The 60,948-nt window shown below is 38.7% G+C and overlaps 1 protein-coding gene across 2 annotated transcripts; it reads left to right on the forward strand.

Moving 5' to 3' along the window:
• The first annotated feature begins 4,191 nt into the window (after nucleotides 1-4,191).
• glra4a (glycine receptor, alpha 4a) lies at nucleotides 4,192-48,555 on the forward strand. 2 transcript variants are annotated; one of them, XM_079670524.1, is made up of 10 exons: nucleotides 4,192-4,498; nucleotides 30,699-30,829; nucleotides 32,316-32,383; nucleotides 33,675-33,898; nucleotides 35,885-35,967; nucleotides 39,629-39,766; nucleotides 40,546-40,760; nucleotides 42,365-42,514; nucleotides 45,236-45,346; nucleotides 47,614-48,555. In XM_079670524.1, exons 1-10 carry the CDS (start codon nucleotides 4,431-4,433, stop codon nucleotides 47,911-47,913), a joined length of 1,488 nt encoding a protein of 495 aa, XP_079526650.1. In that variant the 5' UTR covers nucleotides 4,192-4,430; the 3' UTR covers nucleotides 47,914-48,555. The 2 variants fall into 2 exon arrangements, with proteins under 2 accessions (XP_079526650.1, XP_079526651.1); XM_079670525.1 differs by lacking the exon at nucleotides 45,236-45,346.
• Nucleotides 48,556-60,948: the final 12,393 nt, after the last annotated feature.

The following is a 60,948-nucleotide window of genomic DNA, read 5'->3' on the forward strand; positions in this document are numbered from 1 at the left end:
ACTTTGCGATAGAACTTTTCTTTATACATCCATGGGTACAACTTCAGATAAAAATGAACACATAATGAAATATGACCCCCGGTTTGATGATTGACAGGTCACAGAACAATGGGAGCTATCTACCCTTATCACAATTTAAAGTAATTCACAAAAAATATCTCCTCTTTACTTTTCTCGCAGCAAGATGTCAAAACAAAGTGAAAAACAAACAATGGCATAAAATATTATTAATATGTCGGGTAGTAATAGATTTATTTATTTTCTTCTCAGAGTGTACCAGAATGCATAGTTTATGTTAGTATTTCTAAAAATCTCCTGGGGTAGAATCCCCCCAGACCCCCTGCTGGGGTTGGGTTTTCAGCATGTGTGCCTTTTTATATAGTTCAGCTTTGATTCCATCATCTCATTAAACCTTTTTTAAAAGCATACTTTAGTTCTGTGAAGGAATATAAGGGATATATGCACTGTACTTCACTTGTATTAATATTGTATGCTGAAAAGCGTATATATTACAGCACGTTTTTTTGTTGAATAGATTTGAGTGCTTCAAAATGTTGGGTCGCGATGTATTGACCAAGTAAAAAGTTGGTCAATTTGGCCTGACCAGTTGAGAACCACTGCCTTAAACTGTATACATCTAGTAAAGTGACTTTAAATAAAATATTTGTAACAGAGTTTTGTGTTGAATAAAGCTTGTGTGAAAAAACAATTTTGGAGCTGATTTGTTAAACAACAGGATTAGGTTGAAATAGGTTGAGTCTCATATTTATGGGTGAGGGGGGTAAATATGGCCCCACTTTTCATTGAATGGTAGGTAGTGAATAACTTTTGTTTTTGATAACACTGCCTTGTTTGACATTTACATCCACACAAAAGTTTTAAACTGAAACTTCTGAGCATTGAAAAAAATGAGACTGCAGACCTCAGAAATTGTATCAAACAAAATGTAATCCTCAATCAATTAATCAAAAGTAAAAAGGAGCGCTAGAAAGAAAAACAGAAAGCAAATAGACATTTACAGACAACTTGGAGAAACATAGAGGAGGACAGTTGTTACCAAAGTCCTATTAAATCCAGACAGCTAAGACACAAGCAGAGAGGATGGCACCTTGACCTTGTCTCCATGTAAGTTCCGCAAAACATTTTGAGGATAATCACATCTTTAGGCTATACACAGCATGGACCACTGCACAAAGCTTTTTGTATTCACCCAGACCAACAGCCATGCAGAATGTTATTTACTCTGCAGCGGAGGATAAGAAAGAGGTTAGGACACAAACAGGCTACTCCAACCACAGGTCAATTCCTACAGGGAGGGGACTCGAGAATGGGATTTTCTGCTAGGCTGAGCAAACATTTCTCAGGGACTAAGGGGGTAAAAACCCTCTGAGGTACAATTTAAGCAGCTAGGAAACACTGCTAGACACGATGACAACATAATGGATAGCCTATAGTTGGGACAATTACACAGAAATGTTGGAAACGTCCTCTCTAAGGGTTTGCTTCTCATCTAAATCAAGGTCCCAGGATATTTCCTTTTATACAAAACCACAACCAAGAAAGAAATAAGCCTATTGGGCAATGTGGAAAATGATTAAGGCCCATCTCAAACACCATCTCTTCAGGTTACAGGTCAACTTGGGTATGTGACGATGAATAAAACCAAAGCATGGTTACTGGTTATATTAAAGTAGGTTGGTTAAAGATTTCTTTCCTTTTCCAAACATAATAATGGAATTACATTGCCTACCTCAGCTTTGATACAAACTGGTGAAAACGAATTATCAGTCAAAAGCCAAAGAGACTTACGTTTTCCAGTCCTTCATATGAAGAGATAAATCCAGTGTATCTTTCACACACATGCTTCAGTGAAGGAGCAACAAGGAGATTGAGTAATTGTATGAAGCAAAGGTTAATCTGATGTGTTTTCCCGACATAAACGAGTGACACCTCTGCCTGCTCAGAAAATACTGGATCTGCTGGCTGTAATCCACCCAGGAGACAAATGATTGCAACAGAAGCAATTTGATGGTCAGACCCTGTGAGTGATGTGTCACATTGTGCAACTGCCCTGTGATCTCTAATACAAGAGACTTAATGGATTCTGAAAGTACAGATACATTGATCTAGCCATTGCACTGCACGTCTGGATGACACCTGGAAGGTATCTGATCGCCAAAGAGATTTATTTTATAAAGGGGGGAGATACAACCAAAGCCTACAAGAGTGGTGACGGGAAAACTGTATTTGAGACATTGAGAAAGCAAATTTAATTCTTCAATATCTTACTGCCAAAATCTGTACATCGTAAGGGACACATAGTGTGTTAATTCATAAAAGACTGATTATAGTTCCTGGTAGAGTACCTAAGATTTTAACATTTATCAATTAGATGCCTCCTGGTGGTAATAACAAAAATTACACTTTGAACCTCAAAAAAATCTTGCTTGGAAACTACAGTACAATAAAACTAAAATAGTCATGTCGCCCATATTAGCAACCATCTTCCTATTTATCCTTATAACGAATACATCAGAGACACGATGCAACATTAACATTTATTGTAAGTCCTTTATTATGTCAATATGATAAATGTAAGTCCAATTACCACTTCTTATTCAGCTCTGAATTGGTTGCTGGCAAACTGTGACAAAAAAAATTCTGGCTTTCCTGGTGTAAATGTTTGGCTATGATCAGCAGCCAGATGTTAACTTTGTCTCTCTGCTGTTTGGGTCTGGAAATTGTGCACCAAAGCTTTTTTCTTAAAACGATAAAAACGCTGCTGAGGGTTAATCCATAGGTTAATCTAATGTGTCTGTCACTTTGAAACCATTATTTATAATCCAGAATTCAATTTTTATGTAAAAATCAGAGAGTAAAAATTAGCTGCTAATGGTAGCCACCAGAGTTATCGCAGCTTCCGGTTTTGGCTACGTGTCAATCTCACTCCTTATTTGGTGACGTGTATGTGTATGTGGGAGTTCCCCTCGATTCCATTGGCTCTCGCGGTTAGAAAGAGATGTCAATCATCAAAATCGACCAAGGGGGGCCAGAGATATGGAAAGTCCACCCAAATGACCCCAGAAGTGTTTTTTGTGCTAAATCTCTCTAAAAAGGTCAAATTTCACTTGTTTTGCATCAATCTTGATACAGGGTACTTATTATATGTTGTAGTTTGGATTCCTAAAGCTTTTAGTCTACCATCCCATCATTTAAGGGCAGTTTTCACTATAAGTCAAAAATATTTTTTGGACGGACATTATAATTAAAAATGTTTTACTGTGTTCAATCTGAATTTACTTTAAAATAAAAACATCTATAATGATTCTGAAACTTCTACATCCAACTCACAGATGTAACCTTGCTTTGAGAAAAAAAGATTATTAATGTAACCCTTTTAGAAGGGAAGATATGATCATTTGTTCTGGGAATGTCATTTTCGAGCCTGAGACCTGAAAAACAGGCTCAGAGCTTAACAGGTTAAAACAGCTGCCTGCTGGGGCTGAAAAGAGTAGAGCTTAGAAATTCAAAACAAGCTAAAAGACGCTAAACTGTGGAGTTGAGGGGGAACTGCAAGGTAAGGGAATTCTCTGTCGATTCTACACTGCAAGAGACGGCTTTCAAATAACACCTTGTCCTTTGATATTTAAGAAAAACAAGTCTATTGCATCATTTCCATCACGCTTTGTACTCTGGCCTTAGAGGCACACAGACCTTATAAAAAAGAAAAGCCCCAAAAGTAAGAAAAGCTTGATTCATTTAGAGATACTGACTCAATCAACAACAACACAAATCCCAGCTACATTTTCAGACCATTACAAAAACATACTCCTACACACACATTAACGCACTTCCTGAAAACCTTCTCCTCCAATGTGTCCTCCTAATTAAAATGTTTATTTGGATGCATTTCACTGCAGATTAGTCATCACCACAATGTATTCAAGACTGCAATTAAGCTCATCGTCACAGCCATCACTCCCTCCGATCCTAATTAAGCCTAATTACACACGAGGCAGCCATCATAACAAAAGCTGCCGTTCCTTTAAATGTTCACCCCCTTTTTTAATTTTTTGGAGCGAGGAGGGAAAATAAACGGGGGGAACAAAACAAGCAGGCGAAACCACACTGTCAAAACACGCATTGACACGCAAACCGACACTCCCCTTCAACACATGCACTAACACACTGACTGAGTGTCCAGTGCTGTCCAGCTGCCTGAAGCAGAGCCTGCTGTGTGGATGTGTGCAGCCCCCTGGACTTGGTGGGAGGGGGAGAAGTTTCCCCAAAGACAAGCTTGGATCAGTGAGAGAGACGATGCCTTCCTCCTTCAGCCCATTCTCACACGCTGCTCAGTGGATTTGCTGATTTTCGAAATTAAATTTCCGCAAGTTATTCAACGGGACTGAGGAGAGATTTTAAAGCAGAGGATGCTCCCACAGGTCATTCGGATTCTGTATGTCTTGTCTTTCTGCTTTTTCCAAGGAGGCTTTATCAGGTGAGGCGCACTGATGTTTTAGTCTCTGTGTTGCGCGACTTGTCAATTCTCTTATTTTCTGCTTGAAATTAACTTTTCGAGTCGACGCTACTTTAGATCATCTGTCATTTCATACACTTTTAGTTTGAAGCTTTTAAGATGATTACCTGTTGTTTATTTGTTTGTTTGTTTTTGTTTTAGACGCGAAGGGGTTTAACCTACTTTGCCTTAACAATCCATTTAGATTGAGAGAGTGCCTTTTCAAACAATGAAATTGAACGTAGAAAACAATCGTGTTATAAAGCGGTAGTCTCCATGCGAACAGACGTGGGCATGACTTCACAAAGAATAATCCAGCATTTTACGCACAGAGCAAACTGGAATCTCTCGCCACCAACTCCAAAAAAAAATCATGTCATGGTCGCAGTTTGTAAACTGGCATCGCATGCACATTTAGTAATAACTAAGCTATGCAAAAATGTACTATAAAAAGAAACACAGCATCGGGTAACAAGCACTGTTGTCTTGGTGCCCAGATCAACAAAGCCCTAGTCTCGCAAGCTACCTGTGGAATTCTTGCTTGTACTGCATGACTAATTTGTGGCTTTTGGTGGTTAAAATAAGACATTATGACTAATATATGATATCATATTCATTGCATGATTAACAGTTTAATGTGATCTGACGATGGTGGCTGACAGAAACCTGATTTATTTCATGCATGCACACAATTATTTGCTTCCTTGATGTTTTTTTCAGAAACTGCAGAAAAAGTGTTTGCAGAGTTGATTTCTTATAATAAGGGAGGGCGGGCAAGCTCCAGTCAGTGTGTGTTGAGTGTGTCTGGGGAGAAAAAAAACCACCCTCCCTCTCTCGCTCTGTCTTTCCGTTATTCTCTCAGTTTTTCCTACCACACCTCTCATGTCTCTGTTTCCTCCCTCATAAACTCACTCTGACCAGCAACCAAGCTCCCTTTTTCTCCCTTCCTACCTCCCCCACTCTATACATCCTGATGGCAAAAAACTTTTATTTGCAGTGACACTTTCCTTATTTCATGGCCTGCCAACTTCAGGTGTGAGCGAAAGGGAATTAGGATCTGCATAATCCCGAAGCGGAACAGAGCCGTGACTCCGTGAACCCAGGAGCAGGAAGAGCAGCTCGTAGCCTGGAGAGCAGTCACCTGACAGCACCTCCTCTCAGAAAGGACATGCTCTCCTACCAACCTCTCTGCTTGCCATTTAGGCAGCAAGAAAGGAAAGGGATCTAGGAGGTCAGGTGTAAAAGACAGGCAGCATTTGATGAGGGTGTGTATGGGGGAGGAGGTAGAGGGGGAAAAGAGAAAACAGGGATGCAGAGAAATGTGAACAAGAAATTGAGAGGATTCATCTAGCAAGAGGCAGCGGGGAGATTAGTAAAGTGGAGAATGGAGACAGGATATGGAGAGAAATGGTTCAGATAGGAAAGAGGAGATGAGATTGAGAAAGGGGGGGCATTGGTTGCAACAGACAGGAGGTAAAGTGAGATATTTGTGAAAAGGTTTGTAATGTAAAGTATAGTGCAAGAATAAAGGGTGTGATGGATAAAGCTCGTATCATTGTCTAAGAAGGTTGGTGGCTGAGGGTTAGGAGACGTGTGTGTCTGTGTGTGTGTGTCTGTGTGTGTGTGTCTGTGTGTCTGTGTGTGTGTGTGTGTCTGTGTGTGTGTGTGTGTGTGTGTGTGTGTGTGTGTGTGTGTGTGTGTGTGTGTGTGTGTGTGTGTGTGTGTGTGTGTGTGTGTGTGTGTGTGTGTGTGTGTGTGTGTGTGTGTGTGTGTGTGTATTGTCTGAAACAAATCTGCCTCACAGAAATGTATTTTTAAAAACATTTTCATTTCAGCATTTGCACAAGGAAAGTGTTTGTTTATAGCCAAATAGAGACATTTCAATCAATGCGGTTTGCACTGGTTTGTTAGTCCAACAAATAGAAATGTTCTTTTTAGTTTAAAGCTCCCCAGTTCACAATTGCCTGCAATTTCTTTAAATCCGTTTGTTTGTTGTTGGGCTGCTACACATTTTTGCAAGAGGTTAACAAAATAGATTGTGCTTTTCTACAAACCATATTTTATTCTAACAAACAGCAGAAAGATTTACATTTTTCATAACTCTGTTGTAGCCAATATGTTTACCTTCAGTTTTAACTACCAACATATAGTTTCAAATCTTTTTTTAATACAGCATGATGTTCAATTTGTAAATAAGGGTCCCATTTAGAGTAAAATAGATGATAAAGAAGGGGGGCTCAAGGGCGTGGCCACATGTTGATTCACAGGAGGCTACCAGACTGTTGTAGAGGCTGGGAGCTCTTAGATGTTCATACTATAACTTTAACCCTTCAACACTGTGATTTTGTTAAGTCATTTTTACATTTTTGTCCAGTCACTGCTGTTTGCACTTAGGGCGTGCTTCAAAAACCAATGTGACTCAAATCCCTTCTTAAATACACTTATAAGCTTTTTTGCACTTAGTTAGAATAAAAGACCTACTAATAATAATAATATAATAATACCATTTATTTATAGAGCGCTTTCAAGAAACTCAGAACCTTATCATAAAAACTCTACTGCAGGACTGTGCTTTAAGTCAGGGATTCCCAAACTTTGACATGCCAAGGACCCCCATATAGCATTATCCTTTGGCGGGGACCACCCTGTTGCAATTTTTTTTAAACGAGTACATTATGATGGCAAATATGACAAATTAGATTATTAAGTTATTCTTCTAAACATTTTTTGTATTTATCTTTTTTTTGTCATTCATTACATTCATTGTGTGTTCTGCTATAAACATTCTTAACACAATATTAAACAGTAATATCAACAGTAAACATATTTTTAAAGTGATTTCTGTCTTTATAATAGCATTTTTGAAAGCTACTTATGCCTTAATAATATTATATATAATATTCAACAGTAATATTAACGATAAACATATGTATATTCATATATATAAACAACAATATTTGCTACATCCGTGCTCTCATCCAGCTGCAGAGCAACATATTCACTAGCTCTCACTTGCTCCAAAAGCTGAGCAGATACTCAGTTTCACTCTCAGTAGCGGCAGCTCGATTCTGATTGGCTTGAAGGGCGGTCGTGTGATTTAAAAACAATAAAATAAAATAAAATATTAATACAAATAAAATATTAAAAGATTGGCATCAAAGGACACATAGATTGATAGACATGCAGTTATTAATAACATCTAAAAAAAAACAATAAAAAAAACAAAACAATTCCCCTTTCCCTCAAACTTTGCGTGACCCCCCTGGCGCCCCCTGGCGGCCCCCCAGGGGGTCGGGGCCCCCACTTTGAAAAACACTGCTTTAAGTCATACTGTACTTTCATGACCTCATGACAGCTGCACTTTTATACACAGGTCAAACTGCCTTGTGACGTTGCTTTGCATCAGAATCAGCCATGCGAGTTTGATCAATTAAGTTCTTAAACTTACAAAATTAACATTTATAAATTGGAAGATACCTGATCAAAGAGTCAGTTAGATGAGTTAAACATTGGACCAAACATTCACTGCTAGCTTTTGCTCAGCACATGGTAGTTTAAGATTTAAAGTTCTGTGATCACTCAGTTGGGTATAAAGACACTTGACGTATCATAGTGTTAACTCTGATTTCCTCCATCTGGTGTGGAGCGTCATTAACAAGCAGAACTCAAGTCGTGCTAGCATTTGTTCACAGTGGGGTCTTAAACAGCAGTTTGGATTTGTGGAAGTTCGATTGTGTTTCGGGAACACTGCTGCCCAAAGAACTATTCAATGAGAGACTTTTGTTCATTGTGTTATGGTACATTTTATTTATCTCAACATGATTACACATGCGGACCTCCACAGTAAAAAGAGATCACAATAGCAGATAGACTGCTTTCAAATGTATCCACTAACCTCTTTTCATCTCCTGTGGGTCTGCCCATTGGCAAATTAAGAGTAACGCATAGTGAACCAAAGAAGTCAAAAACAGAGAATCATACCAAGTATATTTTCATCCGGTCAATGCAAGATCTTGAAAAAATGCAATGCTTTTGACCAATTGAGCTGTGTCCTCTCATTGGGTGTCCACTTGATAGCATGTGTATAAGAAAGAAGGTACATTTGGAAGAGAGGCCTAACAAATACATTTTCAAGAGAAAATTGCCTTACTTTAAGTCATCACATCTTCAGAAAGTGTGTCAGTAGAGGAATTATCAAAATGAACCAATATGACTGACATCTTTGTAGAGGAACCAAAGAAATAAATTGGGCTAAGGATAATAACAAGGAAAGTTATTTAAACTTTAAAGTTTTAATTTAAAGAAAAGAAGAGACCTTATTGCCGATGATTATGTTCCTTTTCTCTTGATTCAGAGTATCCTCATGCATGCCCAATTAGGATGATGTATATGCCACTGAGATACACATAGTGTTTTTTATTTTTATTTTAATAACAGAAAAATGTTCAGCATCCTTAAATGTCAAATTTCAAAATAAAAGAACTGAGCATTTCCAGTTTGCACCAACGTCCCAAAATGTTAAAGCCTGAGAGCTCATTATTTTTAGATTTCAAATAACTTTAAAGTGTGGTCAACAGTGTCCTCTTATAGCAGGAAGCAACAACTTTACACGTATTCTTATCTACGAAAGTCTGTGAATATACTTCACAACCAATTCCAACTTTGTCAGTTATTATAACAGCAGCCAACTGTAACAACTGTCGTTTTGCTCTCAGTTTGAGCCTTTTCCCAGCTACTGCTCAGTTTAAATATTGCAGGTCAGAGAGTTTAAGTGCAGGAAGAGAACTAAGGTACAGAGCCTAGTCAGTGTGAAGAGGAATGGATATTAACATTTTGTAGCAAATGACATCCCTTAGGAAAACCGTCCTTGAACAAAGTTAACTTTTTTCTGAACTTCAACTTCACAGGCGAATGGGAGCAGCTTAAGCTGGATAAGTGGACTTAGTACTAAAATGTGTCGCTGTCGTATCTATATTTGAGTGTCAAAACAGCAGCATTTAGAATAGCAACCATTTCAGTGTAATAAATTAATTCTAGTATCACTTGCAGGACCATGTAACCTCACAGTTATGCTTGTGAACTTTATTTAAAAGGCACAAAGTAAAGGCATTGATACAAAGTAAATTCACTTCATAGTGCTATCCTTTCAAGCTAAACCAAAGTGAAGTATCCAAAAACAGGGGAAGCCATTGTAGTTTTGTTAGCGGTGTTGCCGGGACATTCCCAGTCAATCCCTGGTGATAGAGCAAAACAACAGTTAGCAAAGCTGCCTCCTCTTAAAGTGAATAAGAATTTCAGGAGGTTTGTGAGGCAATAGATTAAAAAGTTGACTTGAGTTGTTCCAAATTGTTTTGTTTTGAGGCTGTTCTAAGACAAACCTGTTAAACCAGCGAAAAAATGTCTGCAGGAAACACTTCAAATAAATAAACACAATTTAGCCAGTCCAAACTTCAAAAGCTCAGTTGTTGGACGAGGACACAAGCTTTCTGTGATAGCTTTAATTAAATTCTGATGGAAGTCCAAGTTGCTATGGGAGCATGAACAACAGCAAAGTTAAATCAGGACTGCAGGCTAGTAAACATTAGAGAAGAGAGAAAAGCAAAGATTTTGAGCTTTCAGTTTACATTTTCACAGCAAACAACCGACAAATAAAGCCTGTAAAGACTTGGAGGAGAAAAAGCCAGTTCCACCTTAGAATGTGAAAGGCAAAGAAAACGTTTGCACCCCAGTTTGAATTTAAAATGGTTGCAATGGTAACAATAAGTGTCAGAGTAGATGCAGATAAATAAAACAGAAAAGGCCATAACCAGCAAAAAAATGCTTACATTTTTTTAAGGGAATTGTTTTGGATAATATACATATATCCTTTTTTGTTACTGATACAGGCTGGGAGAAACAGCATTTGTTATGTTATCTGTGTATGTCCACAAGAAAATTAAAATAAACTGAATCTGGAATTCACATGCAGAGGTTGATTTGTTTTGTTCTTTGCACACAGCGGTGTCATAAAAGTTTAAACCAAAACTCACCCAGATTTCACCTTGACTACGACTGTCACAAACACTTTTAGGGCTCTTTCATCCTTTCCAAAAACACACAGGAAATCCCAGTGCACTCGACTGATACACAGACAAGAGCAGCGAGGAGTGCTGACAAAAAGGAAGCGAGAACGAAGGACAGATGGGATGTTTACGTGAGTTAATGACTAAAAAATGAGATCCAAGCTGGTGACAAGAGTCAAACAGACGGTTCGTTCTCAGCTTCGTTCGTCGTGGTATACTTAGTATTGAAATATGAAGACTAGGGAATAGGATACAAAGAAAATTCATCAAAAGATAAACAAATAAATATGCGCTGGTAAGCTTTAAATTCCATTGAGGATATGTTGAAGATTTAATTGTATCCTGTCAAAGAAAATTCAAACAAGTCTTTTTTTCTGCTCATTGTCAATTTTCACAGGGAAGTCACTGAAAGTGTTTGTCTTAAGCAACTTTTAATAAAAAACAGGGATTTACTGAGAGCCCATTTACCCATGAATTCACATTTAAAAACCTGTCAAGAAAGCGATGTCTAACACAGACCTGCATTGCTTCAGTGGACGTTAGATTTGTGTTTGGATATTTGGCGGAGGTGACAGCCTACTGATGGTCTTAGCAGTCTGCCAGGGCCTTCAGTGTTGGGGGGACATCTCGGGCTGAGACATGTGACTGATGCCCGCTTCCAATTTCAATCGAACAAAAAGACATTTCCATTGTCCTCTTGTATCAAATGGACATGACAACCTCTTCAAACACATTTTAAAAGAGTTGTTATCATCTTTTCTTTTATTTAGAATCACACCAAAGATGTTATTTTTAACATAGAAAGAAATGGTTGTCCCTCCTTGCCTATTCTTTGCCTTAACTCAGGGGTCGGCAGCCCTCGAGCCGCATGCGGCCCTTTAAGCCCTCTGCTCTGGCTCCCTTGAGCTTAGACAAAAATAAGAAGGAAATAAAATAAAAGTATTTGTAGGACTATTTATATTTTTGTTACATGGTTGAAAATGTTTCGTATCTTGTATTTTGAGGTGATACTGTGACACATAAATAAAAAACAAAACGGTTTTAATTAGGTCAACTAAAATATGCGTCACATCCAGCTACGGTCCCGCGCCAGCGCCTTTTCCTGCGGGTGAATAACCTGACCCCCAGCTCGATGAGCGAACTATGGATAAATCAAAGAAAAGTACCGGAATAACACAGGATTTAATTCTGCATGGACAGAGTTATATGCTTTCACAGCAAACGATGCTGGTTTACCGGTATGTTTGATATGTAGAGAGAAGTTGTCAAAGGTGCTGCAGCCTTTACGTATCAAGGAACAACACGGGACAGGAAGACAGCTGACGATCTTCAGTCATAATTCAATGGGGTATGTAATTTATTTCAGAAAACACTTTTTGTTATATTCCATGGAATGCTCTTAACATCCCGATAGCAATGAATATATTAAATGCTTTGACAATAATTACATACACAAATTAATCTCTGAAAGCCGTATCGCTGTAAAAAGCACGACCAATCATCTGATCCGGCCCGGCTAAAATAACTGGATGGCCTACCTGCCTGTCAGCCTTCCATCTGTGCACATTGCACAAACTTATCTCGTGCCCTCATTGGTCATGTGCGCGTTTGTGTGTGTTGGAGGAGGGGCTCTGTAAGGAAGTCTGAAGGAAGAGGCAGATTTTTTTCCGGTTGTGTATTTTCAAATTCTAGCGCACTCAAGCTGGTTTCTCCATTCTTACCTACCCTACCTTTAACTCTTTTTAGGGTGCAGCTATATGTTTTATTTATTTCAAAGTGGGCACATTTAAATTATATATTTGTTTCCTTCAAATGTGCAGTGGACTCCCCAAGTGCTGTGTTTAATTTATGTTAAAGTAGGCCTGTGTATTATTTGTAATTCTCCTTTATAGGAGTTCTTTGTTTCTTATTAGTGGTTAACAGTTTTATATAACGTAATACATAACCTAATAAATGCAAAAAAACCTGTAGTTTTTGTCTGATATAACAATAAATACAACTTTATTAGCTATCAAGCTATGAAATATGTTTTGCGGCTCCAGACAATTTTTTTTTTGGAAAAAGGAGCAAAATGGCTCTTTTGGTCAAAAAGGTTGTCCACCCCTGCCTTAACTGAACCACGAGCCGTTGCCATGCCTTAGCTGCCAGCCTAAATCAATACCACGAGCCACTGAATAATAAATGTATCATGAAGTGTAACCGACTGCCATCAACTCAGGGTAAACTTTTAATCCCCACAGATACGAAGCCAGCTGATGTTCAGCTGGAAGAGCGTTACAATGCAACACTGTCTATTGATCATGCAGGGAACCACCCAAACCTTTCAGGTATTTATTCATAGAGGATCAAATCAAATGTGTTTTTGTGCTTCATGAAAATCACTTGCTTGACACGTGCAAGTGGAAAAAGAAAAGTGATGAGTAAAATGCATCACCTCATAGCCAGAAACTGCTTTTACCTACAAACTGCAAGTATATGTAATCTAGCTTTTTAGCATCTTTTAGCCAATTGTTCTGGTTTCATAGACTGTTACTTTACTTTTTACTCCCATTACTCTCTTTAGCAAAACTTAGTGTTCAGTAAAAAAGGTTTTAATTGTATATTATTGAGAGTGCCCTGAACAGCAGTCAGACATAAAGTGGAATATGTTGCCGCTAAAGAGCCAAATAGAACAATTAGAGCTTAAAAACAGAAAACACAGCAGATCCAATGCGGAGTGCTGCCTGCGATGACATTTTATGAAGTGTATATGGAAGCAATAAAGTTAAACCATTTACATTTTGCAGCAAAGTGAGACCAAAATGTAGGATAGATGATTTATCTTAGCCAGAGAGTAATCGGTAAACATATTTCTGTAAACCTACATGTTGACTTGTGTTACAAAGAATGTATTCCCACTTAAAATACATCAACATGTCTGCAACATGCACACAAATGTACATGTAATTACTGCAGTCAGGGCACGATGCTGCTGCCTGGTGTGTTTTAGGGTAGTATTTGGATCCCACTCACACCATTTAAATGTTCTAATTGAAATGTATGTAGGCTACCTCACATGGCTTTGTTAATTAATCTGTTGCGACCTGGCTCAGAAGGCCACAACAAAAGGGAGACACAACACATTAACGGGTAGAAAAAGGTGTTTATTTGCACAAACACGTCAAAATAGACACTGAATATACTCATCAGAGCCGGGTGCCTGCAGGAGAAAGCAGAGAGCCCACAGATAGGAGCAGAGAGGCTTTAAATAGCTCCAGGACACCAGACCCAGGTGCCCTGAATCACCGCAATCAAGGCAATCACTGGATCCAATGCAGCACAGACGGAAAAGCCACACCCTCTCTACTGATGGACCCACAGGGGCATCACATAATCACAACACAACAAAATCCTTGGATCAGTCTTGTATGAATGGGCTTTGGATTTGACAAGCTCTGGACACATATGTGTGTACCTCTGAAGGAAATCCCATATCAAAGGTTTTATATTAGCACTGCAAGCTTGTCTGTTATCACTTCTGACAATGGACAGACTCTAAAGTCAGACTGACTGTTTGCAAAAAGGCTTTTCAGCACTTCCTTTAGTCACAGCAGGTACTGTATAGTCACAAAATAATTGCATTTGTCTGGCTACACAAGCTTCAGGTAGCTTCACTGGTAGTATAAAACCACAGTTGGGTCTAAAAACATGTTTTTCTTCGTTTCAACACCTTTCACTCAAGATCAAACCAACCCAGCATGGTGTTTGATTCAATATTGAGGTAATAAATATGTAGGTTGGAAGATATGTGACACAGTATTAATGTAATGCAAATGAAGTGGACTGCTCCACTCCTCTTCTACAGATTGAAATGGCCACTTATTGACTAAAGCAGCACTTTGACTCTGAGCTGCACTGCTGCAGGTCATAATGTGCTCTGAAATCAGGAACATGAAGTCGAGGCCCATTATGAAACCCTTCATCATGTCATTATGTCTGATCATACAGTCCATAAGGATTAAACTTCACTCTTGGTGGAAAGGAAAAGTGTGTCCTACAAAAACCAGATCTCATAATATATGGTTGGACAAAAGAAGCTCTGCTATGTAATTGAATCAAAACTGAAACATTAAGAATGACCATGCTGCAATAAATCAGTAATTACAGAGGTCTTTAATTTATTAGAGAAATACTGCAGGCAGAAGCTATCCGTAGTGGAGCATACTGTACTTGTTAATCATGATCTTAAAGTAAAATGTACGCTTCACCCAAATCCTCAATCATTTTGATATTTTGGGTGGTTTGTAAGACATCTACTGTAAATGTGTCGTAAGTTGCCATTAATTGGGTGTTTGCCAAAATGAATCGCTCTATTTTTGTGATTAATTCATTCATATATTTAAGGAATTATTTAATGTTTTAATAAGTAGTTTAGAGCAATATCATAATTGCATTATTGTCAGTACAACATCCTTTTTTAAATGACTGCAATGAACTAAAACACAAGAGTCTAATCTTTCAATTCATACATTGCACTTTTTAAGAACCATCAGTATGTTAAGGTTCTACTAGCTGCCTGACTTTAATAAACAACCTTGTACAAAGAAGATGGGGGGTTAAATAACATTGGAAAATGTGTATGAAAAAACATATTTGCTTAGAAGTTAAACATTTTTTATAATGGCACATTATTAATATGCTGAGGAGCAGGGACGTGCACAGATATTTGGAGGGGCTATTGCTCTAAACTGGAAAAAGGGCCTCCCCACCGAAAAAAAATATAAGACCAAAATGATTATTACATTAACTAATTTGAACAGTAATTCACATCATCAACTCATTACAAAATAAGCTAAGGCAACTACTTGCATTCAGTGACTTGATTTTCAAAATGAAAACCATGGCAATATTTTGTTTTGCGGTCCATATCTCATTAAAATATCTAATGTTAGTAACTATTAAAGTAAAAATGGGGACAATTCAATATAGTTTTACCATTGTAACTGCTGTGCAGACATACTGATAAAAATAGGGCTTCTATAATTACCTTAAATAAACTCACTAATTAATTAAACCAGTTCAATACGCATTATTCTTATTCTTATCATTCTTTATGAGCGCAGTAACGGTAAGGTATGTAATGGACTTATTTATTTAGTATTCCAAAACTTAATAACAGAGATGGTCAAATAAAAGTAGAGACATGGCAGAAATCCTACAATAAAGCGGGACAGTGAAGGGTTCTCCTGTGAGAGGGCGATCAAGAAAAGAGAGCGAGCGGCGCATTGAGGGAGTTTACCATGGATGTTTAATAGGAGTTTACGGAGCAGATGAAAAGACACAGAAAGACAGAAACACAATAACAAGTATATGTAGGGGAGAGTGGGGTAAGTTGAGCCATTTTTTAGTTATGCTGTCCTCTAAGCAAGGAGAAAAGACACATAGTAAAAATGAAGACACATACCTATAATTCAGGATTTCTCCTATCAATGGCAATGATAATAATTAATATTTGATCAAGGGCAGTGAAAATATTATTTCTTTAAAAAAAAAAGTCTTGTGGCTCAACTTGCCCCAGTTTAGGGGTAAGCTGATCCAGGTCAGGGGGTACATTGAAACACTGTTCAAACCTGGGCATACCTATAACAAATCTTAAAGATAACTATAAACAATAAATAACAAACCAAATACAAGCTTAGTTTTTCAAATATTTTTAATATACATTTCAATTGAATTGATTGATTTTTTTTTTTTAACATGTTAAAAGGAAAAGTAATCATACAAATGGTGATACAATTTCATACATCTTACCAATCAAACACAGGGTAAATTCAACTTTAAATGTAGCCTACAATGAGCTCTTATTATCAACTTGGCCTACTTTCATTAATTTCTCCATTGAAAAACTGGCTCAACTTACCCCAAGCCCCATGGTTCACTTTACCCCATAGCCACCATTTTAGAAAAAATAGCCTAGCATTAAAATTCAGAGTCATCTTTAGCTTAATGATTCACATGGTTTAATACGCTGCCAACACATCAACACATACAATATATGTGTTTAAACCTGGATAGTACATGCCAGCCAATATAGCTGACATCTAGAACATTTACAAGCAAAAAACGTTTTTTTGTAAAAATGTTTACTTATCAGACCACAATGAGTATCTCTCTTTCACAGGCAATGAGAAATGGGTGGAGCTTGCATCATTTCTGGTGACTTGATTACAACTATAAGGAGTTTCCTGATTACAGGGGGTGGTTCAACTTTTACCCCCTTCTCCCCTAGGTGTTTTTTTGTAAATAACCGATGGTGTCAAGAGGAAGTAAAGTCCCTGCCATGAGAAAACTCAAAATCCATTTTCCAAAATCCGACACTGGAGGTGGTCTTAACGCACCGGCACCAATACAGTAGCCTATAATGAATATTATATATATAATACGTAACATGTGTAATCACACACTTAGAGATATAGAACATAAATAATAAAAACGTAGGCCTACCTGGTTTAAAACACTTTGGTGGTCATACTGTGGAATGAGTTCACACCCTTATATACAGTCTATGGTTCACACTGAAACGAGTTTTTCATTCAACATTTTGTGGGCAATTACATGTAAGAAGAAGGAGAAGAAGAAGAAGAAGTAAAATAAGTAGGTAAAATCTCACTGGTGAAAGATTTTGTGTGGCTCATGTTCACTCTGTTAACCTCTCAAAGATGGCTCAAAGTAACACCCAAGTCCTAGCTTCAGTGAAAATAAAAGCCACAACCACAAACAAATCGTCTCTCTTCCTCTGTTTTATTGCAGCCGAGGTCACACATGACCAGTGAAGCAGATATTGTCGGGCGGTAAAGGGGGTCCAGAGGGTCGTTGAGAGGGATTACAGCTGTGTTCGTAAGATAACACAACGGCAGTAAGAGGGTCTCTCCTCTCAAGGAGCATGAAATGAGAGTAGTCCATGTTGGATACAATGCAAGAGCCGGTGTAATTCCTCTAGGCACTGAATGAATTAGTTTCTGATGTGGTGAGGCCGCCCACTAAGGGAAAAACAGAATTACATGAATCAAAGGCGTGATCACAGTTTCACCGTCAGTAAGGAAAAGATGCATTTATGTCAATGTGTTGCTATGTGTGTTAGGCGTGTGCGACAATATGCCATTGAATGTTTTAATAATGGACATTTAGCTGCCCCCGGTGTAACAGCAAGAGATCCAATATGGACTGCAAACATCAGTTTCCATTGAAGTAACTCTCAATGTATGCTTTGACTTACTGCGGGTGTCCATTATCTGACACTTTGTGATATAAGTGGGCTGTTTGCCATAAGTGGCCGGCAGGTGACTGTATTTTATACACAGTGCAAAGCGGATTCAAGGGTAAAACACCACAGATAATGTACTTCCATAAATCCCTTACGCTCTAACCTCTGGTTCCTGGAAAACGTTTCTCCCCATTAGTGAGATGACTAGTTGTCCTTGACAGGTCAAGAGCTGTATAGATGATATCATAGTGTGCTCAAGTAAAACAAAAAGTTAAAACCTTGACAGTAGTCAAACCAAGTTTTTCTTTAGAGACACATTTAGTAGTTTGAGCTTTGAACGTTATTGGTAAAAAGCCCAAGGATATTTTGGGCTGAATTGGTACACAGCTTCATACTGAGAATTACTTTTGAAAGGTTGCAGGTTGGACTATAAATCTTAAAGAAAGTGTTCTCATAACAAAATTGTGTCTCAAGTTTACAATCAAAAGCCAGGTTTTAAAATCAACCTTATTAAGGTGGAACATATTTGTCATAAGCTCCTCACAGGACTAATGGTTGATTGCAGAACTCTTTACACCTACTTTTATTAAATGAATGGCAATGGGATACCTAACACATTACAAGTAGACAGGCTTTGAAGGAAATGTTTCAGAAAGTAATCTGACTCCATTAGATCTTATCCTGAGCTGTTAATTAACTCAACCTCCTTTACTTGATTCAATCAACGGCCTGCCAGGCATTTGTCTTCCACTGAGAGGACAGATTCATCCTAGTTCAAATCATGTCATTGAAGATAGGCTATTCATTAACAGTAATTTTTACCGGTTTATATTGTATCCAAATGTATAGGAAACATAGCAGAAATATATATACAATTGCTAAACATTTCTGAAAAGTATATAGAGTTATTGTGGCAATCCTGTCTGATCATAGTTATTAGATTCACATTTTCTTTTTAAGGGTAAATCATTTTTGGCATCTTTTGACGTACCTCTGTACACAGAACGGGACTATTTCAATTTATTACGATCAAGGTTGAATCAATGTTTAGATAAAATGCGTTTATCATGTTCCACTTAACTGTAGTTAATAAGCAACTCCACAGTAAAGGGTGAAGTTCAGTTGATTAAATATATATTTGAACTGCCCCATGCAAGATAAATAAAAGCGAAATAACTGAATAATTGCTGTGTGTTGAATTAGCAGTGAAATAAATCCTTTGATCGGACAGCTAAAATTGGCCTTTCAAGGTAATAGTTATAATTCATTGGCCTAATCTCAATGACGTCACATTTCAAAGTCACATTGACTAAAAGTTTCCCGGTTGAGAAATATTCAATGTGACATTTTATTGCCTCCTCTTTGGAGGACACAACTTGGATGTCTACTATGATTCTCAAAAGACGTGATTTTATCTTGTTATTGTAGCTGGTGACGTCCACACTATTAGTCATGCATGGCAATATAATAGGTTATCTCAGGCCACACAAAGACTCAGGGCTTCCTAACAATCCATAACAGGGCTGGATCTCTTTATCAGGGTGAACAGACCCTGTGTGAGTCCTGAACGTATTCTTTCTCTCACTTTGGTGCTTGACCACAGAGACTGCCTCCATTTGTCTGCATTTCCCCACAAGACGCCCACATTGTCTCCAGAAATAGTGTGTACAAATCCTGTCGTTCTGTTGGGAGGAGGGTTATTTGCTTTTCAATAAATGGGTGGTATACTCGAGAAATGTGTCATGGCTGTGTCGATGACACCGGGTCATGCTTCAATTCCTCCAGCTATTCTAGAAAAAATGTTGATCTTAATAAAATGTGTCTTCAGTGTAAGGCGTATAACACCAAGAAAAAATGATATTCAAATCCCTTTTGGTACTGGGGTTGCTTATCTTTTCCACAATGGAGTACAGAGGTATTATTGCAAATGTGTGAGGGAAGATATGAAACCAAATCTCAATCTGTATGTGCGCAAGATTTGAGAATGTGTACAAGAATCTCTGAATGAAAGACATTTGTAAAAGCATTTTCAGAATTTGATAGTGTATACGAGGATATTTTTTATCTAAATCAGCTGTAACTCCTTAAGTTATTACCTGAACACCAGCCATGGACTTTTTATGACGCCAAATTTGTTTCTTTACCACTTACCTTAAAACCAGCCATGGACTTTTTATGACGCCAAATTCGTTTCTTTACCACTGTGCTAAAAAGAAGAGGAAGGCACTTGCCTATACAGATCACAATATATCCACCTCTTAAAAAATAAATCTTATACAAAAGCTGGAACATAATCCTTTTAAACAGATCCCCAGTGAAATCCCTAATCTTAGCAGTAGTTTTAAAAACACTTAACAACAGTGTATATTTGGTCCAAGTAGTGGATGTAAGCACCTTGAAAGAAGTGTTGCATCACTACAAAACACTGTATACTGTGAAATTCAACAAACATGGTAACTGGTTAATGTTCAGTAGAAGGAACGTCGCACCAACATCAACAAATCTTAACATCAAAGTAGCTCAAAATATTTTAATTTCAAAGATGTTTTTTCCCTTAAAAGAGCTGACAGTTACCAGTAAAAAAAAATTTTTTTTCGAGACAGGATCAATACAAAAACCTGCACGGGTTTCTTGAAAATAGTGCCCCTTATTCCTTTATTTCCAAATAATGTACTTATTAATTAACTGAAGTTGGTACATTTATGTTATACCCTGCAAAGATTATTGAGTAATTATATTTAGCTAAAATTACACAAGCAGCAGAAGACAATAGAATTTATTTTAGGATTTTTTCAGAATTACAATTATTAATATTGCCAATGAAAACGTGATCACATGTGGCAAACATTGAAACTATAAGTGGAAGTGTTGCATCCCAGGCTTCATTTGGATTAGTTTTATTGTGCTGAAGCATTCAGTCCTTAGTGATTTAGATATGCTGAGCTAGCACTTGCCTCCAAACTGTCAATGAATTCCAGTGATACAGAATCTTTTTTTTTACAGACTAGAAAATGTATCAACATAATAGTAACGAAGGCAACTTCTACCTGTAGACATATACAAATTCTACATGTGCAGTACGAGTGAGAAGAGGACCGAGCATTTCACAAAGCATTGTTAGGCTGCATACCTTAGGGGTTTGATTCAGAAAGTCCCTGGTGGACGAGCTCCATGGTGTCTTTGTCCTCACGCTTTTGGTTCCAGCCAGCAGCTTGATCAAGCGAAACAGGCTTGCGGCTATGCCTACAACTTCCTCTGTCATGTCCAAAATATGGGTCATGTAGAGTGCAGAGTGTGTGTGTGTGTGTGTGTGTGTGTGTGTGTGTGTGTGTGTGTGTGTGTGTGTGTGTGTGTGTGTGTGTGTGTGTGTGTGTGTGTGTGTGTGCGCACACGCGTGAAACAATTTCTGTATGACAATCAGCTTTAACTCTGCTGGGCTGAAACCTATCTATACAGATTGACAGCAAAACCCCAGTAGCCTTTATTCTCTGGTTTAAAAAGGCACAGGTGGACCATTACTGGGGCCAAGCGCCACTGACTCCCCAACTGGCCTTTGGCTTTTCAGGTCTCTCTTTTAATGCAGTAAATGCTATAGTGGCAAGTCCCCGGGGTCAAATTAGAAAGCCACTAAGCTATTTTCTCCAAATGCAGAAACCATTAGCGGTTAATACCTGTAAGAGAGTAGCCAGAGAAAATGCTAAACTATGGAAGACTAACAAGGGCTAATACCACATACAGTACAGTATAAAAAATGGAAAACACAATTACATAAAGCGCTTAAAGCTATAATGGAAAAAATAGATGATGGCAGCTGTGAATGACCTGTGGTTAACAGGAAAACAAACATATGCTATCAGAGTATGTGATTTATTCCGCGACTGATTGGAGCTGACACCTCTATCCATATTCATATAGGTGCATTTAGCAAGTGGAACACATTAATCATCACAGTCAAGCAGTCTACAGCCTCTAATTATATGTTCACTGTACACACGCTGTTGACTACTTCTGTAAGAATCCAGCTGGAGAGATTTCCCAGTGGCCTTTAAATCTGAATGAGGGCGGGGGAGGCAGAGCAGACATGTGGAGGCACACACAGCTGATGACACCCCTTTTCCATAAACTAAAAGGCACACACTCTGCAAAGTGTAATCACTGCATTTCATTACTTGACTTCACTACATGGAGAGGATGAGAGAGAAAAGCATCCTGCTTTGATCATGGTGTGTATTCCCCCTATGTGAACATCTCAACTCACTGCAAGGCACATAACAGCAGCATTATTGGAACTGCATCAGCAATGAAATAAGTGCTGTACTTGTAGATGATGAGAAGAGAGATCTAGACATATATAGGTTCAATTACATTTGCATGACTCTAGATGTATTTTGTGGTTGATCCAGGAAAACAAAATGATTGTAGGGCTTTATAGTGCCCACATGACTAAACAAACCTTTTGTGGTGAGGAGCTGACGACTCAGTCAGGATAAAGCTACGTCCACCTCGAGCCCCTAAGCAGACGCATCAAAGCAATCTTCTGCAGTCAGTATAGTCTCTCTATCAGATTTCCTGCTAGCTCTGTTTCAGAGTGACAGGAGGCAATTCGTGCTGATATCAGATCTTTGAGAAGGTGGCCTGAATATAGAAATGCTTGGAGAGACTTGTGGAAGATGGGTAGGTCTGAGGAGGATAGATTCATCTCCCTTGAGGGGAAAGGTCAGTTCCTCAGGTTTGTCACAGATATTGCCATTTAAACTGAGACTGTCGGCAACCCTTTGTGTTTTTTATTTGGCTTTGGGGGAGAGCTAACAGGAGGGAAAGGCTGATCTCTTAATATCCCCATAAATACACATCCCCTCTCAATATGTAATATGTATGACCAGTAGGAGAGGGGACAGTTATTTAAAGGAATGCTTATAAAAAATACATATACAACATTAAAAGTTTTAATGTTGAAAGCTGACTATGATAATCAGCTTTCCTCCATTCTCATTTTACACAGTTGAGTGGAGAAAGAAATAGTATAAAAATAAGGTGATTCTGTTTCTTAAAGAAGTCAAAATGAGCAGATTTGCCTTTGATCATGTTTTTGTCCCACACATCAGAGGAGAACTAAATGTTTCTCTGTTTACTGCTCTTCTGGGAGAGTTTGAGTTAAAGTAAAGACCATCTTTATCCATCTCCAGTGTGAGTCTTAAATATGGATGTACAATCAAACTAATAGGCAAAAAAGCATTCAACCAGCCAGCAGTGTTAATGACAATATGTCCGATCATCACAATCCTTGTATCTAAATAGCATGCAGTAAAATATAATGGGTCTGATATACCCACATGTTTGTATTATACATTTAAATTCAGTTCCTCATATTCCCATGTTTGTTTTTTAAATGAGGAATCTTTTTTGCAGTATTGCTAGATGTGTGGGTTTAACAATGTATTCTCCCGTGACGTTATGAAAGCAGAAGTAGCAATTAGGGACTGGTGAAAGTTTAGGACTGTTTCCTTCAGTTTTAATCACACAGAAACTCAGAAGAAATTATTCACAAGGAAAGGATATTATATTTCACACAAATAGGAATTTTAAGTCACTAGACCAGGATGTATTGTGAGTGCCAGAGTTTAGTTTAGGTTGCATGGGAAAAGCCCAAGGTGGTAGTTGGAGTTCAGAGTAGTAGAAATGAGCCATCGTGAGCATAAATCTGTCGTGCAGCCGCAGCTCGTTTTTCCCTCGTCATTACTGTGCCACAAGCCTAGAAACATCATTTCTGCTGGGCACTCCAGAGATGTCAAGCCTCACTCCCACATCATTAAAGACTGCATTACAAATTAGAACGCATGAGTAATGGCAGAGAGTTGCGATTTTCTCAGCGTTAGCATGTTTTAATCTTAATCATTAAACCCTGGTGATTGCATAGAGAGAATAAAACAAAAGAGTCTACCATAAGCATTGGCTCATGGCTGAACTAATTATGCTTTACTATAAAACAAAAGATCAAAGATAACTGAAAAAGTTCAAAGACAGGGATGGTATCTAAATCAAGCCAAGTAAACTATCCAATGGGAATAAGTCCTTGGCCGCTATTTGAGATATCTTAAACCACCAACTATCTTTGTTCTTCTCTGCTTTTAGATGTCTAACCCTTTGATCCACACATAAACGGAGGTGTGTAAAAATAGTGACAAGGTTCCTGAAGCAATTTACTACACAATATTTTACATGCATCTTTTATTTTCACTTGAACATATAACAGAGACCATGAAAAGACCAAAGTAATCAAACATTGATCCAACATATCAGTAGGTCAAAGCCTAAAGTAGCATTGCTCTGTACCATAGACCTCCAATGTTTTCCAGGAACTATTAAAAACATATTAATGAGCCACATCGTTACACTAGCCGACATGTTGCCTCATTAAATTGGACATGGGGCTGCAGTGATTTATTTTCAATCGATTCCACATACCGTACTGGTGTCATATTAAACGGCCCTGGGAATTGTTTTTATTGAGTTACGTTAGCTAAACAACTGCAGCAGTTTCATGGCTTTTTGTTTGCATTGATAACCCTATCCTTTAGTAAAAGCATTAGAACAGAATGTAGCCCGTTGTCCTTTTGTAACTGTAATCAGTACGTTAACAGTCTTTTGCTCAAACTCCTGCATAATCACAGATATCGCTCTACAGATAGAGGTCATATGCAAATATGTTTGAAATTCAAGAGTCATTTCAAATGCATCCATCTAATATTTTATCTACCGTAGATTGAATATGCATGTATGCCCTGTAGGCTTCTCCCATGACATCATAAACCATGAAACAATTTAGAGGAATCTGCCTTGGAAAGTAGACCTCTGTACTGAATAATTCATCTGCACGTAGTTTCACCTCGGTCCTACTGAACTCTGACTTTTTCTTGACATACATTAAGTGATTCCTTATTTAATTTCTCTAAACGTTTCACCTTCTCACTGCATCCCTTTGGGTTTAAGTATGTTTTCATCCTCATTCCCATTCAGCCTCAACTTGTGATCCGTTACTCTATCAAAATCCAGATGTGATTACTCTATTTGATGCTTTCCAAGCTCCTTGAGAAGGTTTCTACTGTAGGAAGCTCTGTTTATATGTTTCCATGCGTGGAGGTGTCACTGTGCAGGAGTGGCAGTGGTCATGTCATTGAAGATAGATGTGCAAGGAGGCGTAGTGGACTAGTGCGTCGGTGTTGGGATCAGGGGAGCACAGGTTCAAACCCCTCTGCAGTCAGCATGTCGTTGTGTCCCTGAGACACTTCACCCCAAATTACTCCTGTGGGGATTTGCCCACAGTATTGAGTATGTAAGTCGCTTTGGATAAAAGTGTCTAATTGTGAATTGCAATGTGCTTCAAATCCCATTCCCCAATGAGCCTATTGATCAAAAAGGGAAGAAAAGTAGCCATAGGCAATCAGATGTGAAGAAGGGTAGCATGGATCATTTGAAGACAGAAAAATGACATGTCAATGTGTTACCATGAAGCATGGTGTGGTTGAATGTATTTTAATAAAAGGCCTGTCACTGATATGAGTCCATTCATATGGTTTGGTGGGTCCTGATAAAAACGTGTGTTCATAACACAAAAGCCCTCAACCTCAAAGTAAGAGCCTTTGGAGAGTGAAACTGTACCTAAGGCTCAAGTGGATGTCAAGGGCAATTGGAGAAGTAGGAAATTACGGAAATGTGTTTCAACAGGCGGCAAGAGCAGTTTTGTTCTGTTTCCCATTATGCTAATGAAAATAAAAAGTTAGTAGGTTCATGCATGGATGTCTAATGGGCCTCATATCCCTGAGGGATTCCTTGTAGAAAACCACAGAACAGCCATACTGTGATATGATGTGCTTTTCTGATCACCAGCTTTTGAATGAAAAAAGCAATTAAAAATCATATTGTTTCACTCCATGGGCAAAATCCAATCCCATCTAATTAGAGATCATTTTCATTGGTTTGATCGCAATCAGAGGCTCGATGCGGTTAAACAGAACGAGATAATAACCAACAGACAAAATGCTTATTGTTTTTTCTAACTAAAAACAAGTCTTGAATCTTCATCTAAAAAAAGCAAGCACCGTACCATGGCTTTATGTTGTGAGATGATTGAAAAAGGAAGCAGTGAATTTTGTAGATTCAAATAAATGATGGTGTCTCACTGACCCCGCCTCCCCACCCACTCAACCCAGTCCATGTATGTGCTCATACATTTGAGCCGTGTGTAATGTATACAGCTCCAGCTTCCTTTCTTTAACTGTGTATGGTTATATATTCCCTGTAACTAAATGATGCAGTACGCTGGAAATGGGTAGCAGTTATGCTGCTTCTCATTCTTTGCCTGAGCTTATTAGCAGGATTTTATTAATGATAAATTGGTAAAATGATCCATTTACCCTTTTTGCATCTTTATGTCATAACTGGATCTGAACATGCATCTCAAACAAGCTGCAACAGGCCAATAACTGCAGGAAGCATCTTTATATTGGACGATTCTACAAACAACCCATAGTTTAAAACCAATACCGCCACTCAAAACAATCACAGAAATGTGTGTTTTATTTATGTTGCTGGCCAGAAATGTGTTGTTCTTGTCTGGCACTAAAGGTTTGGGCTGAATATAATATGCTGTAGTGTCTATCAGCCCCTGATTAGTTCTCTCTAGCCAACTATTATCGATTAACATTGTAAAAAGTAATTGTGTCGAATTTGCAACATATGGAGCAGTGTATAATTTTAATTCAAGGAGGTTTCAAACTTCTTAAAGGCTAAATTAGTGTCAAAATACCACTATGAATTAAGTAATAAGGTGCTGCAGAGATTCATTTTTAAATAATGTTCATCAGAATTAAGAAATCTTCATTAAATATCCTCTTAAAAATAAGAAGATTTTAATATGTTTTCAATGAAAATGTGAATAACGCAGAAATGATAAATTCATGAATGATTTCACAATTGCAATATCAGGAAAAATAATCGCAATTATATTTCCAAATTGCTCATGCTTAATTAACACCTTATAATTATAAACGATATTTCTCACAATGGCTTTGGACCAAAACTGGCTGTTGATGTAGGAGATTGTTTTCTGTGAGGAGACATTTTTAAAAATGAAGCAACCATGGTCATGCATCCATGTTTGCCAAAATTGCCAACACGCTGTTTGCCTGAACCATTGGTCATGTGTGCACATACTTTGATTAAAATAAATGGCTGACTGAAATGTTTGCCTAAAGCCAGGTGGGGTGGAACGGTAATCAAATGCAGGGTAGCTTTTCAGAGGAGTTGCTCATACAGTGGCTTCCCGTGGTTGATTTGCTGACAGCAGAGTCCTGACAGGTGTGTCATAACAGTGTTTCACTCTCATAGCTGTAGAGTGCACATGTTTTAGTGTATGTGAGCACAGGATGACGAACAACTGCCATACAAACTGCGTCCAGAATAGAAATGTGCCTGATCACACCCGCAAAGTGTGCCAAGATTAAAACAATTTTGTTTAATGTCTATTTAGGCCTGTCCTAAGAAGGAGAAAACACTACAGTAGTTTTAGCCGCCATCCTGACATTTCATAGTAGACTAAATCATTTCAGAACAGCTGTTTGAATTAAACACATACATAACCATCTCCGTTTTTCTAGCATTTGTAACTGTGTGTACAGTATGCAATCGTATTTCAGCATTGACTCATCTTTGCTGTCAAAGCCAAATAAAGTTACTCATTAACAAAAGTGACAGCCAAAACGTGCTCCATAGTGGGATGAAAGAAAGGAAGGCTTGATCCGTATTCTCGACAGCAGTCTGGCACAAAATGCTAAAATGAAAAGGGAAGTAGGGGGAAGTAAAAGGTCAGGCTCATTAAATGTCAGCAAAGAGCATCTTAATAATTGAATCACTCAGACAAAGAACCACATACTTTAGCTTTGAAGGGTTGAGGAACAACTTGCAGTTACACTTGTAGTTTTAAAGTCACTAGAAACTCAAGATATGAATTTCAAAATGACGGTTATACAGAATACTAACCTCAAAAGACCTAACATAAAAATACATTTGGATAAGATCCATAGTATTTTGTCTACCAAAAAAGCAGAACAACCTCTGTTTTATTTCGAACAGTTGAGTTGGTACGTAAATCTTGAGGTAATAAGTATTTTGATTGAGGTGGTTTCTTCTTTCACATATTCAGAGTTATAAGATAGCTGACGTTGAAGCATTGATGACACCTCACACAATAGTGAGGAGTCCAATTAAAAATGCATGGCGACTGATCGAGAGGTGATGTAAGGCCTGAGGGAAAGCAGAAGTCCACAGCCCCTCCCACAATGCAGGGTGAATAGTTCAGCTGTAGAGCTGAGTTCACAGAAACTATGATCACACTCTGAATGGCATCTGCATGATTTGTTGTTGTTCTTTAAGTTCAGAAAATGAGAAAGAAAATATTTCAGATACTTCTGGAACCATCCCAACGATAAATGGGATAATTTTGCAAAAATGTTCCTAAATGTGTCTTTTTTTCCACATGTTTAAGAAATTAAACATATACGTTTTGTTCATTATTTAACAAAAAAAAACGCTTCAAAGGTAAAGAATGTTGTCATTGGACCCAAGAACAGTTGTGACTTCGAAACAATAAAAGAAGGCCTCAATGGAAATGTATTACATGTTAGGACCATATCTGATCATGTAAATGCATTCTATATGCTTGTGTTCGCAATGTGTTACCATGAAGCATGGTGTGGTTGAAAGTATTTTAATAAAAGGCCTGTCACTGATATGAGTCCATTCATATGGTTTGGTGGGTCCTGATAAAAACTTGTTTTCATAACACAAAAGCCCTCAACCTCAAAGTAAGAGCCTTTGGAGAGTGAAACTGTACCTAAGGCTCAAGTGGATGAGCATCCCATATGCTTGTGTTGATACTGAATCAGTATCAAGAGCGCATAGGTTTTGTATTTCTACAGCTGAGGAATATCATACTGTTGTTTCATCACTGTGAATTTGCATCAACAAGGAATTACTCATACAGACGGCTCCACAGACCAAGGCTGCATTTCACCGGCAGTGCATGCTTTGATTAATAGTTTTTACTTCAAGCACTGACTCATGAATGTAGTACATAATAGATATGAACCTTGCCTTATGGGATAGACTTGCTATGCATGCATTTGTAAGAATGATGATTTGACTAAAGTGAACTCCCTTTATGATTTTGACACCATAAATGTCATAATGCAGCTCAGTCATCAGCAGGCTGTGCTGATGCGTTCGCAAATCTTTGCTTGAATCTTTGTTGTGCTACAGACCTGTTCTTTTCTATTAATATATCTTCAAAACTACACAGTTTATGGTCACAATCATTTTTCCCTGAGAGCTTGTGACTGCATGTCAGAGAAAATCACACTTGAGACCAAACAAGATGTTTTATTGTTTTGTGTTGATCCGTCAAAAAAACCTAACCTCAAGACAGCCAGTTTGTTATCAATGGCTTACTGAGAGCGTAAGAGCCTGAGCATCAATCCATCTCCCTGTGTACCTGTTTGAGTGTGTTACTGTGTGAGTGCAAGAGAGAGAGGGGCATGAAAGGAGGACCAATACACTGTACAACTAGTGGACTTTGGCTGGAAGCTGTGGAGTGGAGTCAGGGGACCGATGAGAGTTGAGCTTTATAATGTTAGAAAGGACCAGATATGTGCTCTGCTCCTCTGGGAAAATCAACAAAGTGCTGGATGCTTTTTTTATTTGTTGGCCATAGAGTAGATGTGCCTTCAGCGATGATAACTTTTGGGATGTATGGCAGTTACATTTTATTTGTATAGTACGTAAACATGGTACAGTACATGCTTATCATACTCAGGTATCACACTGATTTTATATAAAACATCTTTGAGCATTAGGAAAAGCGCTATAAAAATCCCATGTAATATTATTAAGCTGGTTGATGTCAGCTGTGCAGCAGGCTCAACATCACTATAAACGTTGAAATTGTAAGTTATGAATAAGTGAAATGTTGTTAAATAAAAGCTGCTGCTTGACGTCCCAAAAATACCCTCCTTAAAGTCCCCGAGGCTGTAGAATTTGGTGGATCAGTGGCCACACACTCGTACTGTAAAAGCACAGGGCACCAGCAAATCTGTGCCTCAGAGGGGACTGAACCAACCATCTGTACTGGGGAGCTACAGATCATGACAGATCGTGAACTGTTAACAATTGTATCAAAAGCATGTGGTGCAATCAGCTGTGCTACAGCAGGGGCTGGTGAGGAATCACATTCATTATAAACCTTATAGAACATTTTTCTCGTTGCCCCAGTCTTCCTTCTGTCTCACTTCCCCTCTTTACCTTCACTGCAGCCTGTTGATTATCCCTTGCAGTGGCTCCTGAGCCTCACTGGAGCTTGTATCAACTCCTTCCTCCCTCCGGTGTGACATTCAGAGCATTACAATTGAGTCATCAATCTGTCAGGCCTTACGCCAGCTAAGCCACGAGCCGTGGGAAGCACAGGAGACAGACAAGTTTACCTCTGCTTCTCTTTTGCTTCTCTGGAGTTAGGGCCTAACAACCAATAAGTGTCAGACATGATGTGAAATAGGTAATATTTTTGTTGCCAGCCGAGGCAAGCCATCCATCCTCATTTTTCAGACTCATTCCCTCACCCACCGTTGGGTATTTTTTGCTGATGACTGACTTGGTTATTGCTGTTGGCTCCTCAGTCTGTTGGATTCTCATAGTTTTTCTACCACCCCCCCCCCCCCCCCCCCACTGGTACCTCTCATATATATGCACAACCCACTGCTGTTTCTCAAATCTTCTCCCTTTTCTTTGTCTTCTTATTTTTCTCACTCTCTCTCCCTCCCTGGGTCAGACTGAGCTCCTGTAAGGAGGAGATAAAGCCCCCCAGCAGGGCAGGACCACAGCTGTCGCCTTCTGACTTCCTGGACAAGCTCATGGGGAGAACATCAGGATATGATGCCCGCATCAGACCCAACTTCAAAGGTAAAGAACATGCCCTCACAGTAGCCCTGAGGAAAATCAAATCCATAGCACCACAAGCACTAGAAGAAAAAAAGGCCAGTGGATCTGGGCTTCAAAATCTCAACATCTGACCATTCTCCTGTGTATGTGCTGTATACTTTTTTGTCAGAAAGGTTTTTATTTTTCTAAGATTTCTAGCTTTCCAGGACATAAATATTGCATCAGCTTGTCCACATTTTCAGCATGTTTGGATTTTACACAGAACTTTTCAACCTGACTGCTGGCCGTCACCGCAAACTGTTAATTAGATACTTTGTTGTTTGATGTTGGCTTAATTAAGAGACATAATATATTATACTACGCAGCACAAGCACCCTGCAACCCTGTCTCCCAATTATGTTCTGAAGGAAATATAATTGCTGCCTGAAGCATGTTTACTGGTAATGTTTTTTAAACCAGTAAAGGAATTGCTACTTTTTTGTACTAGCACAAGTGTTAGGGGATTTTAAAGTCTGACATTGGGATAAAATCAACTGAACTGCCTGTGTCTTTTTTAGAAAAATTACAAACCAGAAGGGAATTAAAAACTATATTTCAGTTTCCTGATGGTGCTTCTTAGTTTTGCTTTGCATAGGTTGAAGCTTGGATAGCTTATTAGTTGTTGCACATTAAACATGATGAAAACAATATATCCAAAACAAAATTTGACTTGATTTATTGATAAAAAGAATCATGATTAAATGCGATTTCAGCTGAACTTACGACCAAGGAGCGATATGATTTTTGACAATTGAACATTTTAAAAGCAATTGTGCACCAAGGATAACAAAGTATCTTCATCGCCTGCATGAGCTGTCACAGGTGCTGCTCCAACTGCTGACTGTTGATGAGCAGGCAAAACCAATGAGCCAAACGACAAAAACTGACTTCCCATCGTCTCAGAGCTCCAGCACGCACCTGTCCCTTCTACCTCACGCAGCATATTATACTAACATCTCTCCCTAAGTGCCCTACTGGGAAGGAGGACCTCACAGAAGGAAAATCTGTGTTCTGGCCATGAGAGCACTTTAGTAGGGAAAAGTTCATTGTTTTGGTCAAATCTGGTAAATGAGTAGCATAATCATTTTATTTCAATAACGTAATGTCAGTATTGTAAACTAATGATTTTATCAGAATGCGGGAAGATGGATCTCTACAACCTTAATTTGAACAAATCCAAAAGTTATCTTGTCGTTTAAGAATGAATCATCTTCTTGAAATTTTGGTTTCAGTTAATGTCAAAGATTTATTTTGGATGTAATTACCTTTCAAAAAATGCTTGAACAAAGTGGTGCCTTTGATGAACAGGCTCTTCAACGGCAACATGTTCAGCCAAAATGACTGCTTAGGATGAAAATAACACTGAAGCAAAAAGGAGATGTAAAATATAAAAGGTCATTTTATAATCTCATGAATCCCCTCTGATGGAAAACTTGTATACATTCAGTCTTGTTCTTTGTTTCCCCAGGCCCAGCTGTGAATGTCACCTGTAATATCTTCATCAACAGCTTTGGGTCCATCACAGAAACTACAATGGTAAGAAAACCATAGAGATTTCAAATGCTTAAAATATGTTAGATGGACAAACGTGTTTTCTTCTAAAAGAAGGGATAATGGTTTGTACTTATTTAACTGTATTTAGCACCTCCTCTTTCTTTCCAACCTCTTTGCTAATCCACTCAGTGCTGAAGCCATTCTCTCATATCTGTGTTTCCTGGAGCATAACAGTGCAACCTTCAGAGACCAATGGGTCACTGACATGCAGATAATGAACTGTCTACTCCGCAATTAAAATGAAAAATTGATCAAATGGATGAAAGGGGGTATGGGAGAGAGGACGAGGGGTTCAGGGAGAAAAAGGCTGTCCTCCAGTCTGCGTTTACAGCGTTATGGCTGCTGGGTCAGCACAATACAGTAGAGAACTGTTTAAGGGCGTCTGAGGGAGGCCCAGAGGGTCAGACCTCCAGCAGGACAGCCCACAGAACGACAACTCTAATGATGTCAATGCACGCGCTGGTGAAGCATGCTTTTTATTCTGAGCAATGAAGTGAACGAGCAAGAGAGGAAACGATGTGCAAAGCCCAAAGATGAATTCTGAATTAATTGCAAAGATTAGAATTCTAATTTAATTACTCATGTATGCTGGCTGCGGGCAGGGCTGATTGTGTTCTGCACTCGTCCCTCACATTGCTTGCATTGCCAACCCTCTGCTCACCAGCAGCTCGTGGATGCAATGCTCCAACAAACAGTACACCGTCATTCAATCAGTTATGAATATGTTCATGCGTGGGCTTTTCAAAGAGAGTAATGCCTTTATTATTCTGAACCACTGAGGGTTACACTATAAATATGAATCATCTGCCATAACTCTAGTGCTTACACCAGTCAATGTTCTCGGGAGATATGTAAACATTTTTGTATCTGCGTTTTGAAGTACATCCTCACTGTATTAGAAACGAAAATAAAAAATCTTGAAAAACATTAGTTTGTTTCAAATCTTCCTACAATAACTTTTCATTGTGCACAGCATACCTTATCATGGTGCTGCAATGTCAGAGTGTATTTCTGTATTGTATGAATTATATCAATTCACATTTTTTGTATATTTAGACTTAAAGGTGATATTCCATCGTAGTAAGGGGGATTTTCAAAGTTCCATCATGGTTTTATCTTTGAGTATAACAGCTTCAGTCATCTTAAATGTATGCTCAGATAGAAAGGACTTCAATCTTGAGCAGTAACAGAACATTGGAAATGTACAGAAAGATCCACTTCTAAGCTGTCTGTGTGTACTGCAACATCACTGATGGTATACGTTCTTCCACAGGATTACAGGCTTAATGTATTTCTACGGCAAAATTGGAACGACCCTCGTCTGGCGTACAGCGAATACCCAGACGACTCCCTGGATCTGGATCCATCCATGTTGGACTCTATCTGGAAACCTGATTTATTCTTTGCAAACGAGAAAGGAGCCAATTTCCATGAGGTCACTACTGATAACAAGCTGCTACGGATTTTCCAAGATGGCAGCGTTCTGTACAGCATTAGGTAACTAAAGATAAGATGTAGCTGCTGTATGAAGTGTCAAAAACTGCATATCCATCATTCATCTAACTGCTTAGGTATAAATATGATTGTTTTACTCAAAGGCTCCGGGGGAAATGTTCAATTAACATTTGTGTAAACCTGCTTTGAAGCCACTATTACAAATATTGCTAAGCTTTTAAATATGTCTGCATTTTAATGTATAAGACATGAAACTAGTGACTAAAGTAGGAATAAAATCGGTTTGTGTTATTTTCGAGGGCTCTTTTTTGGATAATTTCTGTCTAATAAAACGAGGAAAGTAGTGCAAATCCCACTCGTACGCGACCAGAATTATTTCAACAATTGAATTGCCAATCACAGAAGCCCCACTGCACCTTCCGCAGGTCAACGAAATGCTGAACGGGTGAAGGCATGGATACAGGAGATGGAAATGTGAAGTGGCTAGTGTGTGACCTCAAAGTCTGTTTGTTAAATGACTCTCATTTTTTACAATTGGCTTATAGAAACCATAACATACTGTGGGAGGAAATCTCACCTTTGTAGTTCCTGCTTGTATGTCACAATAATTATAATATTGCAACTTTAAACCAATTAATATTGGAAATGTAACCAAACCAACACTAGGACATACAAATTGGTTGAGCATCCTTAGTATTTGCACTTTTCAAGGATGAAATCAAGTGTAACCTATTGTTTTATGTCTAGACTGATAATTTTGTTGATAAGATCAGCAATTTAACACCTCTATGGAAGCCCCCTTGTGAGTGCTTTTCTTGTTTTGTTTTTTTAATCCTCCTGACACTCTCCAAATGTTTCTTTCCTTGGACCAGGGGCCGTAAATATTTGGATAAAAAGATTATTGAAGGAGAGTTCGACATTGAGCTGTCAGGAGAACAGAGGAAAGAGAGGCAGAAGAGCAGATTTTTTTTAATGTGTTAACATTGTTTTCCATATTCAATGAGATGAGAATGTGGTAAAAATAAAAATGTATTTAGTATTACTAAATCATGCCAAATCTTAATATTACCATATTATGAAAAAAGTTTGACCTGATATTGATTGTCCAACATGAATAAATAACATTATACAATCAGCCAATATTATTCCAACTTCCCAATAACTCTTAACTACATTACTCTACGAAATGATTTAAAGAACAATAATAATTATAATCATTTCCTTCCGGGTCTAAAGGGGTTGTTATGTTGATAACAACAAAAAATAAGATTTCTGATAATTTTCAAAGCTAATATTTTATATATTATTTTATTTTGAGTTAACAGAACTTATTATATCTCTCTTGCTTTGGGACCAAGACATAATACATGAATCCTGTTGCAAACACAGATAATAAGAACCTCATTCCACTGATTTACTGCATGCTCTAGATTCGGTTACCAACTATGTTTGGTAATTGTGGATCAAACATCTTTGTGTGGATTAAATCCATGACACAATTAATCCAGTGCTAGGATAATGAATCACTTGGGTATTTGTAGTTTGTTCTTGAGCTGGTGAAGGATATTGTGTCATCATAACACAGTAGCAAATGGGTGCCTTTGTGTATACTGCTCGCAGCTCTTGTCTCGCCTCTGGGCGATGCATTACAGCAGGTAATTACACAGTTTCCCCCCCGAACAGACTCCTAAATAGATCCCACTCTCTGTTCTCTGAGGATTTTTTGAAGGCTTAATGCATCAACACCACAACATATAAATGTAGGGATGCCTACGCCAATTACTTTGCCATTACTTTGGTGCTGCCAGGAATCAAATGGTAGAGCAACTCAATATGTTTCCCATTCTACTCTTTTTGAATTATACACAAACGCATTACTCCTATTTTAAAAACAAAAACAGCGTGGCACTGATTTACTTCACTGTAATATGTTAACCCATCTTTTTACCTTGTGTCTTTTCCTTTTCCTGCCTTTTGACATCCCCGTTTGCTCCTCTTTTCTCTTCCAATCTGTTTTTTCTATCTCAGACTGACTCTTGTCCTGTCCTGCCCTATGGACTTGAAGAATTTCCCAATGGACATTCAGACCTGTACAATGCAGCTTGAAAGCTGTGAGTTTTCTTCTTTATTTCCTCTTCCTCTCGTCTCAGACACCTTTTTGTTTTCCACCTTCTTCCTGAGTTTTACCTTTTCCCAGCCATCTTGCTATATTTCAAGAGATGGGAACTGTATCATGAATATAAATGTCCATGTGAAGGTTCCCTGTTATCTTATTATTACATCTAATTTGTTCTCAAAAAACAAAAATTCAGAATAAATAGTGAATCGATTAAACTTTGCAGGTTTATCTGCAGCAATCTAAGATGCAAAGATGTCTGGCTAACTAGTTTATTTCCTACATAACGCAGCATGACTTCTAACACCAAGGTGTATTTCACACTACATTACATTGCGAGATGAGCACATCAATTGTTGAGAGTTTCCCCCACCATGTAAAAGCACTAGACGCTTATCTATCAGAGTGTTGTTGTTGGCAGTCCACAGCAAACACAGGCTTTTCTCTTATTTTAAGTTTAAAGGTAAAACATAATGTTGAGAGGTTCACATTTTGTCAGAAGTCAGCTTTAAACTTTGAGCAACTGAAATTAATATAAACGTACTGTACAGTATGTTCTGCGTACGGCCTACTAAATGAACAATGATGTTGAGTCTCTGCATCACATGACTGTATTGATCTTGACAGCCCAAGCGACCGTTGAATGAAAATTGTTTACCCAAAATGTAAATCAACAGAACCTCTTCAACTAAATGTATTAATTCCTTTGTTTTATTGCAAATTAAAATGATTAAATACATTTTTACTGTATCTTAAAAACATTCGCCCTCATTTTATCCAACAGTCATCCTTGCAGGCTTTTGAAGAGTTGCAGTGCATTTTGGGGCGATTTCACGACTCTTAGCAGCTCTTGATTATCAAGTATACATCTGGACATTTTTCACGTACACAAAATTCCCATATTATATGCAGCTGGGTCGCTCTTCAATGGCACTCTGAACATAAAACATATTTCTCATTGTTTTCGTTGTAAACTGCAGAGAGTGCAACGTTTGACACATGTTGCAAAAAATAGGTGGCTTTAAAAAAAAAATTCCTCTGTTTACCATTCTTGTTCATATTTACAGCACATTTATTAAAACTCAGCTGTTGAAGAAATTTACAAAAAGGCACTTGAAACCTTATAAAATGTTATTACAGTGATAAAATGTGGGGGAAGAATAATTATCTTCCCTTTCAGTCTTCCCTTGCCTTTAGCAGAGATAGCATCTGCCCTCATGAAACCAATTTCCAGGATATAAATAATAAAACTTCAATTTTGTGTCCCTTTTATTATATGTGACCCAGCCGCTGTGACTAGAGGTGACCTACATTCCAGTCATAGGGACAAAAGAACTTGTAGCAAAAAGGAGGAAACAGAAGGAGCACTCGTACCATGAAGTCACTGCACCTTTTCAGAAGCATCTCACAAATAAATAAGTCAAGCTGAATACTGGTATCTCCACCTAGGTCCTTATCTGATTCAACGAGGAACAAGAGTTATTGGTTTGTAAGGAACTAGTTAGCCCCTCTTTGTGCAGGAGGCAGCATGATTTATTTCTGCAAATTAACACAGGGACAAACTGATACAAAATCAAATAAATGTAACGCAAAACGTACGTCAGCCAAAAACTAAAATATAAATACATTTTACCCTTTAGGAAAGTAAGGGAGACAATTTGTGACAAATGTGTGCTGGAGCCGCCGTGTGTGTGCATGTGCTGGGTGTATCACATCACACTGCCATTAAAAGAGGCGTAATCATTCCTGATTAAAGGCTTGGTGAGGACGCTTGGCCTTGTGTTGACAAGCGCCGGTACACCACCCAAGGGTGTGATCACCTTGGCTAGAGCTCAGTGTTAAGACGACATTATAGGTTTTACTGCCACAACTGGAGCTGTGGAAAAATGAGAAAGCGCGAGAGAGGCGGGTGATTGAAAAAAAAAATGGAAAGAGGAGAGTCATCTTTGGGGTTTAAGAGAGCCAAGGCCAATCTTCTTTTCTGGCCTTTGATGCCACGGGCTTATAAGGAGAGAATAAGGCAGAATCGTATTGTTGAGTCTATTTATAGGACACATCAAAGGCTCATATATGCAGCCTTTACCACTTCGCTTTGCCCTGAGCCATTAGCGTCCAATAAGCATAAATACACTTTGTAACTTACACCATAAGTAAAAAGCAAACCGTGCTATGTGAAGCATCACCGTGACTGCAGTGGCTTTCATTAGGTGAACAGCTTTTTACCATGAAAATAAAAATGGCATGTTACTAACAGTCATTAGTCTGCCCTGCTGAGATATTCCAGACATTATACCTCATGACTTTCATTGTATTGAACCTAAAATGCCAATTCAATTTGCCGCCTCTTAGCTGTAGCCGGAAGCCAACAAAATAGCTTTTCATCATCTTAGAAAAGCAGGGTTATTTACTTCTCTAATTGTGCAGAATGTGTAAATGACAGTGAACCTGTGATAAGTGTGGTTTTTCCAGGCGTGTTGGCAGGATGGAGTATAACATCTTGAATAATTGATGCCTTGGTTTCACAGCCCTAAGGGTCCCAGTGGACATCGGTATTATTCAGATGAACAAGAAATGCTGCGTTGTTGTTGCATGTGGCATGCATTTTTTATAATAATAATAAGGTAGCTGTGAGAAGGAGGAGAGCAACCCTGGAGAAAAGCAACCGTGTGTGGAAGCTAAATAATTATCGTCTTATTCTGAGCGGTTTACTAAACTGTGTATTCAACTTGCAAAAATAAAAACATTAAATGCCATTATATTTCCAGTTTGAACATCACCAGTTCAACATGCACTCATCAGCTCAGTATACAACATCACTGTCACAAGCAGATATGCTCCTCGTGTCCCCCTTTACTCTGTAACCTTCAAGCAACCACAACAACATGACTGGATCTGTGCTGGGTGACCTTTACTGTGACAAACGTGATGGCAGAGGCTAGCTGGTAGCTGGACAGATGGGCAAAAGCGACATTATATCACCACAATCTTCAAAAGTTCATTCTGTCTTTCTCTCTGGGTCTCATTAGCCAATGGCAGGGTTGTGCTAGTTGTGGTGTGGTGAAAAGTGTGATTTTGTAAAAGGAAGAAGACGATGAGGAGCAAGAATATTTACCAGCAAATGCAGTAGTGCACTTGGTACTGTGCAATACCTTGAAATATACAGGACAAAACATAAATTGTCCGATGCTGACAATACAGCAATATGAAATGTTATTCGTTGTGTGAGATGCATTTCCTGTTCATGGTCAGCAAACACATATAAAGCTTAATTTGAATGTGTACTTGTACTGTAGAACCGTTGCTGAAATCTCAATACAATGTTGAGATTGATGACCTGCAGCTGCTATTGGAATCTGAGCTGTAACATTTAGGCCGTAATATAAAGATGTGTCATGTCCAAAAATCTGGTATATAAGAGACTGTCTAAATAATGAAGAGCATCTCATTCTCTCCTCTTCGATGTAATGTTGAAAGATGTATCACCAAGGTATGCCAGAATGGGTCTTTAATGTGCAATATCCATGGAAATAAGAACACAAGGAGAATTCATACCATATCAAATGTATATCTGAGCTTTAGTGAAAGAAAAACGAAATGTCTTACTATTTTTCCCTCGTTGAAATAACTTCTCCATCTCCTCTGTACTCTTTTCACAGTTGGTTACACCATGAATGACTTAATCTTTGAGTGGCTGTCTGAAAACCCCGTTCAGGTGGCTGACGATCTCACCCTCCCCCAGTTTGTGCTAAAAGAGGAGATGGATTTGGGCTACTGCACTAAGTCCTACAACACAGGTATATAATACACTCCGTATACAGTGTTGAGAAACTAAGCTGGAAACACAAATTGAAATGAAGTGCTGGGGCTTATTTTGTATGCTGAGGCATGTTGAAGAAGTTGGGTATGCAATATAGATTGATCAACTACAAAAACTTGAACACTGTAAACTCTTTGTTCTTATTGTGATTTAACTGTTTCTTGCTGTCGGGTTAAAAAAAAGGGGACATTTGCTTTTCAGTGCTTTCTGTTAAATAAGAACATGTGGGCTGCCTCAGTCCAAAATAGATTCAACAAGCCATTCAGATTTGGCTCCTCTTCCTATATGTCACATGCAGGATATACCGCCCCTTATGAGTATATCCAGAGCTTTAGAACTATTACACAAAGGTTCGCCAGGATTTTCTCACAAGCTAATCAGAGCAGAATGCGTTTTTACAGGAGGATAGTGGGTTAAAGAGACAGGTGCCAAAACAGAGCGGTTTAAACCGTATATGTATATAAAGACTGATCAAATGAGAAGAGTAATGTGTTTTTTGAACGTTATAGCATGTTCTTGCCAAAAACATGTTATCATAGAATCACAAAATCAAATATTGAACATGGAAATGAACAACACATGTCCTCTTTAACCAAAACGTATCTTTATTCAATATCTTAATTATGCATCTACATTGTTTTTTCATTTGCAAGTGCCTTTATCCTTTCAAGTGTGAATTGTAACGAGAAATGGATGAACAGAGTAATACACAACTTCTCTTTAAACAGTTGAATGTACAATGTCATGTATCTTCAGGTAAATTCACCTGCATTGAGGTGAAGTTCCACCTGGAGCGTCAAATGGGCTACTACTTGATCCAGATGTACATCCCCTCCCTCCTCATCGTCATCCTTTCATGGGTGTCTTTCTGGATAAACATGGACGCTGCACCCGCTCGAGTGGGTCTGGGCATCACCACCGTACTGACGATGACCACGCAGAGCTCCGGTTCGAGAGCCTCTCTGCCCAAGGTGAGTCTGAAGATATATGATGGTTTGTTACTAATACAGTAGGGGACATTGCTGCAAACTGGACAGGAAGTACCAAGGTGCCCCATGATGGGTATGAATTAGCGTTGCAGCTGTGAATATAGTTTTATTTTAATTAATTACACAGTTTTAAAAGATGATGTTGTGATATTCAAGGCATTTCTTGCTCACCGCTAAAAACATCCCCCAAGAAGTGATACTTGATTTAGAAATGACGTCACCATTTACTACGGGTAATTCCTGACAAGCCCGATCCAAATCCTCCATGAAACAAGTGACAGACAGACAATGGATTACTGAGGATTGCGAATGGTAAACTGGTTGCATCTACATGAGTTTGGTAAATTAGGCATTTGGAAGGAGCTTTGGAAAAAGAGGATCTGCTATGAGAGCGCGTAAAGTCATGAAATGCTGACTGTGCACGAGGCAATTTCTAATTTTGGACAAGGCAAGAGATTTATGAGGGATCAGATAAACAAGTGCCAGGTGGGCTGAGGACGCTGGTACGTGAACGACGTGAAGGACTCCCAGATCCCCGGGGAGAAGGTCAGGGGAAAGACAGGCTATATTAGATCAGCAGGGAGGTGCACACTTTTCCCTGATTGGCTAAAAATGAATAACAACAATAGATTTCTTGATGATCGAGGACTGGCCATCAGTTGAACTCACATTCAATATCAGAGCAGAAAGCATAGCAGCAGCACTTCCTGCTTGTCTACATTACCAACAGCGTTAGAAAGGTTATAATAGGTTTCAGATCACAAGTTATCCTGTTTAAATGTAAGCAATGTAACAATTTAAATAATTGCATTAATGCAAGTTATTTCATTTGATTACTTTTCAAATTAATTTTTAAAACTGGACAATAAATTCCTAAAAATTAAACTCTTATGCCAAACGTTGGTATGTAATAGTGATTACCAAAACTGCCTAAAATGTGAAAAATAAAATGTGTTTTTTAAGTGTAACAATAGAAGAAAGGGCTTCAATTAAATATAAAAAAACAACGAGATTATTATTATTAAATAAAACAGTTCAATATAAATAATTGTACTTTCCATTATTTTATATATTGCATAAATACCCAAAGTGATGACTTCTGAACAAAAATCAAATGTATATATATTTTAAATATATATCTTTTGTGACAGTTCAAGTATGACATTTAGATGTAGTGGAAGTATTGATTAAAACACAGCTGAGATGTTCCCGGAGTTTATCCCTTCTGATTTGTCATTAGGCCGGGGCTTTCCTCTCCACTTTCACTGTAAGTGAGAAAACTGCTGCTCAATTGTGTGAAGTTTCCACACAATACGTTGCCCAGTGGGCATTGCTGATTGGCTGTGACATCTCAACTCTCATGACCGGACGGGGCTCCCCTCAAGTCTCGAGCTGTGACCTGTCTCATGGCTATGTGTCAACTGCCCCCATCCCACAGACTCATTACACATATAGACCCTCCCCAAAGATGTATGTCATTACGTGCCTAAGCTGAGGAATGGGTAGATTGTGAAGAAGCCATGGATTATCCGTTATAGCCTCATTGATTGGCTGTTGATGACTGTGTGACCTTGTGTGTTCCCCAGGTGTCCTATGTGAAGGCCATTGATATTTGGATGGCGGTGTGCCTCCTGTTTGTGTTTGCTGCCCTTCTGGAGTACGCAGCAGTTAACTTTGTGTCAAGGCAACACAAGGAGTTCATCAGGCTGAGGAAAAGGCAGCGGCAGCAAAGAATAGTAAGTGTATATCACACACACACAAAAGCTTAAGCATGATCAAACACACACACACATTGTGGCAGATTCTATAAAAGTAAGCATGTTGAGCACAAAGACAGACTAAAGCATGCTTACACACAGTGACGGACAGTAACTAAGTGCATTTACTCAAGTAATGTACAATTTTTACTTAACTTAAGATTTTCCATTTCCTGCTGCTTTATACTACCCCCCTGCTATTCAAAGGGGGATGTTGTCCTTTTTATTTAACTACAGATATTATATTACAATAATTTAAAAAAGAAAAATCAAAGTATCATTATGTTCCTATAAATGATCATATACTTTATTGACCCCTTTGTAAAAAGCTACTTCTTTACCAGCTGCAAAATTATCACAACAAAAAATAATCAATACTTCGAGTCCAATCAATTACATTATGCTGAAAGTGGCCGCTGTGCGTAATCATTTATTTGTACTTTTGGTAGTAGCTCATAGGTAACTTAAACAAGATTTTAAATGCAAAGTATAACTTTGAGTTATATCCAGTTTTTCTACAATGTGTACCCCTTTTACTTCCTTACTTCATCCAACTCTGCTTAGACACACACTTAAACACACTCACATTGTGGCAGATTCTATACAAGGAAGCATGAGGAGAACGTATGCACACACACACACACACACACACACACACTCCCTGTCAGCCTCTATAACATTGACTTATGCCTCTTGTTATTGTGGGACACAGTATATTCAGGAAGTGACAACATCAGCACGCTACAGCTGGCTGTCATATTTCATGAGGCAGATCGGCTCATTTCTGTTCAGCTCGTTTCCATAGTGAGCACTGACCTGAGAAAAGTCTTGTTGATCTTTTCTCTTTCTCTCCGTCATTACATTCAAAAGCATCAGCCTATCACATCAACCACTTGCCAGAGTAAAACACTAACCCTGCATTCACACGCAACATCTTTAGACCTGTTGTCAGTCTGACACTATTCCACTGCCCGTGTGTAATACAATACTATCTGCTTTAATTAGTTTATATGACAAGAAAGTGAGCACTAACAGCTTTCTTTAGATACTGGCATTTCTTTAAATACTATAACTCTTAAAATTATTAATTTGTACTTAAGGCATGCACTAAAGCTCTTAAAAAATGTACCTTGAAAAAGAAGTACCGTAATTTTCGAACTATAAGCCGCGCCTTTTTCCCTATTTTTCGACGCTGCGGCTTATATAACGGTGCGGCTAATCTATGGATTTTTACAGCTAACGGCCACCACCTTTAACTCTATGGGCTCTATGGCCGGTCCGCGGACCCCCACCTTTAAGCGGCAGGTTCCAGCAGGAAAAGCTGGAGGCCGGAAAAGAGTGAGACAGGTAGCACGCAAAAGTAAAAGTGAAACCGGGAGTGGTATGCCGCTGCTGCGGCTTATATTCAGGTGCGCCTTATAGTCCGAAAATTACGGTATATATATAGTTTGTTAATTATGTAAACAGTATTGCTTTTATTCAATTGTAATGTTCTGTATTGTTTTTAATATCTACCTGCCCAGGGACCATAGACGTAAAAAGGCTTTACAGCTTATTGGTTTGGGCTGTTCATGGCACCTGTTAAATAAATGTATTAATCAAACTAATGTAAGAATAATGTTTTGGTTGCCATGTTGGAGGGAGGTCATCACGTTAAATAAAAATAAAAACAGAAATCTTACGTACATATAGTCACTGTGTCACTTTAAACATCCCTTTCAGCCAAACATAATGCGTTTCCTCAATTTGATCCATATATTGACAATCATCAAAGCCATCAGCGTGTCAGTTGACAAAGATAAGCACTAGCACAGAGAAGTGAGAGACCTAGTTTAACACAGAAATGTTTGTCTCAAGAGGAACAGAAGAGACATCTTGAGAATCCCATTAAACAGCTCACTGGCTGGGCAGCTCCCCAGACTCATGGCAAAGTTCCCTGTAGACGAGGAAGAAGACTCCAGCAGACTTACGGGCAGTCTGCCCTCATGCATCGATGCAGGAGAGAGAAAATGACTCTCTGTAGGGGAAAATACTTCTATGCTCCACATCAGATGCACAATTACTCCCACTCAGGACTTTGAGGTCACAAACTATCCATTTGAGGGGTATTGACACATGAGCCGGTGTGTTGTGAGAGAGGGAGTTTGGGAATCTGATGGAGTGTACAAATCCCAGACTAACTAGGTTCAATCAATGCACATTGCAGCTTTGTGTTTGGCATCTTTGGTGCTCTCTAAGCCACAATATAAAGCCTTTGAAATAACAAAATCTGAAAAATAGAGCTTCCATTTATAGTCTTTACAGAAATAACTTGAACTGTCACCTTGAGGATTCTTTATTCGTCTTCAAAGCCAGTTCCCCAGTCGAACAGCCGCAGATAATGTCCTGTATTATCACACTCAAAGCCCCTCTTTAATTAAAAGCTGAGAGGGCCTGCTTGAGTTTGTTGTTTGAATGTGATGTTTGCATCTTTAATTACTTTATTTCTGGCATGGCACAGGTAGGTTTTCCATTTAAATGAAGCAGGGGGACTTCTTGTTCCCAGCTAAATGTGAAGGCCCATGTCCAAAACTGATTATGATTCAACGATTTATCTTACAGGAGAAAACTCTTGTTTCAAAACTATTGTTTCAAAACTAAAAGGTGAAATAAGGAGCAATAACTCTTGCTTCAATTTGTCTACCTTGCTTTCCAATGGAGATGTTTGCCAGTCAGCATGGGAGTGTTGAGTCGTTGCGGAAAGTGAGTGACCTCCCAGGTAACGGCTCAACCTACAGGAACCTGAATCAGCACTGCAGCGCCTGTGCCAGGGTAAAAAATTAAACCCCATGTCAACCCAAGACCTTCAAACCGCTTATTATTTCATGCCCCCAGTCCTCCAAATTGATTGTGTCATTCAACTTTCACTTCAGACCTGAATATATCCTGAAATGTTCTCCTACATCCTAACCCGCTTCGTGCTGATCTCACCTCCAAGCCCTCCATTTATGACCTTCTGCCCCTTAATACAAACACCACTAACTTCTTGCCCTTAATTCCTTTCCAATGTTTAACCGGTTTTTAACTCAAATTTAAAGTCATGCATTCCTTCCTCTTCCCTTGTTTTTTCATTTCAAACTTGTAATCTGCTTTTTTTTCAGGACAATCCCCAAGAATGTTGGCTTTTATTACCGTTTTCATTTAAATAATTTACTTGATTAACTTTTTTAAAACAGCAATTCACCAAGAATTACATTTGGGAAATATATTTCCACACCTCCCTGCAGTATTAAGATAAAACACATTGATAAACTCTTGTGCGATAAATATGAATATACATCCAGCATCTGGCTCGCCGGGTAGCTTAGCATAAATGCTAGAAACTGAAGTAAGAGATAGCCAGGTTCTGTCAAGAGAAAAACATATTCCCCTACCAGCACCTCTAAAGTTCACCAACATATCGTTATTTTCCAAAACTGAAGTTAAAAAACATAACTATCTTTGTAACATTTGGACAGGCACAGGTTAGCGGTTTTTCTAGCCGTCTTTATGCTTATCTAAGTCGATATATACAAACCACACAGACATGACAGTGGTATACATTTATACAGGCAAAGAAAAAGGTATTTTTCTTCAAATGCTATAGCAATTACTTTTACAATTCATAATAAAGTGATTGCATTGTGAATGAGCACTCTGTAAACAGCCACCTACACAGTAACTTAAAAACACTTTGTGCTCTGTAGAGAATAATCAGTCTCAGCTGATCTTGTGCCAACAAATCACAAAGTGTGAAGCTGCTGCTGGGAGCACAGACGATGAGCACCTATTATCTTTAGAGAAACGCACCATTAGACTTTAGCACATGATGTACTGTATCGTTTAGAAAGGAGTAGGAGGGATAATTAAGGTATAAGGGCCACAACTCTCTACCCCTCTGTCTGGTGGTGCACTTTGTCAGTGGTGCAACAGATAGTTTTAAACTCTGAAATGAATCACGAGCATTCAACTAGGAGGAGGAGCTTACAGGATATTCTTATCCTGTAAGCTCCTCCTCCTAGTTGAATGCTAGAAGTAAACTACTAAGTCTTTAGCTAAGTGAAGGTGCGGGGTAAAGGGCAGTTGGCAGGGTTCAGAAGTCTGGGAAGTTTTTTAAAGTAAAAAATGAATACATTGTGCAGGACCAGACAGGTGGAGACAAGTGTGAAATACATAAGTAGCATTGGTCTTTTGACAGGTGCTGGTAGTGTCTCACTGCCAAGTCCGTCCGGCACCGAGATGTGAAGTTCAGCCGAGAACCAGAGAACCGCCGGGGTCAGTGAGAGAGACACGGAAGAGGGAAGGACAGAGGGATCAGAGTTTTTGGGGCACTTCACACTGACTTCTAATAATCCAATTTAGATCCCACATCTTCCCTTTCCCCTGCTAAAGTGAATCTCTCAAAGTGTCAGAGGGCTGTCAGAGTTAAGCTGCATGTCTATTAATATTCTCTCTTTAAAAAAAATAAAAAAATGCCCTGCCATTCATCAAACATAGAGCCAAGTGCAAGTTTTTTTGGAGAGGTTGAGGTCATGACTTTTTATTAATAGGCATTTTGAAAGGTCTATCATTCTGCAACTTTGAAAGGAGACTGAAAGAAGAGAGAGGGGTGAATTTCTTGATTAACTCCCGTAAAAAATATTTTCTTTCTTCCTTCTAATGATTATGCCCTCGGATGTGACTCTTCGTGTAATTTCAACTTCAGAAAGCCTGGTGGGAAGAGAGTTCATCCAAGGCTAGGGTTAGTTTGTGCCTCTCACGTATTAGTATAATATGTTTGAAAAACCCAGAAGGTCCTTGAACGACACACTTTTCTCACCACAACTCTCCAAACCACTTGTTGCATAAGAAACAATTGTTCTTACCCATTTCTTAAATGGTGCCTTTATTTCCTGGCAGCATTTACATAGACTAACATGCTTAGTTTATACATGATCCTAACATTTTAAAGTCATTATCTGTTTTTAATTTAGCAAAGAATTTACTTTAGTGAATTCTTTTGGGGGAATTGTTGTCCACAGTCAGAGGCCAATCTGTTTTCCCTATGCTTGACTCCACAGGAGGAGGAACTGGTGAGGGACAGCCGTGGTTATTACTTCCGGGGTTATGGAATGGGTCACTGCCTGCAGAACAAGGATGGCAACGCTGTGGAGACTGTGTTCACCCCCCCACCGCCGCCCCCTCCCCCTCCAGTCACCGTCTACGATGGCGAGGTACTTCACAAGCGTTTTGTGGACCGGGCCAAGCGCATTGACACCATATCCAGAGCCGTGTTTCCCTTGAGCTTCCTCATATTCAACATCTTCTACTGGATCACCTATAAAGTGCTGCGACACGAGGACATCCATGCAAATTTGTAGAACGCTCTCTGCCGACCCCAGTTATTACATTTTCTTTCTTTCTCTGAACCAAAACTGCCTGTCAGATCTACATTACAATGAGGAAATGTGTAAAGAGGCATCCCTGCTTCTTAAAACCATTGCTAAAAAAAACTTTGTGCTCAGGTGTGTTTTCAGGATCTCAGAAGAAGAGTGATTAAGCGGAAAGACAAGGTTAAGCTGCGTGGATTCAGACTGGTGTCGTTTGTGATTCTCGCGTTCCTGTCTTGGTTTCATTCATCCGCATTACAACAGAGACAAATCACTGCTGGTACTTGTGGGTTCATGATCTTTGTATGAGATGATGAGACCTGATGTTGATCCTGGCTGAATGAGATATACTGACTTGAATTTTGCAATGCGTATCTTTGAATGTTTTTGAAAATTTGAAAAAGATTAAAAAGGGATTTTTTTATACCTTTAGAATATCTTGTGGTTAGGAATTGGTGCGGGGGGAGGAATGGGTCTTTGGGATTTATTCATATTCAATAAGCGATGATAATACAATTAAGATTATATATATATATAAATATATACAGTGTATAAAGTGTATATTAACAAAAGCTGTTCATTAAACTGCACAAAGCACAAATATGTATTTCCTTTTGTCTAAATTGAAATAAATTGTTATTCTGCCAGGAAACAGAAATGATTTGTTTTCTCTTTAAGCTGAAGATCCGAATGATTACTCTGAAAATTGATGCAGGGGTTCTGAAATACAGTCACAGAATAACTGCATCACATACAATTACTTTTCTATTTCAGTCCTTTAATAGACTCCATCAGCTCAAAATCCCAAGAGGTAAGGAAAACACTTTAACCCAAAGTGGAAATCAAACGCTACAATAATGCAAATTGTATATTTTTCATTATGCAAAATAAGCAATCAGTCACCATCAGTAGTCCTGGGTCTCTGTAAAGCTTTGTTATCATGGCTCTAATTGTTAGCCGTTACACATCGATTCAAATCTGGGAAGAATCTGGACAAATTGTGGAGCTGCTATTTCTTTCCCAGTCTCAGGAGTGACTTTGAAGGTGTGGAAATGCAGGGTTGCGGTGGAGGGGGAGCATCGCCAGCGAGGGAGGACGAATGGGTTTTTTTAATGGGAAATCAGAGGGTTATTTTATCAACTAATGAGTTTGAAAAGGGCTTGGTGTTCCACTGCTAATGACAATTAATTCAGAGAGGCAGAGAGCCTACTGTCCTTTTGTTGGCAATCCTAATCAACTCCTCTGTATTGTATGGTTCCCCAGGTAATGAAAAAGAGTGTGTGTGTGTGTGTGTGTGTGTGTGTGTGTGTGTGTGTGTGTGTGTGTGTGTGTGTGTGTGTGTGTGTGTGTGTGTGTGTGTGTGTGTGTGTGTGCTTTCGAGCATGCCTTTGTTTCTACTTTATCCCGCCTCTGTTGTATCGATATAGATTTGTTCAGATGTATCCAGCGTTGCATATTATCTTTTTGAATCACAGCCTACTGAACTGTAAAAAAGGGGGTTCTGTTATTTTATAAAAGGTTGTGGTAATAAACAACTTTGGAATATAAAGAAAGACCATAAAGAGTAGCTGATTCTTTGCCACAGATAGCTGAATATACAGACTGGATTGATATATTTCATGAAATCCTTACCATACGGACTACTTGAGTAGACTTATGAAAAACAGAGTGTGAAGGCACGCAAAGTGTCAAAAAGATTGGCTGTTGCTTGTGACTGGCATAGCTTTCCCCAGAAGTAAAGCATAAATTAAACAAACAAACAACTCAAAAGAAACAACCTTGGAAACATTCTTCTTATTGCAACCAGAAAAGATACAAAAACAGAGGTGGTGATTGGTCAATCGCTTAGCAATGTCCCACCCCCTAGCCTATCACATACAATGTGTTGAAGCGCTAGGCAATAGAAGCGAGTGTTACATAATGATGTCACAAGAGAGAAACTCCCTCTTGAGGGAACTTTTTTTGGTTTTAGCCTTTGCAGACCATTTACATGCACAAAGACCTATAACAAACTATAGGAAAAGGAAAACCCCCAAAAGTAGGGCTCCTTTTTTTTTTTTAAACTAACAAGGAAAACATAAATTTGATAACACATTTTATCATCTATTTTTATTTTTTTATGGGACCATTGTTAATAAATGAATATCATGCAAGACTTGAAACTTTCCATTGAGTCCATGAACTCGTGAGGAAAATATTTACTGAGGTTATTAATCAAGTGAGAAGTTTGGCCATTTCCTGATTCTGTTTTGACCACTAAGTCACAAACAATGAGTTGACATTTATAACTGAATGATCACAAAAAAATATGATATTAAATTGATAACTAAACGTGATGATAATATTCAGTAGTGTATATAGAGCTTTATAAGTTTTAATTAAAGCTATAAACACCTCCCTGACACTTTATAGATAATTATCCCAGATCCCAAACAAAGAAGCAGTATCACAAGAAGCATCACCATAGCAACTGCTATCCTTTCAGTGCAACGCAGTGATGGTATTGTTCACTCGTGATGAAAAAACACGGCAAATTGGTGGCAATATAAGAAGCTTTTCTAAATCCACAAACCCTGACTGACACACGCAAAATAGGCCCATGATTTCTGACACATTACGCCTCATCACCTCTTCCGGAAAACAGCATGTCCCCCACAATGTGTATTATTATTTCAAGGACACATGCAGACTGATGGATTCCAATATTGTAGGATCTTCAATCGGCAGACCAGATTCACGCGCCAACTTTCATTAAACACAGAATCCCAAGAGTGTGATGAGTTAAACAAAATCACCCCCGCAACCTTCAACCTGTCACAAGGGACCAAAAAGATAACCACAGCTATCAAAATGTCTAATCTAGAGAAGTAATCCTTCAATTGAAAGACAGACGCAAATGAAAACATTAAATATTAATTGTTCCACAGGCTTTGGACCTTTCTGACACTTTGTTGTGTCACGCTGCTTATTTGAAAACCTTCTCTCTTCTTTCTTTGTTTGAAGACGCTTTATGGTGATGAATGACACATAGGTCATCAGATTGTGTTTAAATGAAGATACAATGAGCAGGAAGGAAAGGAATGAACATTTGATGTAGCTGCTGATCATCATGTCCAAGGCATGCTCTTGTTGTCTCCCTCTGGGTAATCAACATGTTTCTCCCCCTCCTCATTTCAGCTGAATGTCAATATTGCCAGACTCAACTGATGTGTGAGCTTTGAGAGAGCCTAAGACCTGCAATCAATACTGCTGTCCATCAGAGCCACCAGCATCCTATATAATGCACATACAAAACTGACACACATACAGAATGTGTTGGATTTTCACACTCAATTAAATGTAACAACGGCAATGAGCGTAAACTTGTATGAGCTGTTATATTTCAGTGCTTTACTTCTTTGATAAGTTGCTTTTAATGATTTTCTAAACAGTTTTTAAGGAAAACAATTTCCAAATTTAGATTTTTCTTCATGGAAAATGTTATCGTTGACCATCTAGCATGTAGTCAGAAGATTATTAGAACAGCTACTGTGAGGTGCTACTGCTTTTGTTGACAATCTTTAAAAAATAAATGAGCATTTTTACATGTACACTGTACTTTTCCAATAGGTACAGTACAGCTGTAAATAAAATCTATAGCACCAAACATAAGAAATATCCCCACCTCTGGGAAAGTGAGAAGCCCGGTATGAATAAATAGCAGCCGAGGGGAAATATTGGTTTCTTTTGAGAGTGATGTATTAATGATACAACGCACCACATGCCACCTTTGAATATATGAGTGTACTCATACTGCCTGCTCCACAAAGCAACATCCATGCAAAACTTGTCAATGTCTCACGGCATGCTGATATCCTTACACTTTTAATATTTTCTTTTGCAAATGTACTGTCCATCCATTATTCAATGGATACATTCAACTCTTGGACACAACGTGATGTTTTACCGAGAACAAAAATGTGTTTTATGTAAGGTAACCCTAACCCTAACCATCACATTTTGTGTTAATGTATACCCCTAATCACACATTTATTCAGAATAATTTGTTAAATTAGAGCATATCCACTACTTAATGTGTATGGGTCTAATTATTTAAAAATTCTTTGTTATTTTTTAATCAACAGTGGCAAGTTGCATTTGATTATGGTTGCAGCAACAACAACAAAAAGGTACACATTTGCCTCATATTTATGAAATTACTCAACACTCAAAAGAGAAACCACAGTTCAGATAATGAAGTCTGTAATTATACATAACTGAAATAAGACTTTCTAAATCAAAATGTACAAAAAAAAAATTCATTTGCAGGCAAGATTTGAATTAATTAAAATTAATTTGCTAGAATTTGTCAGGTGACTACAAGACGGAAATGTAATGTGAAAGAGCCTAAACAATCCTCTGCCTTTGATCAATGCAGTAAAAGCTTAAACTAAATTCTCACTAAAGCATCTTAATTAAGTCATACATCAGTGAAACACCCTTTGGATCTGCTTAACGTATGAGGAAGTTATTTAATTTCACTGTCAAATAGTCCCTTCAGCACTTCACGCTCTGTTATGCATGCAATACAGTTTTTTGTTCCAAATATTCTTCAAATAGAGAAGAACAGCCATTCCCCATATCCTTTGCCTCGTCTAATTGTTCCACCAATCGCAAGGTCTATGACTCAAACCCCTTGATAATGGATGGTACTCTGAGGCAATGAAGAAACAATGGTATAATCACATTACTGTAGCTGACTGCAGCATGTGGAAATATGTACAGGATATTGTGGTGATACACATTTCTGCTGTTCACATATTTATGGCAGCAGTTTCAAATAATACTTTATTTCTTCTTACAACTAGAGTTGAGACGTCACTCTCTGTCTTTTGTATGTGTCTGATTGGTCAAGAAGGTTCATTAATTCAGAGTTATACAAAAAGGCAACATGCTCTAATTTTTTAAAACTTAAATCACATCTAGAAATGTATTGTTTTTATGTTTTTTCCCCTTTTGTCAAATTTGAATAATGAAATCAGGCAACATACATCTTCAAATGACGTGCTTTCGAGAGCACAGCAGGGAAAACCTACATTTTTAGCAGGGAATCCTATGTGGATTCATTTCCACTAATCCCTTGCTGCGCTTCTACATTTCTGTAATGCCAACATCAGAGAGAAGCCTTACAGCTGTGAAGACAGCAGCCCGGGGGTTTACGTGCATAATGGTTATAGACATACATGTGCACTGCATGTCCTTTGTGTGCAAAACAGGAGAAAACAAGGAATTAGTTCCTTCCCCATCGCTCTGTAGAAAGAATAAGCACCAGTCAGAATGATGTCAAACCTCTTTTCAAAAGTCCCTGGCTTTGTGGAATGTTCTGAATTTCTTGGGTAGAGCTGAAGCCTGAATATTGAATTAGGTGTGACAGCAATTCTTCATACAAGATTTTAGAAAATGTGTAAGGGCTTCTTCCACCAGCAACATGGAAGATGCATTCTGTACAAGGCAGACTATAAGTATTCATAGGAATACTTATTAGTGCAATAACAAATTAAACACTGACACCATGCCATTAGACATGCACCGATCATTAAGAAGTGTTCCAGCTAAATTCTAGGAGATCTATGCATTTCTGAAATGTCAAACAAACAAGTGATACAGTTTTAGTTTTAAAATAAAAGAGATCTAGCTGAACTGACATAGTGTATGAAAGCAGCACAGAATAGAAATTAAGTTCATTTACTAGGTTCATCAGAGAGCTGATTCTGAATAGTAAAATGTCTTATTTATGTATCTGGGTTACAATTCTTGGACAAAAAATAAAATAATCTGCAACAAGATTGTTTATGTTATGCGTTTGTGATTAAGCTTTTTAAATTGAAAAAAATGTTGATGTTATTTTTTAAACTCCCAATTATCAATATCCTAAATATCCATGCGCTTTAATGTTCAAGACGTAGGCTACTTACACATCTATCATCAAATGCATGAAGCAAATACTTTACATTTAAGCCTATACTCCTGAACCTTAACTTATGAACGTTGAGGATTATTTAGTATTCAGGTTATGTAGATTTTGAATGCAGGATTTCTTTTATTGTAATAAAGTATTTCTACATATCCCACATTATTTGAATTCTTCTTTAACAACCTAAAAAAGCTATTTAACATTATGACGTCACCTCCCCGTCTGTTTTTTCTCCATTTTGTCTAGAGACTAACGGTAAAAAAAAGTCCTCAGGTAAGTAGCAATGGGCCTGAGGATTGAAATGGTGACTTTCTCAGCTCTGCATCTGTCCCTCATCCTACTCAGCTCCTCTGCTCTTGCTGTGATTTAAGTAAACGTCAGATTTTTCTAGCTCCTGTTCTGCCCTGTCCATCAGACACAGCTCACTCTAAGGTTAATGCCCAAGAGAGCAAGGGATGGAGACAGCTCGCAGCCTTTTTCCTCTGCTGCTCTGACACAGAATCCGCGCTGGAGGTTAGCTCGGAGAGGTGAGCCAAGAGATAAAATAATTACCTCCATAGGACACGAAGCATGCTTGTGCACATGTGTGTAGTTGAGACAGCTAAATTTCTCCTCGGCTTCTCACGAAAGAGAGAAAACAAAGAGCAAAAGAGACATGTTCTTTCACTGTTCTCAAAGAGAGACCATTATTCTCCTTTCTTTTACCTCTGTGACTCACAGCTAGTCCGAATCCAAACATTTTGGTATTTTAATTGCGTTGGAAATGTTTCAATTTCAATATTTGTGTAGACAGGCATGAGCACGGAAAGCATTCAAACAAGGGCTGGTTTGTAGTCCCTGTTCAATTAGTTTAGAGGATGAGTTTGTTGTATTGCCCATTTATTATGAGCAAGAAAATATCATCACAAGAAACAGAGAATAAAACATTTTCCAGCAGGCCTCTTCCTCCTGAGGTTGTGCATAGCTTTGAGGATCTCATGAGCTGGGTTGATGCAACTCTGAAATGCTTCAACTCAAAAATGTTACCTCTGTGCCGAATTCACTCCCCCAGCAGTGCATCAGAATAATAAAATAAAAGAAGCAAAAGCCAAAGGGCTGCAGTTTCACTTAAACTCTGAGTCAAGATATTTTTTTGCTTTAGATCACCTCAAAATTGATCCCATACTTTTCCAAATGTCTGCAATTATTTGTGCACGTTTCGCTGCTAGTGTATACCCTGTGGCTACATTACATCCCATATGCAGAATAACAATCACAACTCAAGTCTGACTCAACTTCCTCCATATCGGGCCACAAACAGATAAAGCATATGGCACAGTCAAAACCAAGTGTCTTTATGTGATCGTTCAAAAAAGAGATGAGGGGCCCAGCAGTGCATGGCTAATACAATTTCCCAATCCATCGCTTATGTTGTCAAGGCTTTACAAGAGCTTACCTTATCAGGTGGGAGGTCTCAGCAGACTTTCTGGCCGTCTTTGGAGGAAGGCCGCAGTGTCTGCAGGTCTTCTGGCTAATAGCAAAGTTTCTCAGGCAGCCATCTTCTCAAACACCACTAGAGGCATCCCTTATCCTCCTGTTATTTGGGGAATACAATTGTAGTCCTTGGAATCCACTGCCTCAGGCTACATCTTCTGTAGACTGCGACACTAAGGCGTTTCGTTACTGCTAAGTAAGTCCAGCATGTGTTTCCTTTTCTTTTGCAGGTTGTGTTTGGCTAAGTTAGCAACTGTGCTTATGTTGGTCCTTCTGGTTTAATATCATTAAAGTCCAGTTAAGACAGGTGTATATTCCACTTGTGACACAAACAGAGGTGCTTAACACATTGGTCTTTAGATAAAGCAGCACTGCTTATCATTTGCCAATTAGTCTCCAATCTTCTTCAATGGGATTGTTAAAAACAGCATTTCTCTTTATTCAGCTAAAAGCCTAAAGTCATTTTCCTTTTCTGTTTTAAAGCTTATTCCTCTGTCACATGTTGCCTCCCCAATTGAGTGAGCTGCCCTTTATATTCACAGCATGAAAAATCAAGGTGATCATCCCCAGGTGTGTGTCGATGTCCTGCTTCTTTAAGATCCAGAGGGAGGAGCTAGCATGCTTGTAAGTGGAGAGAAAACCCAACCACACCCAGCCCTTTTTCCTTTGAGTGTGTCACAGCATTGGTTTATCTTAGCAATGAATTTACTTAGTACAACTAAAACTCTTTACTCTGGTAGAAACCTCAACATTAGCAAACAAAGAGTATGAGATGACATGGCGGACAAATGCTAGCCAAATAGATATCTCTCAACATCATTATTTCTGCCCATTTCTGTGTGTGGAAATGTATCAAAAAATAACATATACAACTGAAACGGTTGTGTTACTATAATAGCTGTGGGAATACTTTGTGGATGCCTTTATTGCAAAGATAAGTAAATGGTTAAATAAGTTGATAAACCTGAATAATATAATAATAATAAGTAAATCACTCTTATTCGGGAGTCCAAGCTGGCCACAATATATTCAGATACATTTAGAAATCTAAACGCATTATATTTGCAATGCCATAAAGCAGACGTAATTTGTTCTCTGAAGGTGACACAGGCTTTGACAATTCAGAAAGGTCATTTTCATCTGCGCTAATTAAAAGTGGGGCAAGGAAAAGACCCTTTGTTAAATATCACGTATCCCAGATAATGCCAAAGACAGCATGATAATGAACGCTTGTGATGTCTCTTAAGGTTAGCCTTTCCATCTTCATCTTGCTTGTTTTCACTGGCAGGTCAAAAGCAAGGCTGAGCCGCAGGAACCTGTCAGTCTGCTAATTCGTCTTTCTTCTTTCTGCTCTAAATTAGTATGCAGACGAAGACATTGACCTCTTATATCTAATTTGCATAACTTATATCGTTAATTTTTATAAATGCAGGTTTGAAAAGTAATGTAACCGTATGATGCTTATTATATCCATAATTATTTAAATTGGATTAACTGAATGTTTTAATGTATAATACCTCAAAGTGGCAACGCTTATATTCAAAGACCTCTGGTTAAGCTCTTGTGGTATCTAACAGTTTGCTGTTATGCATACAAAAGACATAATTTACTTGATGGTGGGTATCTAATTTTAAGATGTAAATTGGTAGAGTCTCAGATAACAGCTTGTATACTTATGTAGCACTGTTATAGAAGATGGCATTTAAAGCCAAGTCAATAATTTGTTTGGTCTTCTAAAAAAGGAATCTCATGACTTTAGAGAGAGCATTGGTTGACATAACAACCGCAGTTTGACGGCAAGGTTAAGCTGTGAAAATATTCTAAATATAGCGTACTTTTAAGCTAATAATTATGTTTTTATAGGTTCAATAAGTTTTGCTCCTGGTACATCTGTACATTGCTTATCTCCCATGCTGATACTTCTGTCTTTTTCAACAAACAAACATAAACTAACTTCATACCGCCCCACTTCAGATCCTCCAAACTATCCCTTTAACTGAAGTTGTTGTTAATGCAGACTTTGTCCTTCAGGGCCGGAAAACCTAAATATGCAGACACATGCTCAGGATAAACTATGTAAAGGCCAGGATCCCATCGCTCCTCATTCACTTTTCTTCTCCCCAATGGACAACAAAACCACCAAGAAAGGCAACTTAGCTCAAACTCTACGTGCCATGCATCACATGCCTTGCTGCTCTCAGGTCTGTTGATCATTCACCCTGTGGAGGTCGATCATGATGTTGCTAAAGGAAACAAAGGATGATGAACTCTCTTGTTTTCTTCCCAAGTAGCGCCATTAACTTCCACCTCCTGCCTCGCCCGCAAACAGCCAATGATGATTTTGTATGCTCACAGAGGAAGTTACTGACATCATATGGTTTTTTGGGTAGTTTTCATGCAATATTATTTAAAAAATACCTTTTCATTGGCACATGCTTTATTAAGAGGGGGAAACAACATTATACTCTAATGTTTTATTTATTTAGCAGTTATTGAAGTTGCAATACAGGGAGTACAGTGGAGTAGGAGGACCTAACCTTTTTAAGGAAATCCAGCAGAGAAATTGCTGAGGTGAGGAGGGTCTGCCATGTGTCAGTGATCACAATAACCTCCCAGATAGGTGACCTACCTTATAAGGTGAGTATGTGTGCAGGTTGAGTTGTAACATCACTGTGGTTTAACTGATGAGGGTGTTTTTCTTCCTGTAACCCTGGTGATAAGTAGAATTGTGTGCAAAGATCACCAACTTGACTCAACAGCAGCCTCTGTGTTGTTCAGACCATCAGGGAATATGGAAAACCTATAATCAAATATATTAACTTCAAACGGTATGCAACTTCATTTGAAGAAAAATACTTAAAGGTCCCATGACATGGCCATTTCTACTGATCATAATTCGGTTGTTGAGGTATACTAGAATCAACCCAGTCTCATGGCATTTAGTGTTCACCAACACGATTTTTAATCTATGTTGACTAGAATACATTTACATTGTTCAATGTTTCAAACTCACATTGGTTTCTCATACAGCATCTCTGTATAGTATGTGTATTCACTCTCTGTCCTACACGGCTTGTTGGAGCTCCTGCCCCCCCTCCCTGTGAGCCCACTGTGCTCTGATTGATCAGCTCGCCCACTCTGTTCTGATGAGTCCACCACCGTTACAGCGGAACATCAGTGTTTATGTGTTACAATGGCGTGTGTTAGCAACCAGAAAATGACACCAGTAATGACAAACAGATGAGAATGCTGCGTGGGGTCTGGGTGCCGTGTTGGCGGGACGTTTTGGGGCTCGCTGCTCCGCCCTTTGAGGCTCGAGGAGCGGACAGTGTGAGCTGAATTACTGGTGTCGTTTCCTGGTTGCTTCGTGGGGTCTGCGAGACAGCGAGACACCGCGGAACTCAGCCTGAGCACACACACACACACACACACACACACACACACACACACACACACACACACACACACACACACACACACACACACACACACACACACACACACACACACACACACACACACACACACACACACACACACACACACACACTCACAGCCAGCCGCGGCTGAGAAAAGATGTGTGTGTGTGTGTGTGTGTGTGTGTGTGTGTGTGTGTGTGTGTGTGTGTGTGTGTGTGTGTGTGTGTGTGTGTGTGTGTGTGTGTGTGTGTGTGTGTGTGTGTGTGTGTGTGTGTGCGTGTGTGTGTGTGGACCAATCCGCGGAGCCGTTATGTCACTATGACCAGGTAGAAAAAAATGGGAAAAGAAAAATCTCCAACGAGGCGTTCTGGGGCAGCATAGACAGGTATTTTCTGTGTTAGAGTTTTACTCGCTACGGGGTGTACTTTGGGGGTTTGTGACTCTGCAGACCGTTTACATGCATAAAAAACGACATAACACACAAGGGGACGGATAATAACCACAAAAGCATGTCATTGGACCTTTAATACTTAAATACTTCTCTTCACAATGACAGAATGAACAGTAGGATAGATTATTCATAGTTCACAAGCAGTCCAGCACTTTTAATGATAGAATAATTGTACTACACTTTAATGTCAAGCTATGGAACCTTACAAATTCCGATCGTCTAGACTACAGCAAACCCAACACATCCACTAAGTCTTGTTGCCTTGGAAACAAAGGGCCTGCCGAGAAAGCAAGAGTGAATAAATGCAAGACGCGGGGATAGTATTGGAGGGGGAGGCATCCAGTCTATGGGGGCCTTAGCATGGGGATGTGTGTGTAAGGGTGTGTTTGTGTGAGCATACCTGATGCATGATGCATATGCTTGTGGTGGAGAGAGGGGATCTTGGTGTTTGAAGAAGACCCACCAAGATCAACACCAGCGAATTGAGCTTGTGCGCTTTTCCCTCACCTTATTTTCTGCTTTAAAACTCCCATCGTCATCACTATGCATCTCTCTGCAGGAGATTCGAAAATAGACATGACATCTTTCTTTGTTACGACTGTGTTGAGCTTTGCATCACAACATTCGGGCCGAAATGTGAAAGAAGAGACTCAGCAGGGGAATCTCAGCAGGTGCCACCACACCCTTATATTTACTGCTGCTTCCTGCTGAGTGATGGTCTGTCCCATCCAGTTACCCACCGCTACACACACCTCATCCAATGTGTCACTGTAACTGCATGTACAAACTTGCATTTTTCCATTCCCTGCCATTACTCGTGATATATAGATATTCAATTTATAGTTGACTGTCATAAAAAGTCCTTACCTAAGACCATTTGTCAAACGTTTAAACCCTGTTGTGAACGAAAGGCTTTCCTAGACCACGATTTCCTCTTTCAAGTTTATCGAGAAAAGACAGCAAGATATTTCAGAAAAGTCTTCTGAAACTGACATACTTAGTTTAAGACATGGATATATATTTTAGGTGTGCTTTGGAATAAAGGTGGAATGTCTTTACTGTAGGTTTTGATGTTGTTGAGGAAGAAAATGTTGTGAAGAAAAGCAGGTTGAAAAGGCCAAAATGTCTCTGCATGTCTTCTTTGTTTCGTCTGTCTTCAATAATATAATCACATTAGATGAATTGTGATGCTCCTTAGTAAAGTTGGCATCTAATCTTTTCAAATCACGTGAGAGTATTCCTACTTCAAATTACTTTTGTTTTACACACACAGATGCACATGTCATTAAAGAAAACATTTATGCTGAGATTTATCACAGTCTTAACCTTTAATCTCACTGTAAGACGATTAAAGTGCTCTCAATTGGCTTTGCTTTGACCTGCCAATTCCTCATTAGCATTTCATATGAAAATAACTAAGCATTAACATCTTAGCATCTTCCAGCGCACAGAACATGAATGTAATAGGTTAAAATCTCATTTGAATCCAATTATGCCTTTGCCATTTGACTCAAGTATCAAAGCTTACCAGTCAAGTGTATCATGGGTAACGAGGTTTTAGCTTGTTAGTGAAGCTACAGGTCAGTATACAGCGGGGGGATGTTTGCCGCAGGGGAACATGGAGTTGCAATCATGGCTTGTTATCTTGTGGATACTCTTCAGAAAATCCTGAGTCCTGCAACCTTTTTTTTTTTGTATAGACCCATAGACTGTATATAGAAAGAGGAAAT

The sequence above is a fragment of the Notothenia rossii genome (genome assembly GCF_949606895.1).
Source record: "Notothenia rossii genome assembly, chromosome: 3".
NCBI lineage: Eukaryota > Metazoa > Chordata > Actinopteri > Perciformes > Nototheniidae > Notothenia > Notothenia rossii.

Bases quoted from the DNA above. Each gene is read 5' to 3' on its own strand.
- glra4a (XM_079670524.1), top strand. From the start codon at position 4,431: ATGCTCCCACAGGTCATTCGGATTCTGTATGTCTTGTCTTTCTGCTTT. The intron at 32,384-33,674 runs GTAAGAAAACCA...GTTCTTCCACAG, and splicing joins CCATCACAGAAACTACAATG to GATTACAGGCTTAATGTATT. The intron at 42,515-45,235 runs GTAAGTGTATAT...TTTCCAATGGAG, and splicing joins GGCAGCGGCAGCAAAGAATA to ATGTTTGCCAGTCAGCATGG.